This window comes from Mytilus trossulus, chromosome 13 (genome assembly GCF_036588685.1).
Source record: "Mytilus trossulus isolate FHL-02 chromosome 13, PNRI_Mtr1.1.1.hap1, whole genome shotgun sequence".
NCBI lineage: Eukaryota > Metazoa > Mollusca > Bivalvia > Mytilida > Mytilidae > Mytilus > Mytilus trossulus.
In genome coordinates this window covers 32,440,371-32,512,459 of record NC_086385.1, presented here as the reverse complement: position 1 = coordinate 32,512,459, position 72,089 = coordinate 32,440,371, and the positions used below count along the sequence as shown (strand labels likewise).

Sequence of the window (72,089 nt, the reverse complement as noted above, 5' to 3'; positions counted from 1 at the left end):
TTATCATGTATTGCAAGGTGATAAGGCCGAAATTTATTTTTCTAACTCCTACCCTATGCAGGATAGCCAGCAAATATTGAGCATATCGACCCCCGATCTGCCTACCCTCGAGGCCTAGTCAAACTTGATATCGGTCTATACGAAGGAACAACATAACCGCAAAGACCGCACCGAAGTATTTAGATCATCGAAAGAAGTCCCAGGAACCATCCAAAGGTAGAAAATATGGCGAATGCACTAAAAAAAAATAGAAAACACCTTATTTGCTTATATTTTTAGAAGGTTCATAATGTTCCCGAGCACCACTCGGACACGCCATTGAGATTTATTATGGCTCAGGTCAACAGTCAGGGTCTCTGCTACCTATCGCCACTCTTTTTTGATCGATATTGGTAACATGTTTGCCTTTAAATGTTAAAAAAACACCCCTACCCCATACCAACCATTCTTACTCATACATACCCTGTACATTTATTTTCTTTTTATCCAAGCTGACTACAAGTGTCAAACCCTATCAAACTTATTCAGATTGAAGATAATATGTTAAATAATCAGTATCAACCTTTAAACTTTCTTATTTATTATGTTTTGGAAAACATCCTTGCTTTTATGATAGCTGTATATGATCTCAATTAAAGTCATTGTTTAATTAATATAGGAATATGAAATTCAAACAGTTTGTTTTTAATGTATAGAATATCGATAGACGGTATAACGAGTAAAGAAATTTGCTTTACTGGAGAAGAAGAACAATGTGATTATTTTTTACATAATAAAAGCTCTGATAAAATATGAGCAGTCTTATACACCGTAATACCTGTCCTCACGACTGGTCAATCGGAGACTTGTCAAAAGGTCTGCAACAGTCATAGAAAGTCAGAACACAGGTATAGTCTACAAATTCGAAGATAACTTGCTTGTCTGCCTAATATTTCTCAAGTTAATTTGGCAAGCAATAAACAGGTCTGCATTAAAGTGAACTTCTGTACAGGTTAGGACTGCGCCAATCTGTATAGGTTTGAGCACGACATGTTTTTCCTCAAACCAATGGCAAAGATTACTTGTTGCAATTTGGACTATTTGGTCTATTCGCTTGATGTGTCCGAGCTTTGGTTTTGCCATTTGATATCGGACTTTCTGTTTAACTTTTTTCTCGGAGTTCAGTATTTTTTAACTTTTTTAATTAATAAATATATTTGTAAAATATTTAAAATCTGTAAGTTGAATATGTCGTTGGGTTGTCTCATTAACGTAAACCCCTTTTATTAATTCAATCCGTGTTATGTATATATATTTATCCCAATTTCGAAGTCATAATACAATGCATTACAATATACCAATAAAACATACATCGAATACTCTGTTTTGTTTCAGGTACAAACTAGTCTAAACAGCACTTTGAATATGTTGTTATTTTATTACTTATTAACAAAGGTATGACAATATCAAAATTTTGATCAAATATTGAATAGCATTCACTGCTTATAAGTATTGGTCCAACGTATATTCGTAGGGTATCCTAATTGCGATGAAAGTGTTATAAACACAATACAGGCTCGACCCGCTGTTCATTTGTTCAGTAATTACATGAATTAGGTCATTGATTGCCAGTTGAACATTGATAGCTTGTGACGCCATACCATTATTATTGTTAGCGTATAGCCACACCTAAATCATCCCATTCTTCCTTAGAGTAAGGTGGGAGGATAGAAGTCCGGTCATCAGGGACACAGACAATGAGTAAACACCAGATGTTGATGCAGTAAAAGTACCGTCGAAATCTTCCTGTGAAATATTCCTAATAATTTCGCTGTATTTGACTCTATTTCCATCACTCACTGCTGTGCTACGTGAAGGTAATGTGACTATATCTTCAGCTGAAAAAAGATTTAAAAAACAAATGTATAGTACATTGAACTATTTACATACACATAAATAAACGCATATATAGTTCTTCAGAAAAAATTTACCTACTGAATCTCTAGGACATTTTATCCGGCGTTCAGCTGTCTATTGTAAATTAAATGTTCAACGTAAAAAATACCTAATTCTTGATTTTTTACTGTATATGTTCGGTTCTTACAACTGCATACTTTGTATTGGATTCAAGTCAAATCACCCGTTTCTTTCAAACGGTTCAAATTGATGTCGAATGAATCAAATCATTGTTATAAAAAGTAACAATCTGTTTTTTTCATAAATGCAAAACAAAACTTTAAACACAAAGTTCTGGCCAGAAATTGTCACTAAACAGATCTTTAATTCCATTTTGAAATCTGTTAAAGAATATATATTATTGTATAGCAATATAATATTTCCCACAGAAAGTAACCAAAAGTTAGCGTGCAATAAATTCTATTATTGCACTAGTGCAATAAGTCTTTAAAATTCATGACGTCATCAACGACAAAACCTCAGTTGAAACCAATTTTTACTTTCAAATATTATATTGCTATACAATAAAATGGTTATTGCATGAATATTGGGGAATATTGTCCCTCGTAAAACATATATTGCACTCGCAAGCTCGTGCAATATAAAATTCTACTCGGGACAATATTCCCCAATATTCATGCAATAACCCTATATTACAACTGTCATTTATCTACACTTATAATTACTTAAAACGATCAGCTGAGATGTATGACAAAATTAAAATGGAATAAAACTGCTTTCATTTCAATGACAATGTATGCAAGAGATTTATGCTTAAGCTTAAACTTTGCATTCTAATATGACGTCCTTATTACGCTTTGTAAACAAAGCCGTGTTCTAATGAGCATAAAAAATATGTTTGACACATGCGCACAAACTTACTGTGTATATTAACGTTATTTCCTTCGTTATCCTTTAAAATGTATACATTTAAGCAGCTAGCATAAACTTTTATTATATATTTTTATAAAACAACATATATTTGCTCTGCTCATAGTTTTTAAACTTATCAAATATGAAATGTAATGCACAGACTTATCGGGGAGGGAATGGGAAAAGGCAGACATTTTACGGTATTTTCGTACGCTTCGACTTATAAAAATACTGTTTTTGTCCTATTAGAATCGAAATAATTCCTTCATGTCATGCTCTATGCTCATTTTAACATGGGCAGGCATTATATTTGACCACATTTTACACCTCGCTAACGCTCAGTGTAAAATATCGACAAATATAATGCCTACCCATGTTAAAATGAGCATAGAGCATGACACGAAGGAATTATTTCTTAATTCGAAATGCAGATTCCAAATAAAGATCTGTGAATTAAGGGGTTAAAACTAATTCTTTTATAGTTTATGAGATATCAAAACTATTATTGTAGTGTCGTTTCAGTAATTTGAGTGAACAGATGCAAATTCGCATTTTAACGCCGACAAATTCATTAAATCATTTTATTGCATCGCAATATAATATTTTTCACATAAAGTAACCAAAAAATAGCATGCAATAAATTCCCATATTGTACTAGTGCAATAAATCTTCAAAAATCATGACGTCATCAACGACAAAATCTTAGTTTAAATTAATGTTTACTTTCAAATATTATGTTGCTATACAATACAAGGGTTATTGCATGAATATTTGGGTATATTGCACCTGGTAAAACATATATTGCACTCCCAGGCTCGTTCAATATAAATTTCTACTCAATTGTCCCCAATATTCATGCAATAACCCTATAATATTAGTCAATCCATCATGCGTTGAAATATCATTTCAGTGTTAGGATATGGTCTTCGTTTAAAAATATATATATTTGTATTAACTTGAAAATTGAATACCTACTGTTACGTTTATAATAAGACACATGGACAAAAAGTAAAATCATAGTACTTTTTGAGAACTTAAACTTGTTAATGATAAAGCTACGAAAAATCAAGAGAAAACAGTTTCCCGCCAAATTTTCAATGACTTATATCTTTAAAACAAGAATATGGACCTGATATTTGTTGTTTGCTCTTTAGATTTCTTTATTAATCTCCTAATAATTTATACCAGTGTTATTAGCTTTTTTATTTTGAAACTTCCTTAATAAATAACATAACAAACGTTAACAAAATGTCACCTATTAGACTTTTGGCGTTACAAAAGGAAGTTAAATCAATAACGGTTTCGCACACATGGTTTCTTCCTATTAATCAAAATAAAATTATTGTCAACATTATAACTAAATAAAAATATCGTTAATTAGAAAGCAATGTATATTTGTTTAAAGTTGATAAAGGAAATGGGAAGAAAGTAGGGAGATGTTAGCTATGTAAATAGCAAGACACAGCATAACAACGTAGTCTAACCGTATGATCATATACCTTGACTGCGATTTGGATTATGAAAAAAAAACCAAACCTTTCTTTTTTTATTACAATACATGAGCTTTTACAGTTTGCTTGATACAAATCACAAAAATGTTAAAGCAATGTGTATTACAAAGGCATTTTTAACCAGCAATTGAAAATATTAAAAATGAATAATTATAGAAAGAAAATGTGAAACCATCGATGATATTTGTAGAATATTGAAATTTACTGACCTAGTGTATTATAACAGAATTCTTGTAAACAAAATAGCACGATGATATAAAATGTAAAGGAAAATACAAAAATTGTCAAACAGTCTTTTTTCTCTCCATTTTAAGTATTTTTGAAACAATTAGTTTTGCTTCATTACATTAGTCCTTTTAATTGCAACTGATAGCAAATTATGTAGAAAATACAAAAAACAAACACTTACCATTGTCAATAATGTATGAAATACGCAGTGTGCTCTACAACTCTACAACTTTAAACTATGAGTTTGGTCAATCAAAAGATATGTTCAAGTGAACACACGTTTATACACCCTAAATCTTTGTCCTGTATATTATTTTTCCATCACATCAAACGAATTAAAAACAGGTTTCAAATGTATGCAATTAAAAATAGTAAATGGAAAAATTAAAAATAGTAAATGGAAATTTCAATGTAGAGGAAGCATTTTAAGATGTGTATCGGTAAATTTTCTTTACTTCTAAATCAATTGTAAAGAATTGCTTTACACCAGACGATGTAATCATGAAACATGGAAATGCATAAAGGACATTTAAAGTGTTAGATGTAATAACATGAAATATATGTGCATTTTAAAATAGAAATAGGGTAATAAAGATTGTTTATTTTACTTGGCACTGTCCATTTATGCATCTTTGTGTTTTATGATTACATCTGTTGGTGTAAAGCAATGCTTTTCACTTGTTTTAGAAGAAAAGAAATATTACAGATTAACATCTTAAATCGCTTCCTACACATTAAAATCTCCATTATCTTTTTTAATTGCATACATTTGGATACTTTTTTTTATTTCGTTTGATGTGTTGGAAAAAATGAATTATTATGACAATGGTTTTGGGTATATAAACTGGTGTTGCCTTTAACATATATCCACATTCCTTCTTCAACTTTAGAGTTGTAGAGTTATAAAGAAAACTGCACATTCTATAGATTATTGACAAAGGTAAGTGTTAATGTGAAATATTTTTTTACATTATTTACGAGCAAAATGAAATACGTCAAATGGAAAAGAGAATCGGTTTACTATTAATTTTTGTTTGTTCCCTTTTTACATTTTAAATTATCGCGTTATTTTGTTTTCAAAAATTCTTTTATCATACATCAGTCCAGTGGAAGATTATTATCCATCAATTTCATCGATTTGGTCACATTTTTTCTATAAACAATTATTCATTTTAAGTAGTTTCTTTTGATATGTATTTCATATATATTATATCTTTTTTTTTATAATTGTTGTCTCAAGCAAAGTGTCAAAGCTACTGTGTTGACATGATATATTATTTTTACGTTCCTTAGCGGTATATTTCTATGTTCATCAATTGCATCTAGTTTTCAAATCCATATGGTGTTTATACCATTGGGTTTATATAAGCTTTGCCAGAGTTTGCATATCGCAGCATATGTAGATGATTGAAGGGTTAAAAAAAAGGCAATTTTGTGTACCGCTGCGAATAGCTAATATTTTCAACTTTTAACTCTGTCCTTTGTCACCTTGACAATTTGTGTGTAATGCCATTAGAGTAAAATTATGCAGTTACACTGGATATATTTGTAATGAAGTAATACAGCAATATGAATATAACACATTGTTTGTCAACAGACAGCAATATTAATCATGGAAGTAGTCCTAAGATGTGTTAGAATTTGCCATATATAATACAATATAATTCAGTAAAACTTATGGCCTCAATACATATAGATTGCTTTCAAAAAAGCGATATTTGTATTTCGTGATATTATTTCAAATTAATTTATTACAAGCAAGACGTCAGATTCCGTTCAGGTGGTACCTTCATTTATAACGCCAAAGTTCGAATAGTTGACGTTTCAATAACGTTTGTTACTTTGTTCGATTTTATTAGGTTTTACGGATATATCATGTTTGAGATTGGAATCTTTGTTTATTTTCTTTTACTTAATACTATTAATGCATGTTTGAACCTATTCGTGTACGATGTTTCCCTTATGTCATTTATTCACGATTTTTTCTCTTGCAGATACGCTTATCAACTATCAAGGCAATCATAATGACACCTATTTTAGCAGGCATTTTGTTAGTATTGATGTGTCGTGCAAGTACTGGTAAGCCTTTATGTTAAAAACGATTTTAAGTTACCAAAATATGTATGTTTTGCTAGCTGATAGTGTTTAAGAAAACTATGATGATAAATCTGACTAAAAATCACATTATCATGATCTTAAATAGCAGAAAGTTGTTAATACTGGTATACAATATCCAAGGTAAAGTGAGGGTTGGAATCCCGCTAAAACGTTTCACTCCGCCACATTATCTATGTCCATTGTCAGGAGCCTGAAATTCAGTGGTTGTTGTTTGTTTATGTGTTACATAATATTATTGAAAAATAAAAAAATAAAACTTAAATTGCATATTCAAACGAAGAGCATATTCTCAAACAGTAGTGTATATTTTAGTATAAACAAGCAATAAATAAAGTACCGCATGAAGGATTTATTAAAATAATGATTACATAATTTTGTCGACTTAAATGTGTTACTTTACATCTTTTAATTTAGATTATTGAACGATACTAGAAATAGTAGTTTTTTTAATCTAATTAACTATATCGAAAATAATAAATGTCAGTATAACCAATTAATAAATTTACTGTGAACTCCTGCATAAACCAAAAACTTGAATAAACCAAACAAGTTCGTAAGCACCGTCATATGAAATAGTATGCGTTGTTAACCTAATAAAACCGAACATCGGTTAAAACCGAACAAAAGTTTTAAGTCCCAAGAGGTTCGATTTAAACAGGTTTCACCGTAGTATCGCATGATAGATATACTAATATCATGATAATTTTAGTTTTAAATGTAAAGTTTAAGATGTTACTTTCAAATTACTTAAACAGCATTAAAAAGAGTTGTTTTGAAACTATAACAAAAATAAAAAAATAATTATATATCAAAAATTAAGAATTCGATTTTTTTTTTACAGTCGACATTAAAATACTAGTTGAAAGCTGACCGCAGGAAAAAGTTTCATACATATTCAGAAGGACCTTTACTGTACGAATGGAAAGCGGAACGAACCTGTTTAGTGTTTATAACACTTTCAGCGCAGTTTTGATACCACAACCTTGAAGATATACGTTTGGACCAAAAAAATAAGCAGTGAAAGCTATTGAATAAAGTTTAGAATTTTGATATCGTTATATTTTTATATCAATTAGTACAATGTAGTAAGAAAACAAACACATTCTAAGTGTTGATTTAGGAAGATGTGGTGTGAGTGCCAATGAGACAACTCTCCCTCTAAATAACAATTTAAAAAGTAAACCATTATAGGTTAAAGTACGGTCTTCAACACGGAGCCTTGGCTCACACCTAACAACAAGCTATAAAGGGCGTTGGTTTGGTTGTGTCTACTTTGAGCAAACACAAAAGGTTTAAGAATAATGCAATGCATTGTGTTATGACTGCAAAGTTGGGATAAATACATATACGTAAAATTGATTTTATTAAGATATAGACTGTACGATATTGAGACAAACGTACGACATATATAATTTACATTATGTATGTATGTTCCTGTACCAAGTCAGGAGCCAGTAATCCAGTGGTTGTCGTTTGTTTATTGTTACATATTTGTTTTTTGTTCATTTTCTAAAACAAATAAGACCGTTAGTTTTCTCGTCTGAATTTTTTAACATTGTCATTTCGGGGCCTTTCGTAACTGACTATGTTTTATGGGCTTTGCTCATTGTTGAAAGCTGTAGGGTTACCTACAGTTGTTAATTTCTTTGTCATTTTGGTCTTTTGTGGAGAATTGATTCATACCACTTTTTTTTTATATGATGTATTCGGACACTGTACACTTTTCGTTAGAATATTTTTGTCGAAAACAAGATCTTTAATCCAAGACAAGCAAGGTAAATAACGATAGAAATACCCAAGTGATGCATAACGTTAGATTTAAGAAGAGGCGTCGACTATGATGTTGATATCAGATGGTATTGCTGACTTTTCTATCCGCCTTCTTATCTTAAAAAAATCCGTTCTTGTATTATAGCTGTATATGATCACAAGTGTATAATTTTATAGCCATTGTTAATTCATTTAAAAATATGAAAAATAATGAAAGTTTTTTTTTTAATGTAAATAATATGTATAAACGGTCTAACGAGTAAAGAAATTTGCTATACTTGGGAATAAATACAACTGCGACTATTGTTTACACATTAAAAGACCGGGTATAATATGAACGTCTTAAACACTGTTAATAATTCGAAAGATCTACTGCTTTATCTTCGATCACAATCTTTGCAATTTTGAAGCAACATCAAGACTTTTGATTTTTCTACGATAAACACTACTATTCCCCATGCTCACTTGACAGATCGACTTCACCATCTCATAAAACAGAGCTTTTTCTATAAAAATGGGAATCGTAGATACAAATTTCTTGTTTGTGGTTACAATAATTCATATTTTGTAAAGAATCACCCTGAATCTTCCATAAAATAAACTAAAGATGACATTATCAAAATGCTGCACTTTTTGATCGACACTATATTTGTTGAGTTTGGAGGATTTATATTTCAACAGACAGTCGATATTCCAATGGATACTAATTGTTTACCCCTGCTGGCCGATTTGGTTTTGACCTCGTATGGAGCAAAATTCATTCAGAACCTTCTAAATGACAAAAAGAAAAAGTACCTTGCGAAATTCTTTAATTTTACTTTCCGATATATATTGATGATGTTCTATCGTTGAATAATCCATATTTCAGCCAATACTTACAATATTATATATCCCAGTGAACTGGAAATTAAGGATACTACTGATACTTGTAGGACTGTTTCATACCTTGATCTTTTCCTCAATATTGACGCAGATTGACGACTTCACACGAACATATATGATAAACGGGACGATTTCAATTTCCCAATTATCAATTTCTCTTTTTCTCAGAAGTAACATACCCGCTGACCCTTCGTATGGTGTTCACATATCACAATTGATACGTTATTATCGTGCTTGTTCACACTATACGGACTTCATATACAGGAGGGTAATCCTTACGTATAAACTGCTCCAACAAAGTTATGAGGAGGACAGATTAAAATTGACACTCCGTAAATTTTATGGACACCATCACGAATTGGTTGATCCAAACGATGTGTCTTTGATCAAACTAGCTAAGGACATTTTTACCACAGGGAAGATTGTGGTTTGTCGTTACGTCGTTTAATCTTCTAATTACCGAACGTGACTTATTCCCGATTGTGACTGTTTTGCTGAGTGTGAATTCGCTATAAGACGTGTTACCGTACTTATGTATCCCAAATTCATGTGTTTAGTTGGATGTTATATTTGTAATTCTCATCAGTTTTGTCAAATGTGTTGACGTCTTTGTTTATTATATTCATGTGTTATGGTAGAGAAAAGAAATCACCGCCTTCATTTATTAGATTTTCTTTTGTTCAACGTAATCTGTACGATGTTTTACGTTTGAAGTTAGATTCAAAACAAACCGGAAGTATTGCAATGTGCATTAAATATTGATATTACATATAATATCAGTATTTAGTTCAAATATAATCTTGAATCAATCCTAATCCTATCTTATTTTTAAGATAAAGTTTTAGTCATTCAAATGTGACGTCATTTTTGTGTTGTTTCAAAATTTCAAATGTGACGTAATTGTAGTGCCTTTTCACCACTTCGTATGTGACATCACTTTTTTTACTTCTTGCGTTGAGGCCTTGAATAAGTCGGGGGGGGGGGGGGGGGGGGGGTTCTAATTTGTGTGTTGGTTTTTGTAATGTATCCGGGTTTTGTTTTTTGTAATTAGTTGATACATCAGTTTTATCATGTATATTTTTTATATTCATTTGATAAAATTTACTGTTTGCATTAACATAAATTGTTCTAATTAATAAGGATGCTCTTATCCCAAGCAGAAAACTCTAGCCGTATTTGGCACAAACTTTTTGAACTTTTGATCCTCAGTGGTGTACAGCGTTGTACTTTGTTTTACTTTCGAACTTTTATATCTCGGCGTCACTGGTAAGTCTTGCGTGATCGAGGCGCGTTTCTAGCGTATTGAATCTTAAACCTGATGCCTTTTGTTAGCTATTATCCACGTGCTTCTTTTGTCTTATATTTTCTCCTATTTATTTGTATTGTAGTCCAATAATATTATGTTGTCATTTAATGATATATTTAACATTGCCTGACATCAATCCAATACTTGCATTATGCATTTGTAGGAACCGTACATATACAGTAAACATTAGGTATGTGTGAACATTTAATTTACAATAGACAGCTGACCGCAGGTTTAAATGTCCTACAGATTCAGTAGGTCCTTTTTATTCTGAAGAACTATATAGGCGTTTATGTATTGTGTATGAATATAGTATAATGAGACCTGGCTAAAACGAATCCTGTATAAACTGAAAAACTGAAAACCTGTATAAACCAAACATGCTTGTAAGGCACTATGCATTGTTTTAATCTTATTTATTTAAGTTCTGTTTTCAGCTGAAGTTACAGTCACATTACCTTCAGGTAGCTCAACAGTAAGTGATGGAAATAGAGTCAAGTACAGCGAAATTTTTAGGAATATTTCAAAGAAATATATCGACGGTACTTTTACTTCTTCAACATCTGGAGTTTACTCATTATCTGTGTCCATGATGACAGGACTTATATCCTCCACTTTACTATTAGGAAGATGGGCTGATTTTGGTGTGGCTATACGCTAACAGGGAACATGGTATGTCCCAAACTATCAAAGTTAATCTGGCAGTCAATACCCTAAATACTTGGGAGGTCAGCCAAAATTTGAAGTAAAAGAGAGTGTATAAAAAACATTTTTCGGAAAGAGCACAACAAACGAAATTCATTGGTACATGCCAAAAATTGGCCAAAAAAAGTACATTTTTGGTAAGATAAAGCTGGAAAAAAATCTCATTTTTTCTACTAATTGTTTTGTATTGATATTTAGTTGTTTCACAAATAAAATAAGCTCTTTTAGCTAAAAAAAATATTTTTTGAATAAGAAAATCAGCATTTTGACGTTGATTTTTTAACTATTTGTCGCCAAGAATAGACTTAAATTGACACGTTATTTTAAATTTTGAAGTTGAAAGTAAATTTTTAAAGAATTCAGTGACTGTTACTGTGACTTAATATGTTAAAGCATCTTTTTGTTATATATTAATAGAGTTTAATGCAAATCTATTTAAAAAAAAATGGTCAAAAATGACATTTTGCAGCAAATGGATTTAACCTAAAATGAGTTTATTTGGGTTTTTTTTATGACATCGAGCATCCCTAATGACGGAGCATTGTTTTGACAATTTTGAAAATGCGCAGTTAACATGGTTAAGAAAAAAGATAAATAGAAAATTAGAGATTCCATACACATGTTTGGTACCATATTAAAGCTTCCTAGCTTTAAAATGAACCTATTGTCATTGTGTTTGGCTGATTAATATGGATCCTAGATATAATTTTGTTAGGCATATATCTGCATGAAAATAAATCTATAATTTTGAAAAATCCGAATTTTGACCGGAAAAAAAAAATGAGTAGGTCATTACATAGTCAGACAATGCTATATTGATGTTTTCTCTTGTAAAATGTATTATTTTCACTGAAATATTCTCACTAATAAAAAAATGTTTGTAAATATTTATCCCAAAAAAAAACTGTTATTCCAATAAAAAATTGAGATGTCGAGAACTTAACAAATATAAAGGTCAAGACCAATGTAGTCTTCAAGTTTAATAATCCATTTGAATTGGCAAAAGTGACAATCTGATCTATTTTGGTATTCATTATATTGATACATAACTTATTCGTCATTTGAATAATATTATTGAATGTTCTTAACTTCATATTTTCAGGTCGGAACTGTTTCTTCACATGAATTTACCATGTCTACAAAAGAATATGTACATTCACAAATTCAATATTTTCCATTTGTTTAATTAATTTGGTAGTACATTGTACCTACAGTTTCTTACAAATAATAATAAATATCGGGTTTACATGCAATCTGAAAAAGAAGATTTTTTGTTTATTGGCTACTAACAATTACGTATATATTTACATATACGTTATTAAATTTTGTCATCAGCGATGCTCCGTCATTAGGGATGCTCGATGTCATAAAAAAACCCAAATAAACTCATTTTAGGTTAAATCCATTTGCTGCAACCATTCAACAAATAAATAGTTACAATGATAATTAGTCTGAAAAAAAAAAGAAAAGAGTACTCGGATAAGTAATTAAGTTTCTCCAAAAGAACAAAAAAGGTAAAGAACCTAAAAGAAAACTTAAAAAATGAGTGCTAAAAGAAAAGAAAACAATCATTAGTCTGGCTAAAAAAAATAGTTTGTCTACCATCAAATCCACACATCTCCATTCTAGTATTCCTCTATATAGAGCATGTATAGTAGGCCCCTTGAAAACATTGCTGTTGCTGTCATTGGTCATATCACCGTTTTACTGGAAAGAGAAGATCAAAACTATGTATCTGAATCATGCCCTATGAACTAAAATTCCTTCCAATCAGCCTCTCAATCTAGACAAAATGTGTGGTCCACTTGCCCAACTACAATAAAATCTGAATTAGGGGACCGGGGACAATCTCAATAATTTCTCTTCAAGTCTTATTTAGATTGTTCCCAGTCTGAGATGAAAACTGTAATTTAATCAAAACAAATCAAGACTGTTAGAAGTATGTAGCAAATCTAAAACAAAATGCAGAAATTTATCTAAGTTAACTCCTACCCATGTGTGTCTCAGTTATAACTTTTTTGTGAAGGAAGCGTTGCTAATTTTGACACCGTATTCAATTCTTTTTTTGTCTGTATCATATTATATTTCTGAACCTGTTTTCTATCCTTCGTCGAAATATTTCTTATGTTTTGCAGTTTGGATATGTTTTAAAGGGGTACTAGCTACGAGACATATAAAAAATCTAAAGTAAGATTATTTTTTGGTTAAATCAATGATGAAAGTGAAATAGTGAAATAATAATTCGCTTTAAGCAACCAAAATAGTTCAATTTTGTCAAATTAAGCAACAAAAAAAACATTGACATGTTCTAATTCACTTGCAGCGAATCAGTCGACCTCATAAAATCCGTATTCATGTGAACTTCAGTGTAACCCCTAGCTAGAGATTGACAACGCAAGCTTTGTTCGTGTACTGGTAACTTTTAAGAAAAAGAATGTATACAATGAAAGTGAAACTACAATAAACCATTTGATTACTTATTCGATCCATATAAAATCATTATTATACAGTTAAAAACAAGGAGAAACATATATGTTTAATCTATAAAATAAAATCAATCAGACCTATAAAAATTCCAATTGCACGTGTTGGTTTAATCTATTCATATCTTTATTTATGTTTACATCGCTTAATATATAGTTATCTGAGGTTACATCGATAGTTAATTAGATGGCGTCTGGACTAAAATTCACACAAAACGAACCTATATATTCTTTACTCTTTGCTCTGTAAACAGTTTCTTTTGAACTTTTGGTAGTTTGGATAAATATTTTACATTGTTATCAATCAAATATGAGAATTTGAGTAAACCCTGAATTTGACAGCTAGTGACCCTTTAAAATGTGTGAGTTCAAACACTTTTCTGGATTTATTTTCATCAGGAAATATTACAATGCTTTTTGACTGTGATTACCAATGGAGAACTATTCATAATACTTCTATTGAAATTTAAATGCTCGTTGGTGATAGCACTGTCTGTAAGTAATACATAAATTGTTTTGTTTTTAAAATTCAAAACATTGCAGGAAATTAATGTTTTTAGTTGAGTAGTGGAATTAAGCAATAATAAATTCAAATCATACACATACATGTTCAAGATTTGCTTCATTCAAACTTCTTAACCAATTCTCTGTAGGGGTTTTTAGTCCAATTATTATTCCCCTCCATTGTATTTGTACATGTACATGAAGTGACTCTTTGCTTGACTAATGAAGATTTCAAACTGTGAGAAGATCATTTCCGGAAGATAGATGGACAGACAGTATTATTTCTTCAAACACAACATATTATCGTATAATCATTTGATAATAGACTAACACATTCAATCCAATTTCAAATAAGCTGAATTTTTAATTAGAAAAATTGTTCAAAGGATTTGTTTAATCCTGACGATATATTAACAATGATTAAGGTAGCCATGAGGTACATGTGTTATAAGTAAACACAGTATGCACAATTCTGTTTAAACACAACAGTCAGTTTATAGGCATCAGTATTAAATTATAAAATATAGTAAAAGTGACATATGCTTTAGTAAATCAAACGCCCAGAAATCAAATCAAAAGATTGAATATAAACAAGAATAACAGATGCAAATATCTAATAATTTTTTTTTTAAATATTGTGCATTTTTAAGAGAATAACTGCAGTATTGTTTGCTATGTCCAATCAATTTAAATAACATATTAGACTGTTAAAAAATCATAAATATAAATGTACATGTATTAAAAGTATGCAAATTTTCTCCAAAACTGCCACAATCATTTTTGGCAGCAAGCATTTTTTGAAAAAGAAAATTTTAGTTCACAAAACCTTACCTACATGTATAACGTACAAGTGAATAATGATTATAAAGTTGGTAAAAAAATAAACTATGGTTTAAACAACATATTTCTGTCTCTAAATTAAAAAAGGATTGTAATGTGTTCAAAGTATATTAACTATCATCAAATGCTGTGATAAATACCTAAATATTCCGAGTATCATCAATGAACAAAACCCGAAAAATTCCGAACGGATCACATTCCAACGACGGGCAACTTTGGGAGAACTTACCTCATTATATATTCATGGATTAATAAAAAGGCTATGGGGAGCGTTTAAAAAACATTGCTGGTAGACAGTGCCTTTTATTTTATAAGTTTAATATATTTAAACAAAAAACTCACCATTTGAAATAACTTAAAGTTATTTTTGTTGACTTTTGTGAAAAAAGGAATTTCCCTCCATAAAATGTGGCAAATTAGCTAACAAAAGATATAATAAAAGTACTTGTCATTAGTGATTGACCTCCGTGGCCTATTTCCAACTTTTTTTGCTGTCTCATTAAGCAGTCCGTCATATAAATAGTCGGTAATAGTCATTTTTTAACACGTTTCAAGTTTCATGTCTCTCTGAATGGCGGATACGTCACTTCCGGAATTCAAGAACAGTTACTCTTTTCGCAGATTTTCAGCGTGGTAACCGCGCCTTGTACATACAAATATCCAATACATTCCGCAAGCCGCTTTTGTTTTCCTTCAGAAACCATGAATAAATGTGGAAAGATAGTTCTGGAATTTATGAATCCGAGTGTCAGTGTTGTTTACAAAGTCGTAAATGATTTTTTTTACATCTTTTTTCTACTGAAAATCGACACCTAGGTACGACTGACAACTGAATAAAAACACTTGAATATATTTCCAAATTTTTAAGCCATCAATGAAGAAAATCGAATGAGAAACATCTTGCGGAGTTAATTTCAAAATCAGTAGTACTTCTGACACATAGTTTTTACGGCGGCCATTTTTTTTCAAAACTTCTCTACTTCTAAAGTTTTTTTTTATCGTACGAAATCACTGCAATACCCATAAAACTTATATATTTAGAAAGATGAATGTCTGAACTTGAAATACATATCATTTTTTGCTCAAACAATATATTTTCCCCCTTTTTCAAAGCAACTAAAGTACGGTAAAATCTGACATTTTTGCCTTCACAAAGAAATGATTATGTTATGATAACCGCATTGGCAACCTCCCTATAATTACTGTACAAATGAACAGCGGGTGGAACCTATATAGTGATTATAACACTTACAGCACAGTTGGGATACCCTTAAGATATATGTTGGACTAATAACAATAAGCAGTGAATGCTATTAAATAAAGTTTACCATTTTGATATTGTCATACCTTTTTTAACAAGTAATTAAATAACAAACGTATTCAAAAAATTAATAATACTTGTTTGTACTTTATACCTAAAACAAAAAGTGCATTCGATGTATGTTTTATTAGTATATTATAATGCATTGTATTATGACTATAAAATTGGGATGCATTATATAACTTACATGGAATGGAATAAAGAAAAGGGGTATACGTTAATGAGACATCCATACGACATATACAGATTTTAAATAGTTACAGATTAATTATGAAAAGTTGCATATCACCAAGGTGGAAATACATTAATTAAGATACGAGCTAATGTGATTTGAAAATGACTTGCATAGAATAAAGAAGTAAAATCACAAAAAATACTGAACTGGACATAAAAAAGTTTAACAGAAAGTCTCAAATCAAATGACAAAACACAAAGCTCGAACACATCAAACGAATAGACCCGATATGTTTCGTCGCATTTTTTAAAGCTGTTCCAAATTGTAAAAAATAATCTTTGCCATTGGTTTGAGGAAACCAAGTCGTATTCAAACCTATACAGTCGTTACCTGTTCAAAGGTTAACTTGGGGCAAACATGTTGACTGCTTACTAAATTAATTTGGGAAATGTTAAGCAGACAAGCTTAACTTCGTCTTAGAAACTAGATCTGTGGTCTGCTTTTTTAGGACTGCTGCAGACCTATTGACTAGTCTACGATTGACCAGTCATGAGGACAGGTATTCCAGTGTGTAAGACGTTTAATATTTCATCAGAGCTTTTATGGCGTGAAAAAATAATTGCAATGCTCTTCTTCTCCAGTAATGCAAATTTCTTTACTCGTAAGATATTCTATACATAAAAAAAAATGTTTAAATTTCATATTCTTATATTAATTAAAAAATGGCTATAATTGTGATCATTTACAGCTATCATAAAAGAAAGGAAAGTTTTTTTTAATTAGAAAGCGGATAGAAACGTTATCCAATGCATTGGAATAATATTTTTTAAATCAAGGGATATCAACATCATTGTCGACATTGCTTCGTTTCCCATTTTTTACAGTATCTTTTTAAATTTAATTTCATACATGATTTGAATATTTAATCGTAATTAAACTTGTTTGCCTTGTATTACCATTTTTTATTTCCACAAAATGTTCTAGCGAAAAGTGTACAGTGTCCAAATATATAAGATGCTTTAAAATTATGAACAGTTTCGTCAATTTCATTAAGTTTGTCTTTACCGATTATATATGATATATGGGACGTTCGAAACATATACTCGTTGTGTACATGACTGAAACAATTGCCTATTGAAGTTTACCTACAAAAAAATCAATCAACCGACATAATCTACTAACAGAAGATAACTTATAATACTTTTCATTATAAAGTTTAAATGAAATCAGACATTTAACAGTGGGTTGATGCGGTCAATCAGTTTCGTTATACACACCATTCTCAACTACAAACTTAAGTGACGGTTCAATATGATGAAAACAGAAATGAAATGCTGACAATCTAAATTGATGTAGAAAAGATTTTGCATTCATTGTTTTCCAATATTGCTTTCATTTGTAATAATGGGTTGAACTTTGCAAATACAACTGTTTCTCAAACCATGCTACTTTTGGGTAGATATATAAAGTTCATAGATAATTATTTATGTTTAAGTACTAGTTCCAAGATATGATCTCTATGTTCATATCGTAAAACATAACTAAGGAATGTTACCAGTAAATAAGCATATACATTTTGGTCTAATTGAAACCTATGGGAACTCTAAAGTCAAGCTGGTTGGGGTAGTAAAGAACTTTAGCGTAAGTTTAACTCTTGGAAGTTTGGGGCATATAAATGTTAAGAATATGCCGCAATGCCCTATATTTTGATTTTTGATTATCAGATCAGTGCATATAAACTTTCCATTTTAGGATATATTTTTTATCAAAACTTCATAGTAAAAGTTGAACAGTTTTAACCGTAAAAAGATTTCTTATGGGAAAATGCATTTTGTAGATATTAACAGAAATGTAACCTATATAGGGTAAAAAGTAAAATCACAAAAATACTGAACTCAGAGGAAAATCAATTTGGAAAGTCCATAATCACATGGCAAAATCAAAAAACAAAACGCATCAAAAACGAATGGACAAGAACTGTCATATTCCTGACTTGGTACAGGCATTTTCAAATGTAGAAAATGGTGGATTCAACCTGGTTCTATAGCGCTAACCCTCTCACTTTAATAACAGTCTCATCAAATTCCGTTACATTTACATGATGCGTTAAATAAACAGTCACAATCAATAAAATAGTCAAAATATGGGAACATCAGTCATCATCGTATAACAATTTAACAGGACACAACAACATCTACTATCTACGAACACATGGATTGATTTGAGTGTCTGACGTCAGAAAAATTATATACGTCACATAAATTTGTCGTTCAATGTGCATACAATAGTTATCAAAAGTACCTGGATTATAAACAATTTTAAATTTTACATAGGCAATGAGCGCAGACAGGGTTAAAAAATCAAAAGTATGTAAGAATAAATTACAGAAATCGAACTAGTCCAAAAGTTATACATAGAATTTATGAGAATCCAAAACTTTTAAAAGGAACAATTTAACAGGACACAAAAACCTATCCACGAACACATGGATCTACTTGAGTGTCCGACGTCAAAAAAATTATATACGTCACATAAATTTGTCGTTCAATGTGCATACAAACAATTTTAAAATTTACATAGGCAATGTACGCATACAGGGTTAAAAAATCAAAAGTATGTAAGAATAAATTACAGAAATAGACCGAGATTCAAACTAGTCCAAAAATTATACATAGAACATATGAGAATCAAAAACTTTTTAAAGGGAACAATTTAACAGGACACAATAACATCTACTGTCTAAGAACACATGGATTGATATGAGTGTCTGACGTTAGAAAAATTATATACGTCACATAAATTTGTTGTTCAATGTGCATACAAACAATTTAAAAAAAAAAATTTCATAGGCAATGTACGCATACAGAGTTAAAAAATCAAAAGTATGTAAGAATAAATTACAGAAATAGACCGAGATTCAAACTAGTTCAAAAGTTATACATAGAATTTGTAAGAATCCAAAAATTGTCAATTCCACTACGCCATTGATTGATTTTGACGTTTGTGGTTCAACGTATACAAGTAATTCATAATAGAAATATATCATAATGACATATTATAGACAAATATCATACTGACGGGATCTTTTAAAGTACAGAGTCACGTTATAAGCACAAAAGAAATACAAAGAGTCACATATACAAAACAAATCACCAAAAAATGAAAGCCAATACAAACACATTGACGAGATGTATAAGTACCGAGCCACGTCAAACGGATATCACATAAAACCATTCAACAGTAAAAGTAATCTTAATAATAGAACAAAAACAAATAAAAGAACAATAAAACATGTGGTTAAGATGATACACAACATCAGTACGCAGAATCTATACATCAAGACCATCGTGTATTATTTGAGAAGTTGATACGGAATATTTATCAACAAGGTCTTGGTACCTTCCGATGAACTTTTTTAGAAAAAGGACGATACGTTCTTTGACATACCCCTGGTTCATCAACTTTCTACTCAGACACTGATGACGTTTTACAAAGTCTGAGTAGGAGCTGCAAGCTCTTGAATATCGAATAAGTTGGGAAATATATATCCCATATGCAGGTGAAGTTGGTATATTGCTACTAAGGTGGGGGAAATTTATAATTTCGAAATTAAAATCGTCTCGTTTAAAAAAGAGAACATACAGAATTTCACAAAATCTGCTTTATCGCAAAAAAATTTCATGAAATTAACTCAAATACGAAGGTTTAAAAATATTTCTAGGTTTTTCCTGAGCCCCCGGTCAGCCTTGTTTACCGAGTATTAACTTACATGTTAACTTGTCGTGCAAGATGTGTATTGGTAGTTACTGGAAGTCTGCTCTTATTTGGCCTGTGGTTTGGAACAACAAACAAAATAAATTTTAAGATTTTAATACAGTGTTGTTGAATTTGACCATCCTAAACATTTTTTTTTATCTGGTTCAGACAGAGACAATATTTTCGCTTGATTCACATTCATCAGTAACATCCTTGGTTTTAAACTTGATTGTTTATCGTAGTAGGTCACATTCCTTTGTACGGTTCACTGCACAATTTTACTATCGGGTGTAAATTTTTACTACAAGGTAAACTACACGTATCGAAATAGGTAATTACTACGGAATGTATACACACGCTTACAAATGTAAACAATATCAGTTAAAGTATAGTTTTAAAGAATGGAGATGCACCTTTGTCTGTTTAAATTTGAGAAGCACCTTGTGCAGTTTATAATTTAGATGCACCTTGTCGTGCAAAAGGTGTATTGATAGTTACTAAATGGAAGTCTGCTCTTATTTGGACTATGGTTTTGAACAACACACAAGATAGATTTAAAGATTTTATTACAGTGTTGTTGAATTTGATCGTCCTAAACATTTCTTTTTATCTGGTTCAGACAGAGACAATATTTTCGCTTGATTCCCATTCATCAATAACATCCTTGGTTTTAAACTTGATTGTTTATCGTAGTAGGTCACATTCCTTTGTACGGTTCATTGCACAATTTTACTATCGGGTGTAAATTTTTACTACAAGGTAAAATACACGTATCGAAACAGGTAATTACTACGAAATGTATCCACACGCTTACAAATGTAAACATTATTAGTTAAAGTATAGGTTTAAAGAATAGAGATGCACCTTTGGCGGTTTTAATTTGAGAATACTTGAGAAACACCTTGCGCAGTTTATAATTTTATAATTGAGAAGCACCTTGTGCAGTTTATAATTGAGATGAATCTTGTGCAGTATATAATTGAGAAGCACCATACGCAGTTTTTAATTTTATAATTGAGAAGCACCTTTTGCAGTTTATAATTGAGATGCACCTTGTGCAGTATATAATTGAGAAGCACCATGCGTAGTTTATACTTTTATAATTAAGATGCACCTTGCGCAGTTTATAATTGATATGCACATTGTGCAGTTTGTAATTATGAAGCACCGTATGCAGTTTACAATTAAGATGCACCTTGTGCACTTTATACTTTTATAATTAAGATGCACCTTGTGCAGTTTATAATTGATATGCACATTGTGCAGTTTAAAATTAAAAAGCACAATATGCAGTTGAAGAACAAAAAATGCACCTTGTACGGTTTTTGAAATGAGATATGCACCTCGTGCTTTTGTTTAAGATGTACTGTGCATGATTGTTATTTTAAAGTGATACATATATATATTTATTATTTTACTAAGTTGTGATTAGTTTTATTTGTGTTTCATTATTATATGACAATGCAACAAAGAGGAACAGTTTGCGTATACAAATCAATAATTTACCAGATGCGATAAAAGCATTTTCAATATTGTAAGAAGCAGTAAAGCAATTTCAACAAATAAAAAGTATGATGTGTATTTCAAACAATTTAAAGAATAGTGTATTACATCCATTGTTCGCAAGTGTATCATCCGTTACAGTTTATATTAATGGCCTTGTGCAGCAATCCGTATCTGAGTCAGTTTTAGTATCTCAGTTTTAAAGCATGAAGTGGTATAATGATTTCAGTTTAGTTTACAATCCTCCTGAAGACAAGCTTATGTAGATGATGATCGAAGGTTTAAAAAAAGAGCCAATTACAGCAGATCACTTACAGAAGATATTGGACAAAATTGGTAGTGATCGTGCTCATTTGCCGAATGTTAGAATTTGTACAATGATGTTAGTTGGTTATGCAGGATTTTTCCTTACAGTGAGATAGCAAATTTAAAGATGTGTTACATAAAAAATGTTGACACTTATGTTTCTTTGAATATTGTATCCATGGAAAACGGATGTATATAGAAAGGATAATAATGTTATAATTTATAAAACTAATTTGCCTACCTTTCCAGTAGTCTGGTTATTGACATATATTAATTACGCTAAACTTTATTTGGTTTCTAATCCATACGTTTTTCGTTCTGTTAAGTTTTTTTAAGTCAGTACATTCTTATTAGTTATATGTAGCAGAGGTTAATCGGTCTTTATCGTATATTAGAGCTGGTATACACATGGGGATCGTATAATTCCTAACTGATTCCTGCAATCATACCTGACACTTGACGACATCTATCGTTGTCGCGGCTACCACTGGAGGTAGCGACATTTTATGAATTGACAGAAGAGCTAAATAAACAAGGGGAGAAATGTTATCGAACCGCATCCCGGACTGTATTGTTTTATGTAAGTAAAAATAATTGTGAAATCAACTCCCGTGATATACGTAATTCAAAGCTGTTACATATTGTACAAATCATTACTCTTATATTATGTTTTGCAATATAAAAAAAATGATAATGCAATTGATTGATTTTTTTTCTTGAATTTGTATGTATACATACGTGATCACATTAAGGGAGCTGGCTTGTCATGTTTTAGATTTTTTGTCAGATTCTCGGAATCCTCTGCATTTATCAATTTGAATGCCTTGAAAAAATTTGCCCGATGACCCCAATTTTTCTTTTTGTTACTCTTATACATGTATAATGATAAGCCATCTGTAAATGTCATATAAAATTTTAATTACTTTTAAACAGTTTATGAGAACTTCACCTCGTTAATGATAAATCTATGAAAAGTCAAGAGAAAATATTTTCCCGCCAAAATTTCATTGGTTAATATCTCGAAAACAAGCACGGTGACCTATATAATTTTTGTTTGCTCTTTGAATTCCTTTATTAATCTCCTATCTATGAAAGCTAGTGTTTTGAAAAGTTAATTACTTTGAAACTTAGAAGCGAAGTCCCTTAGATAAGGAACACTAAACGTAATACTAAGTGAATAATTTTACCTTTTATTATACCTATCCTCTGAAATAATTTTGATACTGTTTTCTAAAGTACAATAATCAAGTGAATGATGATTTCACGTATGATTTCAAGAAATAAGCAAATCGAACAAAAACTAACATGAAAAGCATCAAAAAGTAATTGTATTTAAAGATATCTTTTCTGCATTTTTAACATCGGTTATTTTTTAAAACTTACTGTTTTTTTTTAAACATGAAATAATTATTTGCCAACATGATTGATTTGTTCTTAAATTTATAATGTATACATACATTTTGTACTTGATCAAAAAATATTATGAACACTTAAACTTCGAACTTTAAACATTTCGATTATATTGAAACAAAATATTTATATATAGGAAGATGTGGCATGTGTGCAAATGAGACAGCTTTAAGAGGAAAAGTTTCAACACGGAGCCTAGGCTTACACCGAAGAACAAGCTATAAAGGGCCCCCAAAAATACTGGTGTAAAACCATTCAAACGGGAAAACCAACGGTTTAATCTATATAAAAAAAATAGAAAGAGAAACACTCATAAACCATAAAAACAGAAGACAACCACTGTACATCTGATTCCTGACTAAGAACAGATGCAAATCTTTGCAGCGGGATAAAACGTTTTAATGGTACCAAACTTCCTCCTTTTTTTCTGAAACAGAAGAATATAATATCACAACATTGAAAGACACACTATATAATATCAATCATATAGTGCATGAATACTGAATTGCTCGTTATGTCTCCCTAAATTAATTACAAAAGAAGCATAATATCAAGTACGCCATGGAATGCCACTTACCAAAACCACTACAGAGCAAAATTAAAATGAACTTCATCAGAGCATACAAGTACTACATAATTAACATACAGTACGTTATGTATAAAACATATTTTGTTGTAAAGTGATGGACGTTTGTTCGTGCGTACTTTACGCGTATCTTTTGCAATAAGATTTTGTGGAATTTAGGATTCTCATTTTTTTACGTTTTGTATATTTATACCAAAAAGGGGGGTCCTTTTTTAATATAACGTCACTAATGCGTCTTTTGTAGACAAAACGAGCATCTATTGTAATAAATTTTGAAATGCTATATTTATGCTGATTTGTTTTATACAGATTGTTAGCCTGACTAATTCTATAACATATAAACTTTATTTCAAATCATATGCAATTTTTAGAAATAATTGTATATGTAAAAAAAGAAGATGTGGTATGATTGCAAATGAGACAACTATCCACAAAAACCAAAATGACACAAACATTAACAATTATCGGTCACCGTACGACCTTCAACAATGAGCAAAGCCCATTACGCATATAGTATGCCTGATATAATTTCTTTTTGCTGCAGTCCTTGTCTGCAGCAGTGCGTGTATTAAATCTATTTATTTAGGTCAATGTAATCTACAGAGATCGATACATTAACAATTTTCATTGAGTAAAACTACATCTGTCATTTGACATTATCAACTTCAATCGGTAAAATCTTTGAATTGCAAACCATGTTTACATAGTACAGTCAGACGTCTTCTGCAAGGGCAAGTTCTCGTCGAAGTTTGCACGTTTTCGAATTCGTCTTCTTAAGTTAATTATAGATAACGGTTTGATTGATAGAAGTAATATTTCACGTTTTTGAAATTCGACACAATCTTCCATTTCTTCATTCTAAGATAGATTCTATGTATAAGTCTTTTATAACCATATGTAATGTAGAAGTCACGATGCATTCTCAGTCGAGAATGTAAATATAATTCATTATATTGTGGTATTTCTACTTAACTTAGACACAATCATCATGATACAAAGATGTATAACAATTAAGGCAAAACGTAACACATCCCTTCTAGGTATGCTAAACCAGACTTGTACATACAGTGAACTATATTTTGGATGCTTTCTATATGACTTATTATCAGCGGCTAAACTAAAAAATAGCAACTTTAAATTAAAGAGTGTCTTTAATTCAGTTTAATAGCTTAAGATGCAGTCAGTTTATACCTTATGTAACGGTACAACATCACTAATTTACAATAACTTTGAAGTAAAATGTATCCTCCATACATGTATTTTAGTTTAACATATTTATTTGAATTGGATAGGGAAACAAGTTTGCAACTTTGTATTAATCCCGTTCTACTTTGCGGGTACGAGTGCTGCCTTGTAGCGATATTAGCCTACTCTTTTTCGAAATCTACAAGGGTTTCTTTAACGTGTATGAGAGTTGGCTCTCTCTTAACACGGGTCAGCCATTTATCGTCCCCAGCCGACGAACTATCATCGTTTCCTCAAGACCATACTCGCAGATGTTGTCAAGGGAGAGCCGAAAATTGAGTTCCTGAGTACATGTACTTTACCGCAATATCTATAACTAATGTAATGCTGTCTTGTATTTTTCTGACTTACTATTGTAAGTAAAATACACAGAAAGTAATTAAGAAAGTTTGTACATGACAATAAATAAAAAATACTTTATTTTCATTATACCAGTCAAAACAATTATCATGGCAATGACGGTATTGAAAGGCTATTTTATAATTATTGTGAAAACAAACGATAAGACATAAAATATTATTAAACCCTACCCACTACAAAGCAGCAGAAAATAAACAATGAATGGTGGATGTACAAAATACAGGCAACTCATGTTCGAAAACAGTCATATTCGGGAATTTGTAACATATTTGTTTGTTTGTGGTGCTCTTTTATTAGAGCTACAAAGATAAAGGATATGTGATCTGAACTAACTGAAAAAAGTAAAATCACAAAAATACTGAACTCAGAGGAAAATCTAATCGGAAAGTCCATAATCAAATGGCAAAATCAAGTGACAAAACACATCAAAAACGAAAGGACAAAACCTGTCATATTCCTGAATATAAGTACAGGCATTTTTAAATGTAGAAAAAAAAAAACACTTTCAGTCATTTTTCGTCATATTTGTTTTTTCATTATTCTAGGCAAATATTGAAGATTGTTAAATTTTATATTAGCTTTGAGCTTCAAATTAGAAATGTGTTAGTATGAATTTCTCATCCTCAGTTAATTTTGTTAAGCCTATGGCGAATTGATCATTCGGTGACTATGAATGTGATTATATATCACTGTTATTAGAATTGTGTTTATCTATAAGTACATATATTCTAGTAGCGTCGTCGATTTGAGAACATTTGAAAAGCTGTTTTATTTAGCGTAAAATGTATTGATGAATATGATTTTTTCCCAAAGCAGCGTCACGGTGATTTTATTCGTATTAAGTTTTACGGTGACTTTCCGTATCACTTCTCTTGGGACTCATTAATTTCCACTAGTGGCCATTGTTTTGAACGTTTTTATCATTGAAGTACTGTCATTCAAATTTGATATCAAATTAAGATACAAATTATAATGAAAAATGATTAATTTTGTATAAACTGCAAATCACTATTGTAAATGTATAACTTCTATATCCTCAGTTTTATTTGTGAGGCCTATGATAGAATTCATCATTAATTGACTGTGAATGTAATTATGACCCCTCGAAATAAGAGTTCTGTTTATCTTTAAGCTAAGTACCATGTTCATTAATTCCATCCGCGTCGCCGATTTGAAAACATTAGAAAGCTGTTTCATTCTAGCGTGAATTATAATCATTATAATGAATATGATTTGTCCTGAAGAAGTGTGTCGGTGATTTGTTTTGTATTAAATTCAAAGATGACATTCAGGATCACTTCTCTTGGGACACATAAATTTTCACTAATACTCTTGTTTTAAACATTTTTGTCATTGAAGTTACGTCGTTCGAGTTTTAGATCAAACAGAAAGACAAAATTAGAATGAAAAAAGGAAATTGGAAGTTATTTTTGGCCATTCTCGAAGGGAAGTGTAAACAAACAATAAACACTTGTTTACCAGATCACACATTTGTACTACTAAGTAAAACGATTTGTTAACTGTTGATTAAGAGTTAAAATATGTGTTGATGGCTTACTTTTTTGTTCCTGTAATAGTTAAGGGAGTTCGCTTCTCAGTTTTAAAGTAATTAACTTTTCAAAAGACTAGTTTATATTGATAGGGGATTAATAAAGGAATCCATAGAGCAAAAACAAATATATAGGTCGCCGTGCTCGTTTTCAATATATTAGCTATTGAAATTTTGGACGGAAAATATTCTCTCTTGACTTTCCATAGCTTTATCATTGACAAGTTAAAGTCCTCCAAGACTATTAAAAAGTAATTAAAATTTTAAAAGACTTCAACAGACAGCTTAAAACTATACATGTAAAAGAATTATAAAAAGAAAAATGGGGGTCACTGGGCAAAATTTGTTAATGCATTCCAATGGATAAAACCAGAGGATTCTGAAAATATTACCAAAATTCCAAGATATTACAAGCCAGCTTCCTTAAATCCAGAGATAATCTTACGTTGTATAATATTAATAAAAAAAATCAAACCTAGCCCCGTAAGACATTGTCAATGTTTTTTCTAAACTGTTTTGCGTAAAGGTTAGTTTCAGTCTTTCGGAACAAAATACAAAACTTAAACACATAACCAAACACACGATACTATCTGTGTTGCCGGTTTTTTTCGTGTTTTAAATGAAGTTATATATCTATATATACATCTTCCTATATATTTAAGGCAAATGTTGGCGTCGTGTCATTATCTGTGTTGTACAATCTTCGTAATACGGTTAAAATTAAAGCAACATTGTATATCCTTGAGCTGTTTCTTGTTATTGAAAATATAGCCGAAACTTGTTTGTCAATACAGTTGTTATGTCGTCCAATGACTGTCTATTTTTTTTTTATTAGAGTACACATTTAGTACAGACTTTCTCATTAGATAACTATTTCACGCTATAATTGGTCTCTAACTTGCTACATTCGGATAGCTGTATCATCCTTGTTGTAATCGGTTTTATCCAACAACAAAAAAGTCAGGTAATCAGTCATTATGACAAATTGCGGACGTAAGTATGTGTATGTCCTACTGAACTAAAAAGAGTTGTGTTTATCTTTAAGCATATTATCTTGTAGATTAATCGCAATAGTTTTGTCATTATGAAATTTGAGAAATAAGAATGATTTTTGCTTGTATTGTTTTAATGAATATGATTTACCTTAAAGCATTGTTAGTTAATTTGTTTGTATCAAAATCAACGATGATAATAAAGATATGTTCTCATAGGACTCGTAGTTATTTATAACGTTTCTAACTTCTATTCATATTTCATAATGTGTCGTTCTATGTTGTGATGATATACTATTGTTTCAGAAAAGGGAAACAATAGTTCGGTACCATTAAAACGTTTTATACCGCTGCAAATATTTGCATCTGTTCTAAGTCAAAAATCTTATGCACAGTTAGTTTCACCGTTTGAATGGTTCACACTAGGAATATATTTGGGCCCTCAATAGATTGCTGTTCGGTGTAAACCAAAGCTTCATGATGAAGCCAATATTTTTATAAATTGTTACTTGGATGGACAATTGTCTCAATGGCACTCATATTTCATCTTCCTGTATCTATCTATACCTGAAGTCATATGAAAACGAAGATGTATTATGATTGCCAATGAGACAATTTTTCAGTGAACACCATAATTACACAAAAATTAAAAAGCGATAGATTACATAACGGTCTTCAACAATGAGGCATATGTCATTTATATTTCAGATCTAATAGAAAGACTAGGATGACAAACGGCAGTTGGAAGTTAATGACTGCTTATATGAATGGAAAGTACTGATAGCATCAACAAAGAATTAACAAATTATAATACACAAAGGCAGCAGTAGTATACCTTTATTCGAAACTCATGATTCCTTTGAGAAAACCAAAATCCGGATTATAAACTAAAACTGAGTTTAGTTTAACAAAACAAGTAAATTTAGAGACTACAAACATGATAAAGAAAGCAAGGTTTAAATTTCAATCAAGCAAAGTTGTAGATTGATTTTGGTTTGCCTTTTTACGTCCTAATTCTATCTTGTTTCTTGTAAATCTATAAATATCAAATATGAAAATATAAACGTTCCTCAGATACGTTAATCCGGTAAAAAAAAGTGTTATGGGGCAAATAAATTCAATAAAAAATTACACTAGTGCAACATCAAAACATAAAAAGACACACTATAAAATATTAAATGAAAATGACTTTACTCAATAAAAAGACACATTAACACAAGTGAACATACATTGAACGAATAAATGTGATCTAAACTGATACAATGTCAATACAAAATCGATAAAATAAGGGGTAAACAAGTAGAGGTTACAATAGTATACCGCTGTCAGATATGATACAATTTATAAAAAAAAAATACTTTGATAAAAAAAACGCCAAATATATACACAGGTAAATGAAAATATTTTTGTAGTTAGCAATACCGTTAAAATTGATAAAGGAATACGTTTATGGTACGTGAAAATTAAAGCACCAGCTTGTCTATTTATTTGGATACTGAATCAGTTACGATATGTTGTTAGTCAATAAATTCTTTCTGTCAATCATATACTATCCATTTAATTAAGTTTGATTTTTAAAGCGTAATTCTGATTCGAATTAAATTAGATGCATTTCACACTCAAGCCTTCTTCTCTCACTATCAGATCCAAACAGACAAAGATAGGAAACCAGAATGTACGAAAAAAGGCGACAGTAGTACAGTGAAACCTGTTTAAACCGAACCTCTTCGGGAATTACGATTTTGTTCGGTTTTGGCCGATGTTCTGTTTTCGGTTCATACAGGAATCGGTCTAGTCAGGTTTCACCTTAAACTGTAATTCGTTATACATAATTCCATTAAGAGAAAACAAATTTAGTGACTATATTTTGTTTCTGAAGTTTTTTCCACTGGTTTAACGCGTTTAATTACTATATACAAAGGGTACTTTTTGGTTGTGTTTTAAGCTTCAAATATTAATTGTGTTTCCTTTACTTTCCCATATTTAATTTGTGATGCCAATTGTGATACCTAGAAAAGCGCGTCGGACGTATTAAATTATCAAACATGCTGTTTTTAATTTTCTACTGTATGATATGATATGTTTTTGTTTTGGATTAAATTGGAGATATCAATTATATTTGCTTTATTTTCCCATCTTCAGTTTAATTTGTGATATATATATTCATTTATATAGTGACGGCAGATAGGATTAGCAAGTCAACTGTTTTATAACATATACATACTCGGTTTTCAAATATTTGACTTTGATCGTTTCTCATGAAGGTAAATGCAGAATAACGCCTCCGCCGCATGAAACTGTTGACTCGTTTGTTTCAATTTTTGTAACTATATGCTAATTATATATATTTTTGGGTTTTGCTTTACCTTCCCATCTGTTGTTTAATGTGTGATACCTGTAGAGAAGTATTCATTTGGAAACTGCAGATGTGACAATATTACTGAATATCCCACTGCAAGAGTCATATTGACATTTTATCTTAGTGTCGTGTAAGTTGATCGAACATGGAGAGAACTACGGTCAAACCTGATTAAACCGAATCCTGTATAAACCGAGAACCTCTATAAACCAAAAATGTTCGTAGTACCGTCAAATTGAATCATGTGCGTTGTGAACCTAACCAACCTACCATCGTCCAAAACCGAACAAGATCTTAAGTCCCGATGAGTTTCGTTACAAACAGGTTTCACTGTATATTAATTCCGCGGGAATTGTAAAGTCAGCGATTTGAAATCATAATAACAGTTTGTTACTTAATGTTCGTTAAAAGTAAGGACGCTGTGGGTCTTGTTTATGGCTATCTATTGTAAGAAACCATATAAAGCAACTACTTAAGAACATGGAGAGAACCATATTAATTACGTTAGAATTGTTAAGAGTGCGATTTTATATGTATTAAATAAAACGATGTAATTCAGGGTCGGTTCTATTGGGAACCACATTTTTTTTAACTTATGATTATTTTCTAGTTTCTAAATTTGAATAAATCCACATTCAAAATTGCGATATTTTAGAACGACTGAATTGGATAGAAAAAAGTCAATTGGCACATTGACCGTTTTTGTGAATTGAAAGTATTTTAACAATTTACCATTATTTTTTCAAATTATAATAATAAATAACAGTAACTGACTATTTCTTAAAAGTAGAAAACAACCCTAAAATAACGCCCATACCCTTTATAATAATTATATCAGAAAAAGCGCGGTAAAATCGTTGAATGTTATATATGTACTATGAAGTATGCTCTATTTCCTAAAAAAAAGCTAAAACATACTAGCACTCAAAGTTCATGTAGAAAATGTGAAATGATATCATCTTAGACTTGATATAGACAAGGATGAGCTAAATTATTTGCACTTTACACATTGTGAACATAAAAGAAAATGTTTAATATACTTTAATGACGTAAAAATGTCATTAATTGATAAATGATGATACTATATTGCCCCCAAGCCTCGTTATGAAAAAAACTGATTTTCTCTACGGTAATTACTTTTTCGATCTGAATTCAATTATAGACATACAAACTTAGTTAGAAGAAGAAAATAATTGATGGAATATCGAAACATCGTGGTACATGTTATGTTGATAAATGAATAACAATATAAATCAAACATGAAGATAAAAGATACAGAAACAAATTTTCGAACTGAGGATTAAAAGAGAGGCGTTAGACACTAACGGGAATTCCAAACCGTAAAGATAGAATATATTTACAAAGGCATCACAAATAACAATAAACGGCAGAAATATAAAGCACAGTCAAAAACTCTTTACAAGCATTAATGACGGAGCAACGCTTTTCCTAACAAAAAAAAACCAAGTGGTGATATGTGGTGCGCCGGCGCAACTAGCGTCTATATGTATATATGTGGCAACATAAGCTGACCGTCGGCTTATCAATTAGAGTATTTCGACTTGACTTGTTTTGCGCTTATACGAGGCATGATATGCTATATAAACGCTTCTCGAGAAGAATGACAAGTAGTTTCCCATAACTCTCGTTTAAGTATGGTTTATAAAAGTAAAATGATAGATATAGGGAGATTTGAACCAAACTCTGACGTACAAATTAATGGGATGGTGATTGTCGATTGACAGTTTGATTTGATTTGTTGGTGTTTTAACGCCACATTTTTAAGCACCGCATTTTGGCTGTTTCGTTTTTTTTTTTGGTGGAGGAAGCCGGAGTGACCAGAGACGACACTGAATTTCAATAGGAAAACTGACAATCTTAGTAAATTAGAATTTGGATCGAGTGTACTCACATGAGCGTGGTTCGAACTCACAACTGCAGTGATGAATGGCTAGTAATGACAGAAGTACCTACTTAAACCACTCGGCACCCGAGGCCCCGGTTGACCATATGAATGTTTGACCTAAATGATTCCTTCCCATTACTTATACGTCATGCATACCAATATTTTGTTTGAAATCTTTTATGTCGGTCATTTAATTTACCTCCTATTAAGGTATTTATTCTTAAAATTTCTGGGTTCCAGCGTTTTTAATGATAAACGTAAACCAATCGGTCCTAACGCACCTAATTTATTGGTTAAATTTCATCCTATTTTCGAGTTTTGTTACGACAAACATAAATAAGGATATTGAAGTTCTTTATGTTTTTCCTACGAATTAAATGAACGTTTTTCGTCGAGTAAACATTAATTTGTCATTTTCGACCAATTGTAGTTTCTTTTACGTACAATATGGTGTGTTTTAATATTAAATCATTGTTTTGTTTGTATGGTCAGCTATTGTTTAATGTCGGTACGTTGTGATGGGCTGTTGAATACTGTGTGTCTCATTATTTTATATTCAAAAGTTAGATGCGCCTTGACATATTGTGCTCTCTATTGTTTCGCTACGAAAATGCCACACAAATGTCCCATCACATCATTTCATGCAATTCTTAAGAAAGTAATGACATGGGATCACGATGACCTATAAAATGATGTCTTAATAGCTGTAAATTGGTATAATCTGATTGGATGTGATATCGATAACTTCTTTATGACTGCGGAAATTTGTAATTTATTAAGGGAACATATATCTGTATGCTTCCAATTATTCTTTCGAATTTCTTTTTATGAAGGATAAATAGTCTACAATTACATCATTATCCTTAGATTATATGACTTAAGTTCATTAACTTGTCTGTGATCTGTCATTAGTAAAGATGAAGATAGTAGGATATTTATTTTATTATACATCATTTAACTTCCTTTGATAGGCAAAAATAACAAAATAACAAGCAATAACTGAAGTATAATATCTATAAACACTAATAGTGATTGGAAAAAGATTCGTTAGATTGGAATATGTTCTTACCGAATTTTGAACATTTGTTTTAACATAAAGGCTTTACAAGTATTCCTCTTGTTTTTATTAAACTCAACACTGAAATTTCTGAAGACTGTATACAAGTGCATACATGATTTTACAATCACCCTCAGTTTTTTTATGGGGTTCGTGTTGCTTATCTTTATAGTATGTCTTATGTACTATTTGTGTATTTGTCTTTTTCTTTTTTAGTAATGAAGTTCTCAGTTTATTTCGATATATGAGTTTGACTGTATCTGTGGTATGTTTCGAGCCTCTTTATAATATAATCTCATTTTAACCCGCATTATTGTTAGGAGTTGCGAAGTGAATGTCGAGTATGTCCGAAATCAGGAGCATGCAATTCAGTGGTTATTTGTTGTTGTTTTATATTTATTGGTAACAGTCTAGTTGTTTTGATAAAAATATGCATGCCATTTTAAAAACTCAAAGCGGTTTTTTTAATTTTAAAATATATATAGTGTTGTTATCATTACGTGTTTGTGACTGATTTTTTTTTAACATTGATGAGTTATTCTTTTAATGTATTTATTATCTTTTTCATGTGTAACAACAAACTTTAACATCAATTAGTTTTTAAACATAGTATATATATATAGTTTTTGGTTAAAGAACATTTTACATTGTTAGTTGGCGCTCAAAATGATTCCAAAATCACCTGTTAAATGCTAGTCATTTAAGATTTGTAAACAGTCCATTTCATGTTTTGAGATTTGCCTACATCTTATTTTCACCAAGTACATGTACATCTTTGTTTATTTTTTAATTGCTGATTAGACAATATGTAACAAGTGTTCATCGTCTTTCCTTTATTCATTCCCGCTATACAATGTCTTAATCACATGAACGTTTTCATTACGTTCTCTAACATTTTCAAATGAAAATCGGTTCCTTAATAACCTCTGCAAGAAACGTGAACGGTTTGACCATTTTTGTGCACAAATGGAATAATTGATTCGTTTAGTTTCGTATAATTGCTGGTTGTTTTTTGTCAGGCAATACACTAGCTATCAGGTCACAAGTTTCCATTTGAAAACTTTCCCCTTGGTTATAAATAGATCTGCTAGGGGAGATAATCTGACGTCGAAATGTAAACGTGTTGTCCGTTACCATTGTAGAATGATCAGATGGCATTCTAGTTTGGTCAGCACAAAAAGGAAATATATCACAAATTACTTTTACTGCTTTGAATCGTCTGAAATATAAAAAAATGAGACAATTATAAGCTTGTATTATAACTTGATAAAGTGAAACCTGTTTAAACCGATCCTCCTCGAGACTTAAGATTTTCGTCGGTTTTTGGCCGATGTTCGGTTTTATCAGGTTCACAACGTATATAGTTTGATATGAGGGTGCTTAATAATATGTTTGGTTTATACAGATTTTCGGTTTATGTAGGATTCAGTTAAGTGCAAGGTTTCACTATAGTTAGCACATCAATTAAGTGAGTTGAGTATGACTCCAAATTCAAATCATTTCAAATAACATTGAGATGCAATTTTTAAACAAACATGACACAAATAGCGAGCTTCAAAGAAATTCCAATCGGAAATTTCTTTACAAAATAGCAAAATCAATTAATCAAACAAATCAATCAAATGACAAACAACTGTCATATTCCTGACTTGGTACATGCATTCTTTATGTATCAAGAGACAACATATGGATGATTGGTCATCAACTACGTTATTGTACTATTTCACATGTAAACATACTTGGCATATGAGATAAAAGTGACAAATGATTTGTTAGTACTAAAATGAAGTAAGTTCTTTTATTCATGAAACACATATCTTCCGCATGAACATTTATAAGATTCAATTCCATTTATAGTAGTCAGATTTCAATTCAAAAAAGCACAATTTTCATTTTTGCATCAAGTGTTATGATCGTGTTGTCCCAAGAATGTACTATAAATACATATTACTTGTTAATAAAGTCTGTAATGAAATTCTGCAAGATTGAATAATCTTACCGTATATATATATAATTTTTTTTGAATTGATAAAACAACTTTAATGTATGTGATAGCAATTTAACTAGCCCTTTAGTATGCAGTTATAAGGTTTACCGGAAACTAAATAATAAGTTTTATTATTATTTTTGCTGACCCTACATGTATATTTTTTGTAATTATATATTTCGTAAGTTATTTGTTTATTTATTCATTTTGTTTTACGTCACTTTTAAGCACCACCGCTTTTGAATATTTCGTAGCGTTCATGCAAGTAGTTTTATTGGTAGAGAAAGCTTGAGTGACCGGAGAAGACCTTTAATAGGAAAACTGGTAATCTTAGTCAATTAAGATTTGAGTCAAGTGCACCTGAATGAGCGGGGTTCGAATCTCCAACCTCAGTTTTGAATGGCTAGTGACTACTGTAGTAACGACTTAGACCTCTCGACCACCGGACCCTTCATTAGTTGTGTCATGTTGAATTTACTACTCTTGTCAAGTAGATTATTGAATTGAAATTTCGGTTTGGAACATCGATTGTTTCTTGTCACACTGAATGCAGAACTAACATTGAAATAGCTTTACATTGATTCAAATTATTATTATTTATTGTATAAAAAAGGTAGAAATGTGAGCATCGCCATGCAGATTTCTCTTGCATCGTGCAAAAAGAAATAAAATCAAAACAACGTTTAATTATTACCTTCTTACTGCAATAGATAAAAGAAATGAAAGATGAAGGTCATTCACCCGTAAATTTGAAACATGGACTATATACATGATATACACTCATCACAGATACCAGGAGTAAATCATTGGTGGAAGAAGATTGAGAAAAAAATAACTGACATTGTGCCATAAGTAAAGGTCCATGTTTTCATATTGCAAAGAAACGTTGAGACAGACATTCTGCACTCAATGACTATAAAATTGTGACACATGTTTGTTTACTATTGTCATGCATTTAATAACACGATCTGTATGTATACAAATAAAATGATGTGGTATGATTGCCAATGAGACAAATCTATCCCAGAGACCAACGTGACACAGAAGTTAGAAACTGGGGGACACCGTATGTTTTCCAAAAGCTGAACCCTTACGTCAAAGTTCTGTATTGTGTTGTTCTATGGTAAAAAGTTAAGAGAACAGATACGTTTGTTAACTGAATTTGACGGTACAAGAATGTTACAGTCACCATCACTAATTGATTGACAAATACGTTGGGTATGTATCTCAACTCAATAGTGACATACAGTCGACTCTCGTTATCTCGAAGTCGAGAGTTAACTGTATTACGTTTCGAATGACCTTCAGGTATGTGTCTCGTCGTAATCAATTTACGAGATTTAAATATTTATAACTTTTTCAGTCAGTAACTGCTAGTACTTAGTAGTCTTTTGTTGATTTATCTATCATTGTCATTCTATTTAGTTTCTTCTGTTACCTGTTCTGACATCGGACTCGGACTTCTTTTAAACTAACGTTCATTGTGCGTTTGGTTGTGTGTTTGATTTTTGTTCTACATTGACTAGAGATATAGGAACGGGTTAAGATCTCAACAAAGATATTTAACCCATTCGCATTTTTTGCGCCTGTCATGAGTCATGAGCCTCTGGTCTATGTTTGTCATGTATGATTTTAAATTTTAGTTTCTTTTATACATTTCTGTTAAGGACCAACTGAAGTACGCCTTCGGCTGTTATCTTCTGTTTGGTCGGGTGGTTGTGTCTTTGACAAATTCTACATTTCCATTCTCAGTTTCAATTCGACTTAGAAATTGACATTAATAAACTAATTATAGAAAATACACATACCTAAGTTGTCGGCAAATTCTTGTGCTAAATACTCCATAAATAACTGGATTTATTGCACTATTAAGTGGTGCAAGACTCTGAACAAATACTGTTATCAGCATATTAGTGTGGTTTGACTTGATATGTCCATACACTTGGAGTAAATTCCACAAAAAGTACGGACTCCAGCACATAATAAATACTAAAAAAATATACATATAGTTATAAGAATATTGCTGTATTTAAGATATAGGTCGACAGGTAAGATACATTTTTGAAAAGACTATTTCTTTATGTTAAATCAATAGACAACTTTCGACTTCGATACATTTCCGTCAAAACTTTGATTTTAGTGGTCATCATATGTGCTTTAAGTAGCGTCGCCACTTTCGTTCTAAAATTGAATTGTGTAAACTATGAAGCTATATTTTATTAATTATTCGGCAAATTGAATTCTTTTAATTGTCTGTCAGCACTGTTGTCATTAGAAAATTGTTATTAATTACCTACAGAACAAATTGTATTTCTAGTTCATCCTTCACAACGACGATCACTAAGACGCTTGATGAACGTTAAAAGTGCAGGGATACAGGCACTCTATCTGGTAAATGACATCATAAAGGCTTGCATAATTGACGAGTTTTTTTTCCGGTGACGTACAAACTCGAAAGTGGTCTATGCATATCCTTGATAAATGAGGACCTTCGCCTATTACGTTTCTTAAAAGGTTATTATCGTCTTTTAAAAATATACTTTTGGCATTGTTTGTAAACCTTTTTCATTGGCTTTCTGTTACATGTTATCAAAATACATTTACTTGATTTCGCTTAACATAACATATACATTTTGTGTCCCAATTGTGTTCAAATTAATAAGTAGTAAAGCAAGAAATGTCAACAGTATGTAACTTCTTTTCTTCTACGTATTCCAAACTTTATAAATAATTGTTCTAAATATAATTATAATCTCAATACCAAACAACCAACCAGAAGTAGTTTTTGTCATGCAATAATTTCAAAACGGTGTGTATATCACATGAAACAAATAGTGTCGCAAGAGTAACATTTATAAATTGTATTGCAGAATGCTTACCTTATATAACAACAAATGTCATTTTTATTGTTCGGGTGATAGCTTGTGGAAACAAACAGTGTTACACCGTTAGCATTCGTTGTATAGTGACCATTAAAGTAATATTTATAAATTGCATTATAATATGTTTACCTAAAATAATAACAAAAGTCATTTTTATTGTTCGGATTTTAGCTTGTGGAATTATTCCTCTGGAACTGGCTCTAGAATCATGCTGAACACTTGAAACTTTCTTTCGTTGATTTTTTAATTCTGTAAAAGACAAAACAGACAAAAATTTGAAAACAATACAGCATACGTTATTTAATCTTTCTTAAAAGGGGTTGGGACTATATATCTTGTTTCAGTTTAATATTTTGTCGAAACGAGCAACATCTAGAAAAGACATTAACAGAAAATCGTAGTTAAGATAATACATCATTGGATAGTATCTTGAAATAACGAGATTGGTAAAAAGTACAAACAAGAAAAAATGCACCAAACTAACCAGTTTGAGTTAAACTTGGACACTGTTAAATGCATTTCATTCAATTTCCCTAAAAAAATCCCCGTTTATTCTGAGCACAGGTAGATATTGTATGGTCGCAAATTCGACAATCTGGTCACCGAACAAACTTCAAAAGTTTATGCAACCAAGTACAAGTAGTAAACTTGAAAATATCGTGGCATCAACAAATGTGTCACCGAACACAGGTAAAACTTGCGTCTAACTAACCGCAGATACAGTTCTTTTGTTAGATTAATTTCTATGTATATTCATCTGATGAGTTTGCTGTTCTCAACTGACCGCTAGTTGGTTCTAATGTTGTATAGTGACCCTAGTCTACTGTCCTAGATTATGGGAGGGTTGATCTCTTACAGTCTAGTTGTTCAACCTAGCCACAATATTAATGTGCCTGTCCAAAACCAGAAGCATGTAGGTAAGTGGTTGTCGTTGATGCATGTCTGTCATATTTACTTTTCGTAAATTGTTTTGTTATACTAGTAAACCATGCCGTGAGCTTATTGTTTTCTATTTTTATGCTGAGGTACCTTTTTGTCGACCATTTCGTATATGTTTTGCTCTTCTCATTGTTGAAAGCCTTATGACCATCTCAACTTTTTGACTTTTGGTATGCATTTTAAATATACTACACCTCCCTATTTTTATATAACTCGTTTTATTTTTTTATTTTGTTAGACATTTTCCGTGTCACAGCTAACACAATTTGTCTTTTGTCGTGTTTTTATCACAACGCTTTTATGTCACGACATAACTTCCCCCCTTTTGTTGTGTAATTCATACCTGGTCTATAATAGAGCGGTTTCCTTTCATGCTTCTTTTTCATTGTCGCCATCAATGCAGAATTCTTGCTGACTATAATATATACCATAATACCATAACAAAAAGCTATAATAATTGCTGGAATAATGAACACGGCAAAGGCAATAATGGTCACATAAATCTGAAAAGACAAAAAAGGTATGACAAGTACAGGAATAATTACCACGGTTAGAAAACACTTAGGATTTTCTTATCCTAGTTATAGATTACCGTAGCCGTATTTGACACAATTTTTGGGAATTTTGGATTTTCAATACTCTTCAGCTTTGTACTTGTTTGGCTTTATAAATATTTAGATATGAGCATCACTGATGAGTCTAATGTAGACGAATAGCACGTCTAGCGAACTAAATTTTAATCCTGGTACCTTTAATAGCTATTAGAGCAATAATGGTTACATAAATATGAAAAAGTGTTTATTATTAGGTTAATAAATCAGTAACAGACATTTCAAACATATGTAACGCATATTTATTATGTTATTTGCCAATTATCTTGTATATTTGTCAACGTTATTAGCAACACTCAATTTATTATATACAAATGAGTAAGATTAATGATTTTCATATTCTAAAACAAAATGAGAAGAATGCCACCAAAAGTAACTAAATAACGTATGTTTTTGCTCATTAAAACATAATAAATAATGAACATCAGATGTTGTAATCTTGTAGGTAACAATGTGTATTATTTCTTCCAATTTGCCACATGTTAGGTTAGTTTTTGACTAATTCTAAACCGATTAATATCGTCCTTGACTGGGTTATATCTTTTTAATACTCATTAATGGTTGTTTGTTTTTAGTCACTCGTTGATTACAATTAAATGACGTCGAATATCATTGCTCACTTTGAAATTTGTAATTGTTACGTCATCTGCAAGATCGACTATGTACAATGACGTCAAGCCAGTAGATACAGATACAGCTTGCCTCAAAGTCATCAGACTATGCAATGATCCGCATAGTCTCGACCAAGACGAGATCTCCATTCACGACATTCAAATAATATTCTTCAAACAACTCGAAGAGAGAAATATCGATTTCGATGCAGTAGTAAAATGTATGTGTATGTTTTCCTGCATTTCAGCGTAAGGATAATGTTACACAAACTTTGTAATGAATCAAACATTTTTCCGTATGTTTTTATATTGCCTTTAAATATTTCGATGCAGTTAGTGCTATAAGAAGGAAAGAACAAGGCAAAATACACACACATATCAATAGCCTATATTTGAAGAACATGTAATACAGTGAAACCTGGCTAAACCGAACCCTACATAAACCGAAAACTGTATCAACCAAACATTGTTCTTAAGCTACGTCATATCAAATTGTATGCGTTGTGAACCTGTTTAAACCGATTATCGGCCAAAATAGAACAAATTCTTAAATCCAGAAAAGGTTCGGTTTAAAGAGTTTTTACTGTACATTGACTATTGAGCAATCTCACAGTTCAAGTGCATACATTTTCCCAGCGTTCACCTCATAATATTTGGTTGGGTTTTGTGTTGCTCAGTTTTGATCCAGTTTTTTTTTTATTTTAGTGTTTTGTAGACTCTTGTTTGTGTTTGGTTCCTTTTTTGGTTTGTTTTTGCTATGCCTATTTCCGAATTGTGTTACAATACAACTATGCCTTTTTTGACAATAATAAAAATCTACAGAAATTAATAGCTTTGTAGGACAAATAAGTTTACTAAGGTATGCAAAAATCTCGTAATCATAATCCGATCAATTCACCTTGTAATTCACAATTGTTGGCAAATTTATAATGCAAAAGTATCGTTATCTTTATTCATTTAACTTACCTTACAATTTACAATTGTTGGTAAATTGATATTGCAAAGTATCCTAATCATAATTCAATGAACTTACCTTCCAATGTACAATTGTTGGTAAATTTATAATGCAAAAGTATCGTAATCCTAATTCAATTAACTTACCTTCCAATCATCAATTGTTGGTAAATTTATCATGCATTGGTCTGTCTTAAATAAAACAGCGGCAGGAATTGAGAACACTGCTGCAATTAGCCAAGCTGTGGTTACAAGAACCCTATTTCTAGCTTCTATAAAAAAAATATAAAGAAGATGTGATAGGATTACCAATGAGACCACTCTGCACACGAGATCAACTGACATAATAAAATACAGTAGAAGAAATGGAGCATACACTACAAGCACAGGGAAATATTATACTGCATCCGCACAGCAAGAGGAACAGTCCTTGCAGTGAATATAAAAAATGTGGATTGATTGCCAATGAAACAACTCTTCACACGAGACCAAATGACATAAACAAATACAGTAGAAGAAATAGAACATTATTGAAATTGGATATGTAGAGAGCTCTCTTACAAGCAAAAAACCATAGAGGTAAAATTATAAGGGCATATACTATACATGCTATAAGCACGGGGACACATTAAACTGCATCCACACAGCACGAGTAACAGTCCCTGCAGAGAATATAAAAGCTGTGATTTGATTGCTAACAAGACAACTCTCCACAAAAGACACAATAAAAGTACAAGATATAAAACACTTAAATAATTAAATTGATTAAACATGCCTTTAAAAGTATTTATTAAAATCTCAATCATTAGATTGACTTTGATTAGTTGCAGCTACTGAATTTTAAACGGTGCACTTTACGTATCTATTAGGAAAAAAGTTTATGAGTGACAAATCCATTCAGAAATTATATCGACAGAACAATAGAATGTGTTGTAACTGTATAGTAATGCAAATTTACTCTATGCTTTTAATTATGAAAATCAGATTCAAGATCAGTACCTATACCAACACAAGCAATGATCTCACTTTAGTTTTAAGGTGGTACCTAACACTACAGTGAGATAACTCTGTAAATTCAGCCAAACGTTTTAATTACGTTATGTTGTTAAGGGAATGTTAAGCTTCTCAATGATCAAAATAAGTGTTTGTCAAACTGCTATATAACCAGTGTAATTTTTCTGATAAAACGGTTGGTTCAAATTTTCTAAAAGTTTTATATTTTTGTCAAAGAGTCACAGTAAATACTTTTAAAGAAAATTAAACGAGCAAAATTAATTTTAGTGAAAGTGTTGGGTACCACCTTAAATCGATATTCGTCAAGTTTATCTAGGGTAAAGAGTACTCAGTGTTTGATCTTAAGTTGAAAAGAACGTATCACAACGATATACTGGTCATTTTCTGTTTATAAACTATAAAACTGCAAACATGAATAGCAAAGCAAAATCAGAAAATGTTTTAATTTGTAACTTCTTTATTGATCTGCCCTTCACTATGTTTTATTTTGAATGCTACTGAAAATTTCATGAAGTTATCGAAATTAAAACGCGCAAAAGATTTTGTTTTATTAGAACGTTTCTTTATAGATAGCTTTAACACAAAATAAATGTAGGATTTTGATCTTTTCATGTTGTGAAGTAGGGAAAAACTGACAAGAGTCAAAACAAAAGACGGCGCTTGAAATGGCGCAACATGATGGAGAGAAAAAAACTAGAAACTAAATAAGAAGCAATGTAAGTTTCTAACTTATATCACCTTTTACAAATTTAAAATTAATGTGTTACTTAGTTTTGAATGTTACATATTATGAAGACATTTAATCAACATGTTGAATCATCAGTCATTTATTCAATTGTCTGACTTTTTCCTGTTGAAATGTAATTATAAACATGTGTCTACAGCAAAGTGTTGATTCAAATATTTTTGTCATGGACTTTCAATCTTGGTCGACAAACAGAATCAAGCTGTTTCGTTAGTTAAGGGATTGATCAAATGTAATCAACGTTCGTGTACTCCAATGAGCGTTAATATCAGACAATGACTTCGTTTAGGAGTGCAATAAAGGAAAACATTGTCTCATTTGCAATCATTACATATGTACTTATTATTAAATAAAAAAAAAATAAACTTACAAAAAAACCGAACTTGAAGGAAAATTCAAACGGAAAGTCCCTTATCAAATGGCAAAACTAAACACCATAAACAACAGTAATATTACTGACTTGGTTCCGGAATTGTATTATGTATTGGTGAATTAAACCGCGTATTATATATAATACAAATATTTGGATTCAGAACAATGTAGAACTGCACCTTCTTTGGCGACTCCTTTGTGTAGTGTTTTGTATACTTGACAGGACAATCAAGACTCAAAACGTACAATGTAAGATTATGACAAAACAATAATTTAAAAAAAAAAATCTCAAAAAAAAATTGTCTCCACCCTTTTGAATTAGATGTAAGTGAAAACATAAATTCTAAATACATGCATTTTCTTACGTAAAAAATAATAGATTGAACCTGGTTTTATAACTAACTAACCCTCTTACTTGTTTAACAGTCGCGTAAGATTTCATATCTCATTCTGTGTTTTAGTGCTTTAAACTTTGAATAAATTCCATTTATAATAAGGTCCTTAAAGCTAGATTTAGACACAATATGAATGGGAAAACAGTATACTGCTATATATTGATGTAATTGTATATGGTATGTTTTAGTTGTTGGTGTGTTTGTTGATCCCCATTACTGTCAATTCCTTGAAACAGGATCTTAATATATGTTACTAGAACAGAGTCCAGATAATGATATCATGTCAATTTGCAATGTCAATCGAATTGAAAGAGGACACTTGTGAGAGAAAAAAAATATTTGATTACATCTGGTATAACAACATCGAGACGTCCACTTGTAATACAGTGGAATTAAAGCTAAGGAAACTTAGAAATTGTTATATTCATGTAAAAGGAAAACTATATTAGATATCTTACTACTTGTGGAAAATCCTAATGGTCTAGCTATGGCATCTAATCTATCAATACTTAACGCTACAAGGACGAAGGTTGACCCGTATGTGACAAGGCACTGGAAGAAAGAAAACTGTATTATTGACAAATGTATACTAACAGTAAACAAATGGATTGAACACGGAAATTAGCAACCTTTATTTGCATTATTAGCAGAGTTGCGACAGTGTTGACGCCGACATACAATATGATAAATTACATCCGATCTTCTGGCCGTCAATATTTTAGTTTCCGGACAAAATCTCTTGAGCCTATATATAATAATCTTCACCAAACTTGGTTTGATCATTGCAGTACATTGTTTGACAGGAGTAACAACGATTTATTATCACTGATTAATAACCCGTAGAGATTTGTAGAACAGATTTTGAAAATGTTTAACATGTTTAACTATGACCATTATCGTAAATAGCCTTTCGTGGCACATTACGAAAACTCTCGTGAACTGACGAGAGATACTTCCTTCGATCACGTGGTTCGTCGTGAACTGATCAAATATGCTTTAATGAGTCACTTGGTTCATAACGAGATAACAAGACACTAGTGTGTGTATATCATAAAGGTTTCGATCTTTACATTAATTTTAAAGAAAAAGTATAATACAGTCGGGTTACTGTAGTTCTTTTGATATGATAAGAATGTTGCATTCGGAGGAGGGAGAATTCCTTTACCCGTTTTTTTTTTATGATTTTTTTAGCTCAGTGATTAGTTGTCTATTTTGTGTGTTGTTTCTTAATGTTTGTCTTCTGGTCTTTTACCTTTATCAGTATATTATAAGGTTGGTTTTTTTTTTATCGGAAACCGAAATAAGAGTGAACTTTTACAAATGATTGCAAATTATAAAGAACTGTAAAACATTGTGCAACGTTTTGTAAAAACCGAGCGCAAATGAAAACTAAATTGAATAATTTTAATTAGAAAATCACTTTCAAGCTGTTATTTCATAACATTGTCAGTGAAATTAAGCGAAGTAGCTTTTCGTCATGTCGTTGACAGTCTGAATTGTCAATATATATCGGAATAATCATCGTCCTAATGTTAGGGTTATTTATTAAAATGATGTAAATGCGGTTTAAAGTGAATTCAGAAAACAGTTGTGCATATGTTCAATACACCTTATCGCTATTTATCTGCCATTACCGGATATCGCACAGGTTCCCGTAAAATTTTGACGCCACAATGGAAAAGTGATTGTTGTTGACGTCAAAATGTGAAGCGGCCGGGTCAGCCGGTATTAGTGATAAGGTGTATGATGACGGTTTTTTCAAAATATGAAGCCAATCAGATAATTATCTGAAGACACAAAATAGGTAAAACAAGGTAAAAGAACACACTGGTAAGATGAAAGAAAAAAAGCTATACTAAACAAAAAATCGATTTTGATCTCCTGCTCGTCTACCCTGAGAATATGTGTTGTAAAACTCATGTAAACATACTGAATCTACGAAATAATTGTAATGACAATCTGTTGGTTAAACGTATCGACTATCCTTGGCATGGCATAAAAAGTTATTTATAATGTAAAAATGTCTACTTTAAACTTATAAAAAAGAAATTATGCATAGTAGCTGAGGAATGTTAAATTGAAATTGATAAATTTCTGGTTGGAACGTAGAAGTCTTAAGTGAGAACTCAGAGGTATCGTGTTGGAACGCAGAAATCTCACAACCTTTTTAGGCAGAAATTTAATAAAGTGATTTTTTGTTCTATAGTTTGCTTCATTCAATTGCTAAGCGAGAGATTATCGTCTCACCATTGATATATTAAATTACTGTATTACTTGCATGACCTCACGATTCCTTCGTAGAAATTTAATAAAGTTATGTGATCAGACATTTTCTTATGCGACTATTACCGAAGTCTTGCTATGATTATAATTAAAGATAAACAGTCGCAGATCGTTGCTTATGATATAAAAAATGGATAAAAAATAGTACACCGTTTAAATCGGAAGGTCATACTGCGTTAGAATAATTTCAAAGAAATATAATTAATTTCAATTAATAAAATTCAATTTTACGCTCAGTTGCAGTGACCTGTAGAAATTAATATGTTCGAGATATTAAAAACATGACAAATTTTCTTTAATAAACTTTACGTTTTCTTTAAAGTTAAGCCTCAGATACACGTTACGACGATTTCAGTTAACACAGAAAATAATAACTTTTCGATTTACGATGTGTTAACGAGAAAACAATGTACTATAATCACGTGAAGATGACAATTAACGCAACCTTGTTTAAGTCATGATCAGATGAATATTTCAATTAAGGTGTAATTGCAGCGATGTAATCTAAATTGAACAGAATAATGTTCTTTCTTTAATCGTGAAATAATGTCAATTGCACTAAATGTTTTACATTTATTGTGGTATTTAATGATCCAAGGGAAATATGCATTTTCTCAAGTTAAAATTGCACTTGTTCGTTGTAATAATTTCATTTTTAGTCATTGCTTTCTCAATTCAACAGTTGCTAGAATAAAATATAATTCTTATGCAATATTGTTAATCTTTAGTACTGTGATTTTATAGGCAGAATTATTCAGCGTAACGATAAGAGTTTTCGATTCATTTATATTATGTAATTACTTCTTGATTATTAGCCTGAATAATTTGTTTTTTTTCGATTTTTCATCTATGAAATTTGGTTCAATTTAATTTGCAGATTAGAAAATAGTATCATATGTATTAATATATGATCGAAACATAAAAAAAGTCTTAAGCATAAGTTATATGATATCAGCAATATATTTAGGAAATACAAGCCATCGTAACAACTGGGAGAAAAATATACTCCGTTGGTAGGAGATATTGTAATAATTCTACTTAGAAATGGAACGTTTACAAATGGGAAGTTGAATACTAGTAATTTTTTTTGTCGTTAATTTGGTTTTCAACCGACCCTCATTGTAAATTGCTAGGCGTTAGTAGAGATATGAGGCAGGTTTCTAATCTGATTAAAATTTGTTGCAAGTTCTAGGTTTTTCGTCCTTTACTGATTGATAGCTGTTTTATCACTCCATGTTGTTTCTGAAATGTTTCGCAGCGTGTGAGTAAAAGTTGTCATCCAAACACTTACAGATTAGAGTACGAGTTTAGATAAATAAAGGCAACAGTAGTGTACCGCTGTTCAAAACTCATAAATCAATTTAGAAAAAAAAATATGGGTTATAAACTAAAACTGAGGGAAACGCATCAAATATAAGCGGAGAATAATGACAAAACTGAAACACAAAAATTAAATGTAACACACACAGAAACAAACTATAATATAACAATGGTCATTTTCCTTACTCCAAAGCACTTCTACTACGCGGAAGTTTTCGATCTGTTTTGAGGTTATGTAATTCATTCAAATTTTGATTTTTACCTTGAATTGAATATTATTTACTGATTGACAGGATGCACATCGCTAAAGTACTGTAGCCTCTCTAAAATTCTTACTTTTTTGGAAAAATAATAATTATAAAGAGAACAATTTCGTTGAATTCCGACGTTATGTCTAACTATTTTGAAAATCATCGTCAATTCCTCTTAGTTCTATCAATCTGAACATGCAATTTTTTTTCTTCTTTATTAATGAGAAGTTTGTCTTAATATTTCAATTTCGAATAGTAGTTTAACGTTTCTGTCACTCAAATTTTATCTTGGTGTAAAAAAAATACAATATAAAATTTGAGAATGGAAATGGGGAATATGTCAAAGAGACAAAAACTCGACAAAAGAGCAGACAACAGCCGAAATACACCAATGAGTCTTCAACGAAGCGAGAAAATCCCGCAGCTAGAGGTGGTCTATAGCTAGCCGCAATTTAAAATTGTGTACTAGTTCAGTCAAAACGGACGTCACACTATACTTAAAACATATAAATGACTTAAACTTTAAAAAAAAAAAGAAAAAAAAAGTCAGAGTATATGTTTGCTGTACAAAATAAACATTTAATCTTGATCCTCAAACTAACTGTAGGTATCTTACCTGTGAAAATTTAACAATTTTGCAAAGTACTTCGCCTCCATAAAACTGTCCAGCCAGTCGCCATATTAAATCGGGCATTAAACTCACTAATCCGACCAACAAATCTGAAAAGAGGATACGGTACCAAGTAATGTTGAATTAAATATTAAACAAGTGTAAACATAAATAAGAGAGTTGATGCAACTCTTTCATCTTTGAAAACAAAAGGGTATTCCAGTTTCAATGTTATTTAAGTTTCACGGTTATTCCAGTTTCATTTCTTTCTTTTTCTTTGATTATTTAAAAAAAACCATATCAATATATTTATAAACAAGTGAATAAACTCATCATAGATACCCGGACTAAATTTAGTATATACGCCAGACGCGCGTTTCGTCTACAAAAGACTCATCAGTGACGTTCGAATCCATGAAAAGTTAAAAAGACCAAATAATGTACGAAGTTGAAGAGCATTGAGGACACAACTTCATAAAAGTTTTGCCAAACACAATAAGGTAATCTATGCCTGAGGAAGAAAAGCCTTAGTTTTTCAAAAAAAATCAAAAATTGTAAACAGTAAATTTATAAATATAAAAATATCAATGACAATTCATGTCAGCACATACAGTGCTGACTACTGGGCTTGTGATACCCTCGGGGAAATACATTTCCACCAGTAGTAGCAATAAAATCATTTGGTTTCGATCATCTCGGAAGTAGTTTTTTAAATATTTTTATACGTAACGCCCAATATCAAATATCTTTTTTATTCAAAACGAACATTACTCAAGATAACGTGGTTCTTCAATTTCAATAAATATGAGTAAACAAAGTGTGTCGGGAATATGTAAAAAAAAATCATCACAGATACCAGGCTTAAATTTTGTATTTACCCCAGACGAGCGTTTCGATTACAAAAGACTCATCAATGACCATGATGACGCGTGAATCAATCAAAAGTGTAAAAAATACCAAATACAGTACGAAGTTGAAAAGCATTAAGTACCAAAATCCCTAACATTTTTGCCAAATACAGCTATGGTAATCTATTCCTGAGGAAGAAAAACCTTAGTATTTCAAAAAATTTAAAATTTTGTAAACAGTATTTCAAAAATTCAAAAGTTGTTGAAGCAGTTAATATATAAACATGACCATATCAATACTAATTCTTGTCAACATAGAAGTGCTGAACACTGGTCTGGTGATACCCCCGGGGAATTAAAACTCATCACAGATACCCAGAATAAATTTTGTATATGCGCCAAACTCGCGTTTCGTCTACAAAAAACTCATCAGTGACGCTCGAATTCAAAAAAGGTTAAAAGACAAAATAAAGTACGACATTGAAGAGCATTGAGGACCAAAATATTTACCAAATACAGGTAAGGTAATATATTCCTGAGGTAGAAAATCCTTATTATTTCACAAATTCAAAAGTTTTGTAAAATGGGGGAGCAACTAACCGATAATAAGACGTATATACAGTGGTTCTGAATTGATCAATTTGACGACATTCGAATCAATCACTGAAAAATATTTCTTTTTATCTTCATTCAGTCCAGGTTCAATATAGATTCTATTGATATTATGTGTAGACAGTTTTATATCGTATCAACCGTATAATTAATCGGGGTTTTGACCGTAAAAGGCAAACATTAGTGTTTGGCTTTGTTGATATCTCAAGAATGATGAATTGTAATCGGCGCGTTGCACAAACATGAAAATTACATTTAACATCTGATAATGACGTACCATCGGGTTGGTATTAAGTGTTATGATGCAACACATTGTTACTATATAAAAACAATAGAGAGTATTGACAAAAAGATTAAATTAAATATACATAGAAACATATGAATGGAATATCTATACAAGAGGCAACATGTGTAAAACCCATCAATTGATAAATTTGATTTTTAAGTTGAGTTGTCACATTTTATCAATGTTAAAGATAAACTATCTGGTATCATAATCAATTTGCCGTTATTTATTAGTTAACATGATATTGCTACTTGTATAATTACATAACAACTTGATTCTATTGATCTGAAGAATAAAGGTTATGATATTTTTCTGCAATTTTAAACACTTTGTTTCCCTTTATAGAATGAAACTCACTGTAACCAAATAAAAATTAATGTTATTTGTCTATGAAAGAGCCCAATGTTCTAAAATTAACACTGATACAAAAATCCAAACAACCAAAATATTATACTCGAGACGCGCATCCTTGAATTTAATTTGGTGTTCCACTAGTAATTCTCTTTGGATACTTTGCTTTATTTAAATTCTTGGTTTAAATATTCTATAATTAATTACAAGTTTAATTTAACTATCAATTATTGATTCTTAGTCACCTTTTTTGGTCTATTATTGAACCTCTTGTAAATGAATGAAAATGTGTTTGGTTAAATACCGCCTAGTGGTGATTCAAAGTTTTAAATGATTTGAAATGTTTATTTTATAAAACAGAATTTAATTTACATAATACAAAATATCTATTGAAGCAAGTATAATAACGAATACAAACAACTTGTTTTACTGCACAGCAAAATATTTGCACTAATTTTTTAACTGCTTAACCGAATTATTGTTACGTTCAACAAATTCCGCCGTGTTGTTGACTGCATTATTTTTACAGTTATTGGTAACCATGCCGAATTTATTGTCCCTGAAGGAGTTTTTGACGTTTTATGAATATGTTTTGAAAGATTGCAAACTTAATTAAATATTCTCAATTGTTTGCATTTTTTCCAGTGACGTGCTCTCACTAAATCATTGATTAAAAGTTGTATATTGTAAATTTATTTTCAAACTAGTTTGATTTCCTCAGTGAAAACTTCCCTTATACAAAAGTACGTTTCTGTTGTTTTTGTGAAAAAAATTTTGCTATGAATCTTCAAATCTATTCAATCGTAAAATATCTTGATGTAGCCGTTTGTTTAACATATTTTATTTTTATTCGAAATGTATGAAATACGAGTAAACTGCATAAGAATGTACTTCTAGTTTAGAAATAAAAACTGATAATTTCACATGTGAAAACAACTTAATATTTTCATTACCTTGACGTTATTTTTTTTTTTACTAAAATGGGTGTTACAAAGAACATGAAGAACTTGTAGATACTGTTGCGTTTGAAGAATTGATCAAAGAGATACAGTGCCTTGCATTCTCTATATTTTTTTTAATCCGTGGTTAATGTGATAAAATATGTAAATAATTCATGATTTCAAATATCGAAAAATAATCAACTCGTGGCGCGATTCTCTGATTTGGAGTGTAACAATTGCTCTGACACGTTTAATGTTTTCAATAAATGAAATTCTATAATTATCTACAAATCTGATCAAAAGAACTAGAATAGATGATCATTGACCGTTTCTGATCAATTATATTTATACTTGAATAAACACCAATCAATCAATCAACAAAAACAAATATAAAAAATAAATATCATTATTTTCGGTCAGTTGATGTATTTTGTCACGCATCACTGAACACTAAATGGAGAATGAAATCGGTATAATGTATTGAAACAACGGTATAACTAGATGTGTCAGTTGTGTTAAATCACTCGTGGGTTTTCGAATATTTGTTGGAAAACCTATTAAGAAAAATAATATACATTGAAGTTTTAGCAGGCATGATAGCATTGTTACAAAAAATGTACAATGAACAATACTACATCTTCATATTGTATATGAATTACAATAACCAACAATTCAAATGAGTTCTTAATAGTCCCATGCTATCGATGTAGCAATCAGGTTGTATTGACAATTCCAAATTACCATATCAATGAAGTTTAGATACAGTCAATGTTCGACTAAGCCGAAAGGAACACATTTGTTAAGTGCAACCAACAAGTTGAAAATTCAAAATGTGTATGTAAGAGACTGATGTGAATGTGTGTTACAAAAAATTGTTTGCTGTAAGTAAACAATGGAGTAATTGCAGAATCGGTCGGTGGCTTTAAAATAAATACAGGATTTTTAAAGTTTTGAAAGAAAAGTCTTGCCACATATTTCTAGTAAATTCTACAAAAAGTCCTACTCATAAGAAGAATAACTATTAGAACACTATCGAAAAAAATTGATGAGGAAACATCGTATCCAATATTAACAAAAAATCGTAACAACTCGGTGATCCTCGCTACGAATAGAACAATGTAATTGTGAGCCAAGCGAAAATTGTCGAGTATCTCCTATTGTTGACGGCTGTTAACGATTAAAAATACTGACCTGCAATAGCTAAATGCATGATGAAGAAGGTCATTCTGGATCTATTTTTAGCTAAAGACACTGCTACAAGAACTATTGAGTTACCAATAGTTGTTACCACTAGCAAAAATATCAAGAATGCTAACTGTTCTTCCTGAAAATTAAAAAATGACATATTACAAAATGAAACTAATTAAGATTTTTAAATTTCTATGATCGTAGAAGAAAGGGTTGAATAAATCGGAAAAAAGAAATGAACCTGCTCCTCTTAAGTAAAAATAAAACCACACACACAAACACGCGAGCCTACCCTGAAGGCTTAGTGAGCTTGAAGGAAATAAAATACAAATATTAACGACGATCCACCGGAAGCAATAAATCAAGCGAACAAATTTCACCCTGAAAACCGCTAATTTCAATTACATCATTGTAAAAAGTAAGTACTTTCATTCAAAGCAAAGCAAGTCATTGGGAAACAGCCTATATTGTTGTAAACGATACCTTACAACAAATATTATTTTGACTAATTAATCTATATAGTATCACATAATTTAGGTTTATACAGGTGATTGCTGAATTAAATTGTTTTCCAAAAGTTGATTGATTTAAACGGGAAATTTTGTATAAAACGGAATAGCTTCCATGATTCTTAATTCCTGTTCAACTTGATCAAGCCATGGTAACGATTGACAATTGGATTAAAGGATATTTGCCTTTAACAGCAGCATTAACAAAGGCTATAAATGGATACTGCTTAACCCAATAGTTTGAACTGTACAAAAAAAAGTATGCTTCCGTCTTATATATGTTTACAGTGCATCATTTTTACAGCAATTTAATATGAATGTCCCGAAAGGATTTTAAAATCTATTCATTACGCAGTGAAATATTGCAAACTTGATTAAATTTCTGATTTTTTTTTTCTTTTTACCAGCAACGTGTTTCTCAGATTTTCACTGGTTAGATATCTGTTTTTGTCAAGTGCAATTACCATTTTCAAACGTTTGCATTGTGAAAAGTTTAGAAAAGAAATAAACATTCATAATCAAATCAGGAGTGAAACATACTACTTTGTAGATTTCAAGCATAAAAACGTCAACACTGATCAATTGTGATGTGTGGTATAGGTTTCCGGGTTTTCCACAAATAACAACCACTGATTAGAGAAAAAATTAAAATAAAAAAAATACTGAACTCCGAAAAAAATTCAAAAAGGAAAGTCCCTAATCTAATAGCAAAATCAAATGATAAAACATATCAAACGAATGGACAAAAAACTGTCATATTTCTGCCTTCGTGCAGGCATTTCCAAATGAATAAATGTATAAAATGGTGGATTAAACCTGGTGTTATAGTGCTAAACCTCTAACATGTACTACAAATCAAATTCAATTACATTGTCATCGATGCGTGAACAAATTGTCACAAATAGGGCGCTGCAGAGTGAGAAAGGAGGATAGTTTGATATCATTTCGTTTGATGTGTTTGGTCGTTTGATTTTGTGATATGGTTTAAGATCTTCCGTTCCAATACGATATTTGTGTTATCCAACTATTTAATCGAAAAAATGTACAAAACAAAAAGACAAAATTATCTCGGCTGTGCTATTTTCGAAACAGGTGTAAAGACACTATTAACAAACAAAACACCATAAGTAAAACGAATAACAATGCATTTACATTACTTCAAATATAAACTGCTCTACAGAGAAGGTATGCTAATATAAGTCGATTTTGTCCCTTGATTTTGAAAATCAAACAGTTTTATATAGCTATCTTGATATCATAAACATACTCTGAATCGTGTATTCTTGAAAAATTGTTGCAGTAAATGCAAAATCTGCAAAAGTCTCGGGTGACAGTTTGTCTGTCCCTCAAGTGTTTTGTACCCTCTTTGTGATTGGTTTAAAGGCATGTATGTACTTATTCTTAACATATTGATTGATAGAGTGTTGGTGTTTAACGCCACTTTTGAGCACAACATTTGGACTATTTCGAGGCGTCCAGTTTTTATGCATGGAAGAAGTCAGAGTGCCCGTAGAAAACAATCACCCTTCGATAGAAAAACTGATAATCTTAGTCAATTCAGATTGGAGTCCAGTATGTCTTAACTGAAAAAATATATTTATTTTAAAAGATGTTTATGAAAGGAAAACATAATAGTTTAGGAATTGGCACATATTTAATTTTCCAAACTGCTTTGCGTAAAATGACAATTTTATGTCAAATATTAGCTGTTCAGCTTGTTTTTGACGTGAAATCATATCTGAGTTTTAAAAGCCTTAATTTCCTGATTATATATTATGCTATTCACTTACTGATAATACCAACTTCATTCCAAATTCATTTCAAATTTAAAGGGTTATAGAATTGATAGATATTCACGTTGAGAGTATATCATTGCATTGCACTATACCGCGCATGTTGCACGGGATAAAATTATCAAAAGGCATTCATCAACGCTCAAATGGTCTAGCAAAGCTTTAGCCACTACGTTTTTTTTTTACCGATGACGGTTAAAATTTTGGGTTTTATTTGCCTTAGGCCCATATGATAATTATGCTATTGCACGAACCCGTTTAGTTTTGTTATGTTTGAAAAAGGATTCTCTTATACAAAGAAAATTATTGATACACAATACTGTTATTCAAGTTCTCCTTCCAAAAAAATAATGACCAGAAATATTCGTCAATTTATGATCTCTTTCACCAAGCCCTTCGGTTTTTTTAATAATTCCATATGTGTTTGTCTGGTGACATTCATCTGAGTACGTTGTTTTCTTTCTTTATCACCATTGTTTGGTCAATTAACAATACGGTATGATAGTGTTAAAAAAATAGCTTAAAGAAAATCTTTATCATAAAATCTTATTATAGCTAGTATCTCTAATAAACAAGCATAATCCTTCCTTAATGTGCAAAATATTTTCTATGTGCGGAGGCAAGCATTTTTCTTTATGAATTAAAGATATGGTTTGGTTTCTTTTAATGATTTTTACTGATGTCTGAAGCAAAGTAATGAACATGAATTATGAAAATCAAAATTCGCTTTTCTTTTATCCCGGATATAGAACAAGTAGAAAAATGACAATCCTTATAAAGTACATGTTAGTACAAGATCCAAGCAGGAATATTTTCTTAGTATTCTCGATCAACTCAACAATTAGCAGAGTCTATATGAATAATTAAGCAAGCATTTCTGCAATTAGTGTCATGTATCTGGTTATGTTGCTTGCTCATGGTACTTGGTATGATTAGAAGAGGTTTTGGACCCTTGATTTTGAAAATCAAACAGTTACATGTATATATATATATATATATATATATATGTATCTTAAAATCATACAGAGCCTCTAGATTGGTTGACTTTATTATTTAATTTTATATTTTTCTAAAAAAAACAAAAACATAAAAAGTCCTTGCAGTAAATGCAAAATCTGAATAAAAATTCATTTCTTGTCATTGATATTATGACATAAGCTAATTCTTAACTGAAAAAAAAGTTTTCTAAAAGATATTTAAACAAAGATGTCTATTAGAGGGATTAAATATTTATCAATAGTACCATGCTTAAATTTAAATTCGCGAAACGCACGTTTCGTCTACATATGAATCATAAGTGACGTGCAGTTCAAAAAAGTTAGAAAGCAAAACAAGTATTAAGTTGAAGAACATTGGGGACCCTCAATTCAAAAAAAAATGTGCCAAATACAGAGCAAATGGATTAGGAATTGGCACATTTTTGATTTTGCGTACAATGCCAATTGAATGTCAAATATAGAATTTGCGAGTATATTTTTATACCATGCATTAGCGCCTTACACGTGTTATTGAATAACAAAGCTTAAAAATTATTTTCTTTTGAGTAAGTGATGACGTCACATTTTTTTTCTTTTTTCTTCCCAGGCCAATATGATCATGATGATAATAATTGTATTACACGTACAAGATCGGGAGGGTTATGTATAGATACAATAAAACGTATTGGTACCTAATATTGTAATTGAAGTTCTCCTTCTGACAAAAAAATAATGACACCAGGAATCCTCTTCAATTTATGAGCTCTTTCACCAAGCCCTTAGGTTATTTTGATAATTCCATATGTTTTTGTCTGGTGACATTCATTTGATTACGGTGTTTTCTTTCAGAAGCTTCATTATTTTTTATCAATTAACAATCTTGTTTGATATAGTTAGAAATAGCTTTAAGAAAATCCGTAATTATATTTGGTATCTGAAATTCACAAGTGTAACTACTTCTCAATGTGCAAAATATTTTCTATGTGCTGAGGCAAGTATTATTTACGGAAATAAGATATAGTTTCGTATCTTTCAATATGTTAAACTTATGTCTGAATCAATTTGATAAAATGAGTTAAGAAGAACAAGATTCTGGTTTTTTTTTTATTCTAGATATAGACCAACAAGTAGAAAAATGACAATCCTTATAAAGTACATGTTAGTACAAGATCCGAGAAGGAATATTTTTTTATCTGTTTCTAAGGTTGACTACTGACTGCTTTTTTTATTTCTTAGTATTCTCGATCGACTCAGCAATTAGCAGAGTCTAGGTGATTACTTAAGCAAACGTTTCTCCTTTTTATATAATGCATATGGTTTCGTGTTGTTCTTTCTCATTGGACTTTCGGAAAGTATTTATTATTTTTGTTATTTTGTTTTCTCTTTCGTTAATGACTAGTTTTATTAGTGGACAATATTCGATATTTTTCGTTACAAAACGCGCTTCTGGTGTATATAAGTATAAGCCTTGTACCTTTGATAACTATTATTATTGTATAATATTATATAATATTTCCCACAGAAAGTAACCAAAACTTAGGGTGCAATAAATCTTCAAAATTCATGACGTCATCAACGACAAAATCTTAGTTTAAAACAAATTTTACTTTAAAATATTATATTGCTATACAATAAAAGGGTTATTGCATGAATATTGGGGAATATTGTCACTCGTAGAACATATATTGCACTCGCAAGCTCGTGCAAAATAAATTTCTACTCGGGACAATATTACGCAATATTCATGCAAAAACCCTATAATACTAACGTTGTCACTTGTTTCCCAATCCATGTATTGTAACTATGTACGTATTTATTTATCTGTTTCTAAATATATTTGTTTACTAATGTTGACTACTGACTGCTTAAACCGTCGCGGTCTTTTGTCAACAGTAATATTACATATTGCTGTGTGTTATTTGATCATATATTCATTGTATTTATATACCATCTTTTCATTTATTAGATTATAAGCTTTTACAAAGGCGATTGTTTGTTGTGGTTTGTATAATTAATATGATAAAATAGGATAACTGAAATAATATATTCGATAGATTTGCATAATTTGTCAAATCAATTTGTGTTAGATGAATTGAAAGCAAGGGTACTTAGATGAAATTGTACGTCTAACGACATAGTGAAATTGAATACTAAATACCGACAAGTCTTTCATTAATTTTATTCCTTCATATATATGGTTATTTTTTTGTATAAAATGTATAAATCTCAGCGCCATTTTGACAAGAAGATGACACTCAAACTGACAGGAACTATTGAAAATGAAGCCTTGTAACATAATATCATTACCAAACCCGGAATGACTTGGTTATAAAATCCGATAAATGTCACTTTGGGATATGTAATTTAATTTTTTAGATGTATGGAATTAATGGATATTTCATTTACATACACTCATGTCATCCTGGACGTCATCGGACAAAAACAATTGAATAACAGACATTGACTCTGACATAACAAGTCCCTATGGTATGAGAATCTGTTGACCTTGCATATAAAGATAATAAGTATATATCTATATATAATACATTACACGGAACGTGGAACTTGAAGTTGTTTAAACGTGGAGGTTAAACGTGAAACGTTGAACCTGGACATAATATTGAACGTGATCGTGTTACCTGAACGTGTAATTTTCAAATTGAACGTATTACTTGAATATGTAAAATGGAACTTGAGGTTCAACGCAGAACTTGAACGAGTTACATTGGAACTTGAAATAATGTTAAAACGTGTGAGGTCTTAGGAATTTAAATGTGTTACCAGAAAGTGTAAATTGAACGTATAACTAGTGATTTGTATTATACAACCGACTTAATCATTAGGGGCTTTTATCAGAGTATCAACTGATTACAAGAGAACCTGCCAGACACAAAAAGCTTCGTTTGCTGTGTAAGCAGTTGAACACTGTAAATTACTGCTTGGAGAAAGAAATAGAAAAGTCAAAGGCTTCGTCAACTTCTCCCGAGTTCAATTACCTACAGGTCATTTTGTGATTAGCTACAGGTTAATTGAATGGATAAGTTCTCACAAAATGCTTAAGCTCACAATACCACAGCTTCGTCTGCCTACTATACATACATACAGATAGCTGGAGCAGGATCTGTTCACCCTTCCGGAGCACCTGAGATCACCCCTAGTTTTTGGTGGGGTTCGTGTTGTTTATTCTTTAGTGTTCTATGTTGTGTCATGTGTACTATTGTTTTTCTGTTTGTCCTTTTCATTTTTAGCTATGGCGTTATCAGTTTGTTTTATATTTATGAGTTTGACTGTCCCTTTGGTATCTTTCGTCCCTCTTTTAGCCAAATGGTAGTAATTTGAAAAATGATTTAGTACTTATTTTGTTTTTTTGTTTTTGTTTTAATCAATCTATCTAAAACTCTAAATCAAAGATATAAGTTGAGGACTCTTTTTTTGCAACACAACGTGTTGAAAGATTGTGTCAATTTCCCGCGGATTTGTCAGATAAATAAAGACAACAGTAGTATACCGCTGTTCAAAACTCATAAATCCATGGACAAAAAACAAAATCGTGGAATCAAACTAAAACCGAGTGAAACGCATTAAATATAAGAGGAGAACAACGACACATACACTTATATTTAGTAATCTATTTTGTGATAGTATCAATCGACACATGGGCAGGACGATAACTAATCAATCTACATTGTAGTGTCATAGCACCCATGAATAATTTTGTGATTTTCATCTAAAAAATGCAGAAATGATATTCTATCCCAACACTATTGTTTTATCGAAAAAAAAAAATAGTATCGTTCGGGTAAAAATCGATGCAGGAGTAATTTTAAATACACCAGGGTTCTCAATAACACACATTTATTAAATGTTATCATCGGTACAATGACACATTTCGTAAAGATAAACGAACATGCAGACATTTTATACGTTTAGGTATTTCACATCCAATCTTTTATGGTAATATTTTTACAAACCACAAAAAAAATGTCAGGATTGCCCCCAATAGCTAACCACACCTTTAAACCTACTCATCAAGAGTGGAGATAGTTACGATACTGTTGACAGGTCATTAGACATGACATATGTTGGTATTAGTATTGATTAACTCATAGGGTCTTTGCATAAAAATAAACACATTTAGTTTTAAACCAGTTGTTGGCATGATACGGGTGATGTTCTTCTTACATATTGATGATGGTATGATTCTAGACCAGTAATGAGAGGAAATGTTTTTCTTTCAAATGATGCAGACAAAATCTTTCAATCAGTATAATTGAGGTCTGGAGCTGGCATGCCAGAAACTGCTAGTAATCCTCTCTTATTTTATTTATCATTGTCATTAAGCATCTGGTGCAAGAAATTTGGTACAGGTAATTTTATCAGCTAAGTTTCTTTTGTAACCTTTTCTCACATTGGACCCATGGGCCTCCTTTAAACAAACTTTAACTGTGAGTTTTTATGAATGTGTGTTTACTCTACATGGACGGAGGTATAGGGGAGAGTTGAGATCTCACAAAATATTTGTACCCCGCTGCATGTTTGTGCATGTCCAAAGTCAGTAGCTTCTGACCTTTGTTAGTTTTCTATTATGTTTAATTTTAGTTCAATTATATATTTCCATGTTGATGTCTCTTTAATACGTTCCCCATTTCGATTCTAAATTTTATCATAGTTGTTGAGAATGTCTTATGCTTAAATTTTAACTTTTTACAAAAAACACTTGAAATTGCATATTGCTTCAAAATTACATTCAGCAGCAACGTGTAACATTAAATAGCCTTTTTAATTTATGGCAGAATTTGTAATTTATGAAAAGTCATATATGTATTGTATGTTTTTTGACTCTATATATCAAAGTTATGATACGTCTCAAAGGACCTTTAATATTGGTTTTCAGGAAAGAACCTATCCTGGGAAATTGACAGCTCCTCTTGTTTAATAAAAACGTATGTCTTCTCAATATTGGATGACATTTTCTCCCCTACTAATCAAGCAATTAAAGCTGTCGTGTAAAGGTCGTTATACTGTTACATTGACCAGTCAAAGGGATATTGACACTGCTCGAAGTGCATAAAAGTGATATTTGACAGATCGGGTAACCTCATATCTAAATCAAGTAAAGGCTAAAATTAATATATTTTTGATAGACGTTTACATACTAGTAACATTCATGATGTAGGTTATTTTTTTTTAATAACGTATAATAACACCTTGCAATCTGGAGTCCGTTTCAAGAAAAATAAATTACGACCAAGATTGACGACCTTAGTCATGAACAATTCAGTATTCTTAAGATCAATTTGAGTCGTAAGTTTTTTGTTGTTTTTTGTTTTTTGTTGTTGTTGAGTGAATTTGACTCCTGATCCCTGATTCAGTTTCATGACAACTCTTCAAAAATAATTATAAAAAATATCACTTTTCTACCTTAGGAATAGATTACCTAAGCTGTATTTGGCAAAAACTTTTTTTTTTAGTTCTCAATGCTCTCTTCAACTTCGTACTTTATTTTGCATTTTTAACTTTTTTTTGTATTCGAATGTTCTTATGAGTCTTTTTGTGGACGAAATGGGCGTCTTGCGCAAATATAAAATTTCAATACTGGTATGAATTATGACCTAATCAGTTACATTGTAGCAGATAAACTACATCCCTAATATGAGGTTTGGTTTTCATTAACATTACATCAATTGCATGTAGCGTATCGATATTCAAATATCAGTAACAATAAAGAAGATATAAATAACCCTATACTGAAGCAAAAAAAAAACCGGATGCATCGCAATACATTCAAGGTGTCAGGCATAACTTTTGTGCCTCAAAAATCAACATTTGTTTTCTTGTTTTTTTGTTGTTGTTGTGGATTCAATAGGACGAAACTCTTCCTAACACATTTTATTCATATATTCAACACTATTTAGCGTTATCCGAATCAAATTATTGTAGATTAAACACATCATGCTTTTTCGTCCTTCAATCAGTCTCAATCAATGGTCAAGGGAAATTTCCATTAATTAGGGCTGATAAAAATATCTTAACTTGTTTTGAACCTAATGGACAGCGCCAAACTAAATATCAATGTAATTATTAAAAGCTCCCATGGCTTTTTTTCTAATCTATTAGATGTTTTGCCTCGCGTTGTGGAAGTAAAAGTCCAAATAGGTCGCGACATCAATTATTTAAATGGAACATTTATTTTTACATTTGTAACACTCATTTGGCAAAGTATATAGAACTCTTTAGTTTTTTTTCCTAGCGTGAGTCCTAAGTTAATCATTTTGATAGCTTTCAAAACGCCGTATCACACTAAAGTAAGCCATAAACATATAACATGAGAATGGAAAATAAGTCAAAGAGACAACAATCCGGCCAAAATCTACAAACTGCCAAAGGCCACCAATGGATCTTCAACACAGTGAAAATATCTAACATCCGAAGGTATGCGTCAGCTGGACCCTAAACAAAAATGTTGAATAGCTAAGCAAAAATGGACGTCAAGAGCCAGAGCAAATAATATAACCTGAATAAAACCTGATTTGTGGTTGTGATTTGATCAACCGTCCCCCTTTATCCCTAGCCAATGAAGAATAAACAAACGCACAACAACATTTGCTAGATGTTAACGCACATACTTCGTCGTGAGATTAAAGATCAACACTCAGTCTGGTTTTATTCCCATAATAGTTATACTTTGTATCAACGGTAAAAAGTCGACAACAATGAACTATACTGGGAATTGCAAATGGTTATCCCTCGACTTCTCTCGTTCCGGAAGTAAAGGTTTTGCTTATGATTGGGTATTTTTTTAGTACGAATGTATCAAAACGCAACAACGCCCAGTCGGAATGATGATTTTAAAATATGATGCTACGCGTAGAGGAAGTGGCAGACCCTGTGCAAGATAAACAACCTTTGTTACAACTATCTGAGACTGTAACAAGGCAAACATTCTTCCACTATCAACAATACCCACATTTAAAATTGGTAATGCTAATGTTTCGCCTTTTAGCTCTACGACATCTTTAGCTTACCTGAGAAAACCTACGTACATTCTACTGTGTAGTTTTTTTTTTCAAACTGGCGATTGACTTCTTATGCAGTATTCAAACTATGTACACTTAGTATGCAAATTATGTGTACTTAGTATTAAAAGTGTGTGTATTTAGTTTTCAAAACAAGGCCACAATATGTTGAAAACAACAACAAAAATACTACCAAACAAACGTTCCTGTTCTACATGAAACAACAAGATTTTTTTCTAAAGACAAGAATCAGAGAATGAAGATATTAAAGAACGATTGTTAAAACGGAGAAAGATTATAACAAAAACAAATCTGTTATATTAGATGGTGCTCTCATTCTGCCAATTACAAGACTTAACTTTGTTATCAGTATCAATTGATTCCCTGAATCTTAATTTCATTTTTTATCTTGACATCACAGCACTAAATCCAATTTAATTTTTGTTGCCAGTCAAAAAAGATGCTAGAATTGTTCTATAGTCGGTCAAATGCAAGCGTTAGATTTAATTGTAAATCTTTCGGTCTTAAAAAACATGAAACAAATACATCATTGTATACTAAAAAAAAATCCAAAAGTCAGAAATTAATAATGATATATATATATGTTTTTTTATTAAACTAATCAGGCTCATAATCAAATTATGCAATCCATACCATTTTATTTTTCTTTGTTGGCAAATTTCGTTTTTTGATAGTGATGAAGATAATAACACAATGTTTACTGTTGTATCCATATTTCGAAATGTTTAATTCTTGTGTCTGTTTCTTTTGGTGCATTACGTTTGCACGCATTACCCTTACATTTGCGCGCAGAAATCATTACGTTTGCGCGCAGATTTTCATTACAATTGCGCGCATTAATTTGACAGGTGTTCTCAGATAAGCATTTCTTTTGTTTACACATTGTTGTCAATATAATGAAAAAAAGTAAAATAATAAAAATACTGAACTCCGAGGAAAATTCAAAACGGGAAGTCCTTAATCAAATGGCAAAATCAAATGATAAAACACATCAAACGAACGGACAACACCTGTCATATTTCTAACTTGGTACAGGCATTCTCAAATGTTGAAAATAGTGGATTACGGCCTAAACCTGTAACTTTGTTGACAGTCTCATCAAATTCCGTTATATTTACAATGATGCGTGAACTAAACAGACATAATAAATAAAATAGTCAAAATATGGGTACAGCAGTCATCATCGTGTAATAATTTTAAAAGGAAAAATCTAACAAAACACAAAAACATATATCTGCAAACATTCATTGATTCGCGTAAACCAAGTAATATAGCGCTAAACCTCTCATTTGCATGACAGTCGCATCAAATTCGAAAACACCGTTGTTATACAACTGGGATGTGTAGCTAGCTATGAAACCAGTTTTGACTACCACTTTCTAAATAAGGATATGCCTGTTCCTAGTCAGGAGTGTAACAGTTCTTTTCAAATCGTAAATGTATGGTGGCTGGTTAAGATTATTTCGCGTTTCCGCGTTTTCGTATTCGCCTGTCATATTGTTTAGGGCGAAAACGCAAAAATGCAAGGTCGAAAATGCAAAAAGGCTAAATGTATTTTCTTTCCGATTTCGCGTTTTCAACCTCGCGTTTCGCCCTAAAGAATATGAAGGGCGAAAACGCGAAAACACGAAATGGTCGTATGGGCTTTGCTCATTGTTGAAGGCCGTATGGTGACCTATAATTGTTAATGTTTGTGTCATTTTGGTCTTTTGTGGATAGTTGTCTAATTGGCAATCGTACCGCATCTTCTTATTTATATCAACCGGCCGCTATAGATAAGGGACTTTCCATATTGAACTTTCCTTTGCTTTCGGTATTTATTTTTTTTGTTTATAAAATAACTCATCATAGATAATAGATATACCAATATTACAATAATGTGTACGATAGACATGCGTTTAAAAATAATTGATTCAACAAAGGAGATTGTTTGATGTGTCCGAAAAAAAAATCAATATATCTTTATGTTTTCATTGCAACGTATAGAAGCGTCCGTTACGTTTTATTCAGAGAGTAATGTAGTTGTCCAGCAGAAAATATCAGGAAAAAACTCGTTGCATGTAGAACACTAAAAAAATTGACCTTGAAATGAAAAGCATGCAAGTTAGGTACATGTGTCTATACGTTATCGTGACAGTTTATACATGCACTTCCGTATATAGACTTTATATAGATTAGACCGTTGGTTTTCCCGTTTAAATGGATTTACACTAGTCATTTTGGGGCCCTTTGTAGCTTTTTGTTCGGTGTGAGCCAAGGCTCCGTGTTGAAAGCCGTATTTTAACCTATAATGGTTTACTTTTTAAATTGTTATTTGGATGGAGAGTTGTCTCATTGGCACTCACACCACATCTTCCTATATCTACTTCCGTGACTGTAAATTCATCTTGCAAATCAAAAGTAATAAAATGATCTTTTTCACTTGGTTTTTATATTAAGACAATGAAACTCATTTTGAACATTTTTATCTTTCGAAGCAAATGGTAAAATAATCAATTCGATCATGCAGAAGCAAATTGGAAAATCTTGCATCAACTTACTTCATTCAATAATGGCATTTCTAATTAGTTTACTTTTTGACAATAACTATGTGTTACGGTTTATTCCATTCGCTGTGTACCAATCTAAAGGACTATGGGGGAATTCATTGTTCGTATCCCAACCCAAAATGACACAAATACTGTTACGTCAATGTTCTAAGTTTTTGTGTGCGCTTTTGAAATGTTTTCAAATATTTCAAATAATGCATTAAATTATGAAACAGCGATTTATTACTTTGATGAAATAATTAACTCATGCAAAAACAAATTGAAAATTAATGACCGAGTGTGTCATATTCTAGATTGTCAGATTTTGACCGAGTTCGAATTCGAACGGTGGTTAACGTATGCATTCAGGACGACGCCATCCCTATCGTTGCCCCCGTGTATCTATATTTTATCATGATAACTTAAAAATGCACTTCCGTGACTGTAAAATTATCTTGCAAATCAAAAGTAATAAAATTATATTTCACATTTGGTTTTGATATGAAGACAATGAAACTCATTATGAACATTTATATCTTTCGAAGCACATGGTAAAATAATCAATTCGATCGTGCAGAAGCAAATTGGAAAATCAACTTACTTCATTCAATAATGGCATTTTTAATTAGTTTACTTTTGGCAATAACTATGTGTTACGGTTCATGTCATTTCCTGTTTCTCAACCTAAAGGACTATGGGTAATATCATTGTCGTACGCCAACCCAAATGTGAATTAACGTCACGTCAATGTTTAAATATTCATTAATTTAGTTTGATTTGATGACAATGATTTTCAACAAATCATAAGTTTTGGTGTACGAATTTGAGTACTTCCGGTAATGCATTAGATTCTTTTACTTAAGTAAATCTTCAATGTTGATTATTGCCTTGAACATGCATGAAATATTTGCCACTGGACGTTAAGCAACCAACTATCAATTAATCGATCAATTTTACTATACATAATAACATTATGAGGGTATATCCTTACAGTCAAACCTGTAGCAGTATAGTCATCTATTATCAAGTGTTTTAAAAGAAATCAATTAATGCAGAAACAAATTGGAAAATGAGGACCGATTTTTCCATCACGTTATCAGTTTATTTTCGATCTATGAGTGTGAATTTCCCTCTGGTATTCTTTCGCTCCTCTTTTGTTTCATATTCTCGATTGTAATAATTTGCACAATGGGTTATTGTATGTTTTGCGATAACTAGCTTACACACGTTCTGAACATTTAGTTTCGCACTTTTTGCGTGCATGCTTATTTCTCAGGTTATGTTTGTAACCTCAATGTGTCTTTTATTCAATTTATGATATATCAACATTTTTAAAACAGTGTTATTAAACTTTGTATCGCCATTTGTCATCAATCACATCTTTTTGGAACACTAATAAAATAAACTTGCCACTGGACATCAGGCAACAACAACAAATTAATCAATCATTCATAAAATCCATCTCCAGCTATGTTTCCGTAATGTTCTGACAGCACAATACAAAAGTTCAGACGCCGCGAGACAAAAGTGACTGTATGACGCAAATAGTCTCGCAAAATTTCGGTCAAGTTCTACTGTTGCAGATTTTCAAAAAAGTGAATACGGCTAACAATGTGGGCGGAGCATGACGATCTTTGCTTCTAGGGTGTATTTTTTTATCTTTCGTGTAGTAATAAATTCTTGTTTTGAATTCATTACGTTAATATTGATCTCTATGATATTGCTATTAGAGTGATTTTCCTATGATAAAAAATTCTGATAGCCTTATTTGTTTGGAACAATTTCCTAAAATCGCAAAAGTAAACTATATAAAAAAGAAGATGTGGTATGCCTTTTTGTCCATCGTTCAACATTACAATAAATTATAAATTTATGCAGCACTCTACGAATCTACAGTATATTGATATCCGTAAGTTACACATTGTCTTTACAAAGGATTTTTTTAAAAGTTCCCGTCTGTACTAAAATTATTCAAAAATAAAACTTTGAGCAATCGTTGTTCGGGGTTTACATGTTCAGAAACACGGCGTGTGACACCACCAACGTGCACATGTATGACGCTTAATTGATAATTATTTAAACTAGATAGCCATGAGTTTAAAAAAGTGAATAGAAAACTAGCCTCACTTTTTAAAATCAACGTTGAATTATAAACCCTAAGCTTTCTAATTTATGCTGCGCAGCAACTGATAAAAAAATTAAGCTCACATCATGTCAAGCAATTCAATTATATATATATTATTGATATTCTTAAAATGATTTAAATGACACAACTCATTTGCCTCTTTCAGATCAAAATATCGGGAAAGCTAATTAATTTGAGATATTTCGTTGGCGTGAAATAACTTTTATATTCATGACTTTTTGCCAATCTGTCTCGTTAACGTTTCACTAATCATTATCTCCCCTATGAACAGTCATGTGACGGTAATCATGAAAAGTCAAGGGAATTCGATCTTCAATTTACATGTAAATCAAACATTTAAGGTTAAATTAACGTCTGCTGGTGACACCAGGTCAATACAAAATAATAGTGATTAAACAAACTTCGTATATGTTGATGGTCAACGTTAATAAAATAATAGAAAAAGGACGGGATGTCGCATGAGATCAGCTGGTCTTTCTGGATCACGTGCCAGATGCAAGTGAGATTTTAATCAGTTGATGTTTATGATATGTTACAATGAAAATGAGACATTGATACATGTCATTGATACAGAAACCCAACGTCACAAAAAAACAAAAGACATATAATACGTGTAACTCAAATAAAAAAAAAACGTTCACATCAATTCATATTATTTTTTTTACCCGAATTTCACGTGAACTTAACCAAAGAAAATATGATATTTTTCATTTTTCTAATTAAATTTGACAATTTTAGATTGAAAAAGTTCATGTTTTTTTAATATTTTTTTTTATTTGACGTGAATCATTTTACATTACATTCATGTAAAACTCATGTAAAATCGGTTCACGTGAATATCACGTGAGTATCACGTATATGTATAAGATATAGGTACATTTGTAGTTTCAGGTGAGATTCGATTCACATGCGATTTACATGAATCTAAACTCATGTGACATCCACGTGTCTGAAATTTCTCTGAGTAGTATTTTGCATCCAGTTACAAATATTTCATGCAAATAAGGACAACTGTTGCACTATAGTCTGGTTATGACTTTATATGAATGAAAGTCTAACTTATTTGATCTGATATTGAGTAAATAATATACATATAAGAAAATATGTGGTATCATTGTCAATGAGACGATTCTTAACTAGAAACCAAGTGATGTAGAAAGTTAGCATCTATAGGTCACCGTAGATTTATCAAAAACAATTCAAATGCCCTTATTCCTCAGTATAATAAGAACAGGGTAATTTCTTTTTTCGTTCCTTTCTTCATTGAACACTTTTTTTTTATACATATACATGTAGATTAGTCTTCATTCTTAAATTCTTAAACATCCAATTGAGAAAAAATTCAATCACAACTGTGTTTTAGGAACCAAAGTTTATTAGTACGTTGTCAAATTGTTGCACCAAATTAACAAATTTTTCATTAAAATACAACATTTTTACTCGGTGGTTCAAAAGTAATTCCAAAGCTCCTGCGGGTAATACGTGTAATGCATGAAATACTTTTGTAGGTCATTATACTTTCATTTAAAATGTCTGCTTAAATTAAGTTTTTTTTATTAATTGGGAAATTTTTATTAAAACGGAGACGGATTATATGAACAGGATAATAAAACTCTTCATAAAATAGACAGACAAAATCATTGAAAAAATCAAAAAGCAACGAAATAAAATCGACAGAAACCCAAGGGCCTAGCTATAGAACAAACCAATGCGCATGGCTTTCTCGTGTGTTCCGTATGTGAATGTAGATCCTGCTTAACATCTGGCACCCTTTCCGAACACGTAAATAAATACCACAGGGAGTTTTACTATATATTTCCAAACTTATATGCTTACAATTTAACTTACCATCAATGGATGACCACCGTTATGGTCAGCATGTCCAGTGCCATTTGTTCCATTGTCCGAACTCACTGTCGTATGACCAAATTCCTCTGGTATGATAGTGGACAAGTTCATATTGAGCATTTGTTTTAAATTCCGATTATAAATTCACTCCATTTAAGTTAAAATGTGAACACTTAGTTTTTTCTTTCTTTTTCACTTTCCAAGTTGCAATAATTTATGTTTTCTTGTGACTGGTGTTAAAAGTTTTGTTCCACTTCAATCGGTGTTAAAAAGTTTTATTGCACTTCAGTCAGTTTTAAAAGTTTTGTTCCACTTCCGTCGGTGTTTAAAGTTTTGTTTCAAATCCTACGATGTTAAAATTTTGTTCCACTTCCGTCTGTGTTTAAAGTTTCGTTCCAAATCCGTTGGTGTTAAAAGTTTTGTTCCACTCTCGTCAAGTACAGCAGCGATTGTTAAATCTTTGTCAACTGTTATTGTCGTTTAATCTAACTCCTACTTCAATTGGATATTTGATGCTCGAATGAGGAAATTACAAGAAATCTTCTCACTCTCGTCTAAAAAATAATTTATGAATCAAACGTAAACACATATCATTTCACTAGAAAAAAAATTAAGAAATAAAAGAATTCCTAGATAACTCTTTATCTAAAATATTTTTTCTAAAAACACGTATATATCGTATATTTTGATAACATTAAAATTGATTCCACTTGATGCAATAGCTTACAATGATACGATGTCGATCATAGAATAGTATCACTTCACAAAGTCCTTTCCGACTTTATATCTCTCGCCAGAGAACAACATGATAAATTGATTGGGGCAGAAAAATGATTTCTTTAAAAATCGATAAAGCATTAGCTAATAAGTTTAGTGCGATAATATTTATTCTGCTGATATACAACCTATCGGTTAATAGTTAGTTGTTAATAATTATCATACCTATTAGTCGTGGTATCTTTGTATCGCCCTTAATTATCATACTAATCATCATCTATAATATTTCACATTTCGAACATTTGATTGTAATTTTACAATGGCAACACAATGAGTAAAACATACATTGTACCATCATTTAAAGCAAAAGCGGTTTTACCTGGATGTATATTATATACTGTGTTCTGAAGGTTGTCGAGTGCCCTTAATCATAATAATTATCTTCTATAATGTTTCATTTTTCGAACATTTTATTGTATTTTTACAATTGCAACACGAAGTAAATTTACCAGTATATCGCGTTTTTTCATATGTTCAGGTACATGTTGTAGCCCTTAACTATAATAGATACAATGTACACACCATCTTCTATAATCACGATAATATTTCACATTTCGAACATATAACATTGTAATTTTCAGTGAAAACACGATTATCAAAACACGCTGTTTTTTTTTTTAGAGAAAAACGACTCACAAATATATCGCATTCTACAGATGTACAGGTTGCCCTTAATTATTATAAATAATCACCATCTTGTAAAATAGTTCATCGTCCTGAACATGCATGTAATATTTGCCACTGGACGTTAAGCAACCAACAATTAGTCAATCAATAATCATTAATTTTTCATATTTTAAACGTTTCATATATTTTTTTCAATGGAAACACAATATGTAAAACACGCCATAATTTAAAGAAAACATGCTTACCAAAGAAAAGTTCAATCACAAAAATACCGAACTTAGAGGAAAATCAATTCGGAAAGTCCATAATCACATGGCAAAATAGAATAACAAAACGCATCAAAATTGAACAGACAAGAACTGTCATATTTCTGACTTGGTACATGTATTTTCAAATGTAGAATATGGTGGATTAAAGCTGGCTAACACTCTCACTTTAATGACAGTTTCATCAAATTCCGTTATATTTACATTATATCGTGTTTTCCGGTTGCCCTTAATTATTAGTATAATCAGCATCAAATAGAATCTAATATCTTATTGTATTCTTCAATTAGAGAAACACGTTTTATTTTGCAATGTGGGCACATATATGTATCTCGTAGACATGTAAGGGAAATATCATACAAACAAATAAATAAAAGCAGAACATTTGAACGGAAAACGGCTGAAGTATGAACACACTAAAATCAAAAATTAAGGATAATATAGTTATAATTCTTCATATAAATGTACAATGTATGATTTAAGCGGATTGTTAATGTACTTGAATTTTAACAAATGCCGTTAAGTAATGAAAACGAAACAAAACCCACTTTTTCATAAAACCTGCTTATCACTTTTTTAACGTTGAAATCTGAGATATAATTGGTACATGTACAAAATGTATAATTAATAGTTTGGCTCAAAATATCAGATCGTATGCTAATGAGCTGAAACATGTAGATAAAGTACGTCTACTGTAACAA

At 31.1% G+C, this 72,089-nt stretch overlaps 1 protein-coding gene across 1 annotated transcript; it reads right to left on the bottom strand.

The window, feature by feature from the left end:
• Window positions 1-34,237: 34,237 nt before the first annotated feature.
• On the bottom strand, window positions 34,238-70,265 carry LOC134694987 (cardioacceleratory peptide receptor-like). The gene is made up of 9 exons (XM_063556109.1): window positions 69,719-70,265; window positions 52,884-53,016; window positions 48,661-48,764; window positions 44,649-44,742; window positions 41,812-41,936; window positions 39,832-39,991; window positions 38,679-38,798; window positions 37,476-37,656; window positions 34,238-34,899 (listed from the first exon to the last, which is right to left on the bottom strand). The coding sequence occupies exons 1-9, from the start codon at window positions 69,836-69,838 to the stop codon at window positions 34,665-34,667; spliced, it is 1,272 nt and encodes a 423-aa protein (XP_063412179.1). The 5' UTR covers window positions 69,839-70,265; the 3' UTR covers window positions 34,238-34,664.
• Window positions 70,266-72,089: the final 1,824 nt, after the last annotated feature.

Coding starts and splice junctions, on each gene's coding strand:
- LOC134694987 (XM_063556109.1), bottom strand. CDS start 69,838: ATGCTCAATATGAACTTGTCCACTATCATACCAGAGGAATTTGGTCAT. Junction 53,017..69,718: donor ACGGTGGTCATCCATTGATG/GTAAGTTAAATT, acceptor TTTAATTTTCAG/GAAGAACAGTTAGCATTCTT. Junction 37,657..38,678: donor GACTTTTGTTATTATTTTAG/GTAAACATATTA, acceptor ATATTTTTTTAG/TATTTATTATGTGCTGGAGT.